Source organism: Magnolia sinica, chromosome 7, assembly GCF_029962835.1.
Source record: "Magnolia sinica isolate HGM2019 chromosome 7, MsV1, whole genome shotgun sequence".
Classification (NCBI taxonomy): domain Eukaryota; kingdom Viridiplantae; phylum Streptophyta; class Magnoliopsida; order Magnoliales; family Magnoliaceae; genus Magnolia; species Magnolia sinica.
The window spans coordinates 21,788,225-21,860,313 of record NC_080579.1 but is presented as its reverse complement, the minus strand read 5'-3'; the positions used below and the strand labels follow the sequence as shown (position 1 = coordinate 21,860,313).

At 41.1% G+C, this 72,089-nt stretch overlaps 1 protein-coding gene across 1 annotated transcript; it reads left to right on the top strand.

Moving 5' to 3' along the window:
• The first annotated feature begins 35,742 nt into the window (after positions 1-35,742).
• On the top strand, positions 35,743-57,749 carry LOC131251198 (beta-amyrin 28-monooxygenase-like). The gene is made up of 3 exons (XM_058251765.1): positions 35,743-36,780; positions 55,133-55,320; positions 57,323-57,749. Exons 1-3 carry the CDS (start codon positions 35,838-35,840, stop codon positions 57,620-57,622), a joined length of 1,431 nt encoding a protein of 476 aa, XP_058107748.1. The 5' UTR covers positions 35,743-35,837; the 3' UTR covers positions 57,623-57,749.
• Positions 57,750-72,089: the final 14,340 nt, after the last annotated feature.

Sequence of the window (72,089 nt, the reverse complement as noted above, 5' to 3'; positions counted from 1 at the left end):
TCCCTCACTCACTCTCTCTCTCTCTCTCTCTCTCTCTCTCTCTCTCTCGACGATTTTCTCTAGCCTTTTTAACAATTGCTTGCTTTAGATTAACAAAAATAAATAAAAAAATTGGAATGAAGAAGAAATGGTTGTATGATGTATAGCTATTTTCAGTAAATGTGTAGTTTTTTGGATTTTTGCCTTTCTGTTATTTGCGTATCAATTCTATTTGAATTTTTACCTTTTTCATTATGTTCTTCCCCATAAGCCCTCTTGGTTAGGGTATTGTTAATGCAGTTGGATTGACACTTGAGAAGTAGCACTTAGCTATCCGTTACATCAAACTCGACAATAAAATTATCAACCACTACATATAACACTCTTTATCTTAACCTTGTTGGTGTTGATTCCTTTCTTAGTTAGTATAATATTACACTTGCTTTATAATTAAAATGAGTACCTTACATTTGTTATACAATTCAATTTATTTTGTATTTAAATGTCCTTACCTTACTTCGATTTAAATGAATAGATGGATAGTGAGGACATTCAAACCCTCGATCTCAGTGTATCAGTTACCTCTCCTCTTGATGTGGAAGCAGATGACACAACTAGAAACTGAAGATTTAGAAAAAAGTAAAACCACAAAGAAAATATCATCTGTATGGATATATTTTGAGGAAGTCACTATCCAAGGTATTGTAAAGATCAAATGTCTACATTGTAAAAGTTTATAAGTAAAGAATTCAGATGGGGTAATGAGTCATTGAATTAGACATCTTAAGATTTGTAAAATGAAAATTACAAACCCGAGGAATGGCCAACAAATACTTTCCTTTATCCCATGAAGGGGACAAGTCTTAAGCCAACCTCTTTAGCTACAAATTCAATAAAGAAAAACTGAAAGAGGTTTGCGAGACTTGTTATCATCGAGTAGAAACTGTTCAGAATGATAGAATGCAAGGTTTTCATAGGATTATGCAAATTTCTTAATCCCAAATGTAAGAAAATCTCATAGTAAAGAGGCAGTGCATGAAGATATATGAATCGAAAAAAAAGAAGTTTACTCTTTTAGCATCAATGTTGCGAGTTAGTTTGACATCGGATTTGTGGACAACTTCAAATCAAGGAAATGGTAATATATCATTGACCGTGTCACGCCCCGAAATTCAAGTATTGAGTATGCACCCTAAGACCTGAGTTACGGTTCATGACTCGTACACTTAATGTACTTAAATCAGTATGTCACATTATTGAATAGAGACATAATATAATTTGAATTCTATGTTCTCACTAACATCCATCAATACATTCATATCAACTTAATTTATTCACAAGCATTCACCATCACACGTTCATAATAATCAAGGATAAAAGCTAAAATATTTTTGTTTAATAAATTGATTTTTATTAAGTCATTAGAATCATCAAGTTATTCAAAAATTATAAAATCTAAATTAAAAGTTATTTTAAAACAGAAATAAAATAATAATATGAAACATATGTCCCATATAATTATTCTACTGATCTAGCGAAGTAAGCTTGTCTTTGGTTAAATACGACCACTGTTCCTGTGGATCATCAACTGGTTTGGTTTCATGTTCTTGCTCTTGAGTCATTATATCTGCTTCGATTCCATCTGTACGGTTTTTCCATCAATAAACCGTTACCTAGCAGGCCCAATGAGTGAACCTATTATGGTTCGTGCACAATACAATTAAAATAATACACATAAGTAAAGCATCAAAATTAGAAATATAATGCAAATAATGTAATTAATGTGAATGATGTGAATAGTGTTGATAATCCATCAAGTAGGTATAAATACAAACCATCCACTTGCTTGAGTTGGATATTGACAACCCGCATCTGCACTTGGCAGGCTTCTACCATTGATAGGCATGGGCAAGGCTCGCATCCCCCCATTGGGTAGGCTTCCACATATAGTGGGCTCTTAGTGGATACAATGGGCCGTCCCTTACGTAATCGTACAAGAGTGTTAATGATGTAAGGCACAAATTTTTAATACATCAGAAATCATAATACAATTAATCATATTAACACAATAATTTATTTTAATCATATGGAGAGGAAACATGTTGATCTTACTCACCTGATGATTTGGGGAGAAATCTGATGGAGCGGATCAGAGAATACCTATAATCTATATGCAATACACCATAATATTTTTTTTTAAAAATATCAAGTTCATAAAACCCTTGATTTGTTTTTATTACTAAGGTCATACATGGGAGTGATGATTAGGTTATATAAGGTAATGTACCTAATGGATAGAGTTTATCTTATGTATTCCAACAAAAAAGGGCAGGCTAGATATCTTATAAGATGACTCACTAAATGGATAGCTTAGATAAGTTTTAACAGGCATCCATATGGTGTGTGTGTGTGTGTGTGTGTGTGTGTGTGTGTGTGTGTGTGTGTATATCTAACACATTTTTTTTATGTGGGTCCTACTATAATAATCTGGACTCATTACATGGTTACTACCACTATATTGACCATTGGAAAGAAATTTTAATCCAATCCGAAACCTGTGGGACCCATAATAACCTAAAAGATTATCGTACAACCACCACTATTTTCATACTATATAGGTCACACAAATTTTGGATATTTCTTAAATTTATACTTCTAGCCGAAAGTAGCCTTCCAAATCAAATGAATGGAGTGGATACAATACATATGTCACTGTGGGTCCACAATCTCATGGCCCAAGATGGTCTTCAACGTTAGAAACCGCACTCGGCTTCAATGTTGGAACAAAACTTTATATATATATATATATATATATATATAATGAGTCCCATGATAATCTAAGCCATATGTGAGATGGGTAATCCCCACATAAAGGGCGAGCCCAAAAATCTATTCGACACAACACTTTTATGGCCCACATAAATGCTCAATGGTAATATTTAATTTTCACTGTCTAAGGCATTGTGGTCCACATGAGTTTTCTTTCAAATAAAATTTCAACCCCAAGTCCCTTATTAAGTGACAAGATCAATAGACGGTATGGATTTGCAACTTATATCAAGACAACCCCGCATAGAAGGCCCACCAATCCGGTTCAATTCCGGTATCGTAAATAGATCACTTCACTTTTGACGCTGGAGTGTTTTTATACCTATTTTATATTATTATATTTTTTCTAGATAGTCCACACATAATATGTGTGCATAAAATCTATCCTGTTCACCATTTTACCAACATTGTTTTAGGACACTAGTAAAAAAATGAGGTAGATTCGTTATTCTGGTGGATCGAACCATTATGAACAATACTGATTGTTCTTTCACCATTAAAACATATACATTCCTTGTCTCGGTCACTTCTAATTATCTATCTGATATCTAAGTCGTTCATTGGTTCCTCTAATTATTTTTGAATGGTCAAAATAATTAATATTTTCATCAGAAGTTCCTGCGGCTCCGATAGACCTTCCAATGGTGAATATACCATGAATTCTATTTTGAATATTATGACCCACCAAAATATTGATTTGGCCTAATTTTTGAAGGTTTGCCATATTTTGGTCATCAAAATCTAATGGACCGAATTGATTGGGCCCCACATGCAATAATAAGCCTAATACGTTATTCATGTATTAGTAAAACAAGTCTTTAAGTATTTTGTTTTCTTACTTATTTACACGCGTTAGGTGCTCCAAGGTGCATCATGCGTATATGCACTTATTGATATATGTGCACATGCATTGTCCCCATGATAAATCCACATTGTCCATCACACAGACTCAAAGCATAATAATATAAATAAATAAAAAATTAAATTAAATTAAATATAATGTTAACCTTGCAAGCTTTTCTTCTCCTTTATTTATTTCTCTCCCCTATCTTTTCTCTCTTGATGATTTTTTTTTCTTTATGATCGGATGGAAGGTCCACCCTTATAAAGAAATGATAGTTCGTCAGATCCTTGGATAAGATGGATAAGAAAATGGTGAGGGTGGTTGCAACAGATTTCATCCCTTAAAAAATTTAAAATTTAAAATTTAAGTAACTGTAAAATTTTGAGTTGTTACAGACTGCCCACTATGTTAATGCAGAATGAAAATTATGTAAGACAATTATAAACTTCCGCCACATTCCTCTTCCTCATAGTGGCATGGACATTTTTAATTATATCTATAGTTGTCATGTTGAGTGGGGCATTGTAAATAAATCTTATACGATAACCGTAGATAATACCTCTACAAATGATAGTGTCATTGCAATTCTACGAAAAATATTTGAGACCATTCAAAATTTATATTTTGGAGGAAAAATATTTCAAGTGAGGTGTTGTGCCCACATACTTAACTTGATTATAGTGGAAGGGCTTAAAACAATTGATTGGACAGTAAAGAATATCCAAGAAAGTGTTAAATTCAATAGGGGGTCACCTTTAAGGTTGAGCATATGGAATAAAATATTCCAATAGTTGAATTTGAAATCATAGAAGATTTAAAGTTTGATGCATGTATGCATTGGAATTTAATTTATAAAATGTAGGATTCGACCTTAGAGTTGCAACAAGTATTTCCTCACTTTGTGGATCATGATAGAAGTTATGTCTGGCTGCCTTCTGAAGAAGATTGGAAAATGGCTAAAGAGGCACATAAGTTTCTTAAGATATTTCATTAATGTACTAAGATTTTTTTTTAATTTTTTTTTCCAGGAAGTAAGTATCCTACGATGAATATGTTCCTTTCAAAAGTTTGTAAGATTAAAGATACTATACAGAAACAAGCTAATGGAGGTCCGAATTTTCTCAAATTTATGGCATCTAGGATGAAATTAAAAATTTAATAAGTATTGGGCTAATTGTGGGTTATTAATGGCCATCGTAACTATTATTGATCTTCAGTATAAGATAGAAATGGTTAAATTTTGTTTTGCCAAGATTTATCATGTAGATAGGGTTCAAAAGGAGGTCTCTTTGGTTCATGTTTTGCTTAATGAGTTATTCTCCTTTTTATGTTGGTATTGTGGATGAAACATATAACAAAGAAGCTCCTCCTTAGGTTGGGCCTAGTGCATCAGTAGAAAATTATTCCAATCAAGATATCGATGATTTCAATTTCATGTGATTCTTACAAAATGGGAAAGTAATGAAACAGAAAACAAAATCAGAATTAGACTTGTATCTTAAGGAGCTATATGTATTGAACTCTGATTTAAAATTTGATGTTTTGGGATTGTGAAAATTGAAATAAAGTGAGAAGTTATACCTATCATTAATGATGATGGCACATAATATATTGTCAATTTCAATCTCAACTGTGGCATCAGAAGTTACTTTTAGCATAGGGAGTAGGGTCTTGGGCAAGCATCGTAGCTTACTTACACCAAAAACAATTGAGTCCTTCATATATTACTTAGATTGGTTGCATCCAGTGTCGGGAGGTAGTAGTTTTGATTTTGAGGAGGACAACGACGAATATGAGGATCAAGGTAAAAATATGTCCGCATGAAGGTTCTTTTTATTATTATTATTATAATTTTCATGTAATTATATTACTTTGGTCATGCCTTCTATGATTGGAAACTTTGAGACTCATATATGCTTGTGTTTTAGGTTGTAACTTTTTGTTTATTATTATTATCCTATAGAGGATATTAAACTTTACGATATTTTTTAGTGTTGTTACTTTTATATTAGTCTTTTTTAATGTTATGTAGTGTTATCTTTGTATAAAAAAATAATTCATACTATGTATATTATTTATTTAGAAAAAAAAAACTAGTTGACCCTTGTTCGAACTTGGCTTGGTTCGGCTTCGATATTTGGAACAAATCAAATTGAGATCAAGCTCCTATAATCTAGACCAAACCAAGCTCAAACAATAGGGATATGCTTGAAGCTTGGCTCATGTAAAGCTCGAACAGGGGGTGTCACATAAACAAGCCAAACCAAACTTAGGTCAAACTCGATTTGACTCAGCTCATGTACAACTTTACTCATTGCTACCTTGAGTGGGAGTATACGTGGCACATGTGTTGCATATGCAACTTAGGAACATGTAACAAATGCAATACATGAATAACACGGATTGAAAAAAAATAGAGATAACCTCATATTTCTTGTCCATTTTGTGAGGGTAAAAAAAAAAGCCTTGAGACACCATACGTTAGTGCATTGATTTTTGCACCTTATTTGTTAATCACGTGTCCTTGTATCATATAGTCGATTGAGTCCTTGGCAGTTGAAGACCTAACACACAAGTGAAAGTGGAGCATCAAGAGCAAAGAACAGGTAAATGTGGTGCCTTGGTGACCCTAACATTTGACGTAAAACAATTTAAACCTCTATATGATCTTAAAATTAATAGGTAATCATTTTATTGATAATCCCTTAAGCCATAAGAATCTAAATTAATTATCTTTAAATTGGCTTTAGAAGTCCCATCTTGTTTGAAAAACTACACAATTTCAGCAATTTTCGATCTCATCGAACCCACTTTCAATTTGACCGTAAGCGACTAAAATAGGATAACGTGTTGAGCTAGAATTTTGAGTAATTCAGTTGTAACTAAGTGCTACCTTCGGCCTCACTGAAGACCACTTTTAGTGCGATCGAAGACCACTTTCGGTGCGATTAAAAGTGCCCAAGTATGTCTAGCAGCTTTCTTGTCAAATTCGGTTCGATCTAACCTCAATTCGGTGTGACTGAACTTGCATTTTGTGCGACCAAAGGCTAGTTGTTATAGATCCGTTGGAGTCTTTTTTCAATAAATATAGCAACCAGATCTTTGTGGAAATGATGAGTTTTGGCATTTTAGAGACCCTAATGCATCCCAAACTCTGCTAAACTTCATGGGCTCTATCTCATTAAGATTCATGCTTTCTTCTTAGTGATTCTTTACTCTAATGAGTATTCCAAGCTACTCTACTAAAAGATTATGATATCAAGCCTTCTCTAGAGTTTAAACACAATTCCTTTTAGTAAATCCTAGTGTCTATCAACATCTAGAGTGTCCACCAAGTAGAATCCCCTAATAATTCAACTTCTCATTAGTTGTAGGAGATTCTACCTACCTCCCATCACCTTGGTCATCACGTTGGAGAATCACATGCAAGGTGTTTGATCATGGAGCTAAAGCATTGGTGATGCATCAGCATGATTATCAGGGGAGTAAAGGGGAGCTAATTGAAGCACAGTAGAGCATCGATCGAGTAACCTAAGAAGGCGCTATAAAAGGGACTCAATTTGACAAGTTATCATATGTAAGAGTCCATGTACACTCCTTCCTTGTGTAGGATTGATTGTAAGATTTTGAATTGCCAAACTTAATTAGGTTCTTATATAGGACTTTGAGTTTTTTATGTAGAACCTAAATCAAAGTCCTTGTGTAGGTCACCGGACACGAGTGTGTATGTGTAAATCTTCAAGGGAGCATCTAGTGAGAGTAAGTGTAATTTCTTATATTAGGACCAAAGTTGTTTGTTAGCTAATAGAAAACTAACCAAAGTCTCTTATTGGAGCCTCCGAAGGGAGTGTTTGCTAGGGTCTTTGTGTAGAGTTGTAAAGGTTAGAGGTGACCTGATTTAAAACCTCCGATAGTGAAATTCAGTACACTCATGGGTTGAGTGCGTCCGTCGGAAGTGGAGTAGGAAAACCGAACTACTATACATGCTTATGTTTGAGATTGTATTTGAGTACTTGTTTAATTATTCATATGTGATGAATATATAATTATATGTATGCATGATTAGATGAATGCTATGAGTTGATAGGTTATACATCCCACACACATATGTACACTATCATGTTTATATACTAGTTTCTTAATTACCACATTTTTTACAATTTATGCGATTGAACCCTCTATTGGCTTGAAAGCTATAGAGTTAATTACCTTACTTTTAATTTACATATTAGTTTAAGTTAGGCAATTGTATTTTTAAAGGGATAATTTTTAATTGGTCCTAATCACCCTCCTTTAGGACATAGCCATCATTCCACGACACTCCACTGCTTCGTGAGCTGAACAATTTCACGACACATCTTGCCCCCTTTATCTGAGATCTATGCATGTTTGGAATCTGCATAGACTACGGATATTATACTGCAAACGGGTGCCACCTCTTCTGTGGACGCCCAACCATCATTGCCCATCAATGTGGACCTTCCCTTTGGACTTCTTAGGCCCATTCTCATTGATTCCGATTATCATGGCTGATTGCCGATTTCGATTATCGAGGCCGATTATCGATCGATTTCGATTATTGTAGCTGATTGCCGATTCCGATCATCGAGGCCGATTATCGATCGATTCCAATTGTCGTGGCCGATTGCCGATTAGCGATCGAGGCTAATTATCATGACCGATTGCTGATTCCGATTGTCATGGCCGATTGCCGATTCCGATTATCGAGGTCGATTATCAATCGATTTCGATTGTTGTGGCCGATTGCACGTTCCGATCATCTATGCCGATTATTGATCAATTTTGATTGTTGTGGCCGATTGCCGATTCCGATCATCGAGGCTGATTATTGATCGATTCCGATTGTCATGGCCAATTGTTGATTTCGATTATTGAGGCTGATTATCGATCGATTCCGATTGTTGTGGCCGATTGTAGGTTTCGATCATCGAGGTCGATTATTGATCGATTCTGATTGTTGTGGCGATTGCCGATATCGATTATCGAGGCCGATTATTAATCCATTCCGATTGTTGTGGCCGATTGCCGATTCCGATCATCGAGGCCGATTATTGATCGATTCTGATTGTCATGGCCAATTGCCGATTTCGATTATCGAGACCGATTATCGATCGATTTCGATTGTTGTGGCCGATTGCAGGTTCCGATCATCGAGGCCGATTATTGATCGATTCCGATTATTGTGGCTGATTGCCGATATTAATTATCGAGGCCAATTATCGATCGATTTCGATTGTTGTGGCCGATTGCTGATTCCTATCAACGATGCCAATTATTGAACGATTCCAATTGTTGTGGCCGATTGCCAATTCTGATTATTGAGGCCGATTGTCGAGGCCCAATGTGATGTATATGCGACCCGTATTTAAGGCCCGTTGTGATGTGTATTCAGCCTGTGTTTAAGGCCCAATGTGATGTATATGAGACTTATGTGATGAGGCTCATTGTGATGCATTGAGGGCCAGGCGATGGAGCCCATTGTAATGTATGTTAAGCCCATGTGAAAGGCCCATCATGATGTGTATTAAGCTCTTGAGTGAGGCCCATGACGTTGTATATTTTGCCCTTGTGTGAGGCCATGGGCCCACTATATGTTAGGCTCTATGTGGGCCATTCATTGGGGGCAATGTTGGTTAAATGTCCACATTGTTGAGGTCGATTGTCGATGCCGGTTATTGATACCGGTTATGAGTATGTGACAGCATAGCATCATGATACATGCCATACGCATCATCTGCATATTTGTTATGAGATGTGGTTGACCATTGCATATGTCATTGGGCAGGTTGTTATGAGAATCCCTGACAGGCGGAGATTATCTCACATGAGCGCATGTATGCGTAGGATTGATGTATGACTAGATTATATGACTCATGCATCTTGCATTGTGTGCCCTAGCGATATCAGGGCCGTAGCCTCCACAGGCATATTGTGGATGACCAGATGGGATACCGAAAATTTGTTCTAGCATACGGCACTATAGATATTCCTGTGTAAAAATCCTTAAACCTCTGTAGCTAGGAAACACCTCAACGTCGAGACTGAGTAGATATATATGAGCGCATGAGAGCCGAATACTAGGAGGCCGCGTCTCTCACTGTGTAGTGGTCAGTTGGGAGGAGGTGTGACCTTATCCGCCTAAGTGAGGGGGCAATATCTAGGTTGAGTTTGACTAGCTTGAGGAATGGGTCCACTATCGACGAGCCAGGCCTGATATTGGCAGGCGGATAATGAGGTCTCTTTCACTTACCCAGTTGTGCGCTTGGATAGGGGCAACAAGCTGGCGTAGAATGTAATAGACCTCGGTGATGATCCCAGAGATGTATAGTACTGATTTGTAGAGCAGGAATTGCATACTCATTCATTCATTCATTCACTGTCCACTCAGGCTGGTGGTGCGCAACTATTTGTTACGTGTACCTTTGTAATGGCCAAGATTTTGGTTGGGGCGCGCGACTAACCTAAGATCAGGAGTTTACCATATTGAGTCTAATTATCCAAATTTAGGTATGAGATTGGTTTGGATAGAAGTGCCTTGTGGTGGGCCCCATAGCTTGCGATACTATGTACCATCATCTCGACTTCACACTCTAGCATGTTCATTCCATTTGCACCGCATATTGCATTACATCCTCGGCATCTGATATTTGGATTTTTATGACTCCTCATTTGCATAGCTAATTTGTATTACGTACTCTGATATTGTATGACTCATGGACTTGTTAGTATTTCTGCTTACTCTGATATCGTATGATTCATGATCTTGCCAGTATTTTGCGATATTGTACTGTATTGTATACATGACACTTACCTTGTGCACACAGTTTCACCACCCTCTAAGCTTTCTATAAGCTTATACACGATAGATGCGTGCAGGTGGCGTCAGGTTGCAGTAGTGTTGAGCTTGGAGTGTGTAGCAGACTTTCGGAGCTTTGATTTTGACATGTGTATTTCCCTTTCAGCATTGTATTCAAATGTTATATTAGTGGATATGTGATGATGATGTTGCCTATGTGATTTGGGTATACTTTGGTTATGCTTCTTACGAGTTAAATGTACATTGGAAAAATCCTCCTTGTAGGATCTCAGGATCGAAATCTGGTGTATGGATGCTAGGAGCCGAGAATGGGGTACTACGGAGGTTGTCGGCACCGGATTCGACGATCGGGAATTTTGTGGGCTTGGTTTTCGAGTTTGGGGCATGACATCTTCCATTAGTTGTGCTTGCCCATTGACTGTGGGTTATGCAAGCCCTTTCTCAGTTGATGTCAGTGAGTCCTCATTTTCGGCTGGTAGCAATGTAGTTGTGGAAACTATGGGGTTTGAGTGTCCCATCCATTATGTTGTTATGGCTGTTGGTGCCTTTATGTTTTGCATCATACTTTCATTTTGACTTGCTTATTTAGATCTTCTTTAGGTCTTTTTAGACACTCCTCGATAGGTGTAAAAGTGGTTAACCTTTTGTCTTTTGAATAAGAAATAGTCGTTGGACCCATGTTAACTGTGAACTTATAGAAGGAATGTGGGTGCACACATATTTCATTTTTACATGTGTACACACACACACACACACACACATATTTGGACAATTGGAATATTATTTTTTTGGTCTTTTATGAATGTGGGTATAATAACTTTTAGAGTTGTGGACATTTTTTACACTTCCCCATTGTAACGGCTCACACCCAGACTATTTGATATTGTCCACTCTGGGCACAGCCCGCATGGTTTTGTTCTCAGGGTTTCCTCCAAAAGGCCTCATACAGTATAGGGTGAATCTCCATATATAACAACCATTACTTTGGACAACGCTTTCGATGTGGGACAAGTTCAACCTGCCACTACATATACAGTAGCCTGCCAACCACTGGTAACTCGCCCAAGCCCTTAGGTCCCGCCCACATCAACGTCCCCCCACGTGTGCCCGCCCACATGTGCAACAGTGACGGGGCATCACAATATCCCTCACCGAGGCAGAGCTGTCCTTAGCTTTGATACCATTTGTAATGGCCCACGCCTACACTGTATGATATTGTCAGGTCTGGGCACAGCCCGTACAGTTTTGTTCTCAAGATTTTCCCTAAAAGGCCTCATACAGTATAGAGTGAATCTCCACATATAACAACCACGGACAACGCTTCCGATGTGGGACAAGTTCAACCTCCCACTGCGTATACAGTAGTTTGCTAGCACAGTAGCCTGCCAACCACTGGTAGCTCACCTAGGCCCTTAGGCCTTGCCCACATCAGCGTCCACTCACGTGTGCCCGCCCACATGTGCAACAGTGACAGGGCGTCACACCCATGGTCAAATCCCCAATCGGATTGCGAGGATACTAACCTATAACAGACCATGTCACGCCCCAAACCCGGAGATCGGACTCACAAGAACCCCGATCGCCGAATCTGGTGCCGACAGCCTCCATAGTACCCCATTATCGGCTCCCAGCGCCTACACGCCAGATTCCGATCCTGAGATCCTACAAGGAGATTTTTTTTTACGTACATTTATCTCGTAATAAGCATAACCACAAGTATACCCAAATCATAAAGGCAACATCATCATCGCATATCTACTAATATAAACAGTTGAATACAATGCTGAAAGGGAAAATACATATGTCAAAATAAAATTAAAGCTCTAGAAGTCCACTGCACGCTCCAAGCTCAATGCTGCTACAACCTAACGCCACCTGCATGCATCTATCTTGCATAAGCTTATGGAAAGCTTAAAGGTCGGTGTAAGTGTGTGTGCAGTATATGCGTATGCAATACAATGCCATGAATTATACAATGGAATAAACGGCTATAAAAATAAGAAACAATATCAGAATACGCGGTACAGATCACTATACAAATGAGGAGTTAAAGAGAGCCAAATATCGATGACGAGGGTGTAAATGCAATATTAAACCTGCTAAGTCCGTCAGGCCCATAGCTCAATGCGTAACATACGTAACGCCAAAATGCTAACGTATCTGGCATCAACTATGGAATATAATGGTGCGAATGAAATGACCATGCCGAGTAAGTGAAGTATGCAGATGATAGCCTAGTATCATAGTAAGGGATCAACCGACAAGAACGATATCTAGTACCAAACAGTCCCATACTAAATTTGGATAGTCTAAAAGCTCAATGTCGGTAAACTCGATCTCGTTAGTCGCGTGCACAATCGAATATTGCAATGCGACAGGTACACTAAATCAAATAGTTACTCACCATGCTAGCTCAGTGGATAGTGAATGAATGAATGAATAGACATACTCATGTTCAATAAGTCCACATATCAAGACGGTTCCTCTCTGGGAAAATCACCAAGGTCTATTACACTCCAAACCGAGTTGCCGCCCCGGCGCGCAACAAGGTGAGTGGAGGAGACCTCAATGTGGTAAACTCCTTGACCATAGTCGGGCCGCTCGCATAATGCGGACCATTCCTAAGGTATCGACTAAACAATAGCATTACTCACCACTAGCTCTGGATAGGATGAAGGTGTATGCAATCCTCTCAATCCGACCATATCGAAGCGAGACTGCGGCAAAATCAGGTATACGGTCCAAACTATATGCCGCTCATGCATCCACTCGGTTTAGATGTTGGAGCGAGACCTCATACGGAACCAAGACGGGTTCATAGGGACTTCTCACCGGTCGATATCTATAGATACCCCATGTTAGAGAGGTATTGGTGTCCCATCCGGCCATCCACGAAATACCTATGGAAGGTTACGACCCTAATGTCGCTAGGGTGCATAGAATCACACTACAATGTAATGATGCAACTGCATACGAATCCAAGGGTTAGGCATCATTCACCGCACATACCTATAGTACCTCATGTGAGACATCTGCCCTATCGAGTCTCATAACAACATGCCTAGTAACATATGCACTGGTCAACCACCTCTCATAACAAACAATGCAGATGATGCGTATGCGGGTATGTATCATGATGCTATCTGTCACATACTCATAATCGTATGTGAGACAATCCACCGACATCGGGATCTCACAATCATGCCTCATGACAATGTGGTCACCATCTCATACACAACATTGCCCCCAGAGAGTGGCTCACATAGATCGTAATCATATAGTCGGACCCATGGCCTCACACAAGGGTCTCGATACACATCACGATGGGCCTCAAATACGGGTCGTATATACATCACATTGGGCTTCGAACACGGGTCACATATACATCATATGGGTCTCGACAATCGGCCTCGACAATCAGAATCAGCCTCGATGCTCGGAATCGGTAATCGGCCACGATAATCAGCCTTGATTGTTAATCGGTCAATCAGCCATGACAATCAGAATCGGCAATCGACCACGACAATCGAAATCGATCGATAATCGGCCTCGATAATCAGAATCGGCAATCGCTCACGATAATCGGCCTCGATCGCTAATCGGTCAATCGGCCACGACAATCAGAATCGACAATCGGCCATGACAATCAGAATCCGTAATTGGTCACGATAATCGGCCTCGATCACTAATCGGTCAATCAGCCACGACAATCAGAATCGACAATCGGCCACGACAATCAGAATCGGTAATCAACCTCAACAATTAGAATTGGCAATCGGAATCGATCGATAATCGGAATTGGCAATCGGTCACGACAATCGGAATCTATCGATAATCGGCCTCGATAATCAGAATCGGCAATCGGTCACGATAATCGGCCTTGATCGCTAATCGGTCAATCGGCCACGAAAATCAGAATCGGCAATCGGTCAAGACAATCGGAATCGATCGATAATCAAAATCGATAAATCGGTCACGACAATCAGAATCGACAATCGGTCACGACAATCGGAATCGGCCTTGATAGTCGGCACCAATAATCGGTATCGACAATTGGCATCGATAATCTGCATCGATAATCGGCACCAACAATCAGAATCGATAATCGACACCGACAACTAGCACATAAATAAGGCGGGGTCCATAGATGAACAGTCGATCAACCCTAATATAAAGATCGGCCCTCGGCCGTGGTTATATCAAATCCGGTAGTACGGAGCCATTCGTCCATGGTGAATGAGGCCCACTGATTAGGGTTAACCCGCAAGTGAATGGTGAGAATGAGACTATCAAGGCCTAAGGAAAGATCACAATGTGGGCATTCAACCATCATTGCTCCCAACGAGTGGCCGACATAGAGTTAAACATATAATGGGCCCGTGGCCTCACACGAAGGCCTAATACACATCGCAATAGGCCTCATACAGGGCTACATACACATCACTATGGGCCGCATCACATGGACCTCGAATACATCACAATGGGCCTCACTCATGGGCCTTGAATACATCACATTGGGCCTCGCCCATGGGTCTCGAATACATCACGTTGGGCCTCGCCCATGGGCCTCGAATACAACACGTTGGGCCTCTCCCATGGGCTAAATACACATCATAGTGGGCCTCTCATACATCAAGTGATCCGCATCAATGGGCTACACCAATGGACCTTAGGTTACATCAAAAACATTTCAAAAGTTTACAGGTGTAGCATGTGTATTACTATACACTATCATTTTATAGGGCACACGACTCCAAACATAGTCCATGTAAATCAGCACTATCCAAACATAGGACAACATCGTCCAAACATTGTCTAGCACCATCCAAATATTCTGCACGGTATAGATTAAATAGATACTTCACGGCGCCGACTAGATAAAACAGATACATCACACGTGGGCTCCACATGCCGAACAGCATGTATGTACAATGCATACATCAAGGTGGGGCCCAGCAGATGGAGGGCGTGGACATACAATACATGCATCAACGGTGGGTTACCACTGTCCACGTGGACGGTAGGGATATACAATACATTTTTAAGGTAGGCCCCACCCTCAAACGTGCATCACGTGTGGGGTGGGCCCGCACCCTGCAAATAGATGGACGACATGTATATATATCATACACCATGGCGGGCCTTACACCACACCGCCCACATGGATGGTGTGAAGGTAGAATGCATACATCAAGGTGGCCCCCACATCCACACGTGTCACACGTGTGGAGTAGGTCCCACGGTCCAATGAAGATGAGAATGAAATACATGAGGTGGGTCCCACGTGATGGGCCACCCTTCCCAATAACGTAATACTATAATATTACATATTATAATAATATTATATTATATATGTATTTTTTTGCTTTCTTTTATTGCAGGTGGCTAGTACACCCCCACTGTCAGTTCACATTTCATTGCTGGCCACGTCCAAGGACACTGGACGGACGGTGTGGATATGTACGCATCAAGGTGGGTCCCACCATCCTGCTGTGTGGACGGTGAGGATGAAACACATGTAGTTGGGTCCCACGTGGTGGGCCATCCCATGGATGGACAGCGTGGAGAAAACACGTACATCACGGTGGAGTCCCACCGTCAATGGATGGTGTGGATACCCCACGTATAGCAGCCCAGTTGCTGACACTGTGGGTGGATCCCACGTGGTGCCCACCATCCCAAATATATATTGGGTATATATAATATGCATATTTATTATTATATATTATTATTATTATTATTATTATTATTAAACAGCAACCATCGTCCACATAAATGGAAGCTGGATGAAACACATACATTGATGTGGCCCACCGTCCAAGCCATGGACGGTGAGGATCCACACGTGCATCACAGTGAGGTCCACCATGATATGGGCGATGTGGATGAATGCCACACATGCTGGGTGGGTCCACACGTGTGGCACCCACTAGCAATGAATGGGCAGTGGGATATCATACATTCCGCATGACGGTGCCCACCTCTCTTTATGACGCCAATACAATAGCTATTTAGCTGTGCAAGTACATTAGCCAATTCACTTCCAAAAAGGTGGGTCCCACGTGGGGACCACTATAACGTTTATTCTCCATCCGATCCGTTCATAAGGTCACAGAGACCTGAATCAAGGGGAAAAACAAATTTCACGTAGATCCAAAACTTCTGTTACCCAAAAAAAAGGGTTTCAATGGGAGACGTTCAATTACACTGTTTCCTGTGATGTGGGCCACCTAAGTTGCAAATATGGCTGATTTTTAGGAGGGTCCACTGTCTTAAAGGGGGCCGAACAAATTCACAGTGTTGATGAACAACACACATCACGGTGGGGCCTAGAAGTGGGACCCATGTCCCTGGCATTCAAGCCCAATGCAGGAGTGTAGCAGGATGCTGTGCAGCGTCCTCTGGCGCCAGCAGCAGCACCTGCTGCCTCTTGGTCATTTGTTTTTTTTTTTGAAAAACAAAGTTTTTTTTTGAGGTTTTTTCCCTGTGGGGCCTGCATCAGGTGAATCCACTCCATCCATTGGATTCCATGGCTCGATACCATCCAAAAGAGTCCAATATCCAGTATGTTTTGGCGAGTAGCACATTAAGGTGGGTTTTCAACAGAAACAATACTGTTTTCTATGGTATGGCCTGTTAGGAAATTGAATTGGGCTCATATTTTGGCTCGACGCCTAAAATGAGCTGGGGAATAGAATGGATGGCGTGGATTACACACATACTTCGAGGTGGGGCCTGCATTGTAGCCCACTCAAAAGCTTCAAACCAAACTGATATTTTGTCTTCTCATGGCACGTCCAGATGTGCATCCCACTATCTGGTCACCCCTCACTACACATCCATCATCCAGGGACGCTGGACGGTGTGAATAAAACTCATTCTAAGTGGGTCCCACATGGACAACTTGGATCACCATCAATGTGGGCCACACCTCATCAGCAACATAAAGAAAATAATAAAAAATAAAAATAAAAGAAAGAGAGAGAAGGAGAAGCAGCCACCTTCCTTATTCCTCCCTAATGCTCCAAAGCTCCAATGGAGCTCCTTCAACGGTGGAGATGAGTTTTTTTGATGGCAGGATATGGGGGATCTAAGGTGAGAAAGGGCTAGGAATCTTGAAGAGCTTGGGACATCCAAGGTCTTGCTACAATGGTGGAAATGGAGAATGAAAAAGTGAAGAGAGAGATGAAGGAGAGAGAGTAATGATGATAGCTCTCTCTCTCTCTCTGTTAGCTAGGTAATAAGTGTTTTGGGGAAAAGGGAATAATTATGGGCTAGGGTCATTATTGCTTTGACTAGAAATTATGGATGGCTTAAGGTGATGTCACCTTAGCCTTGGGAAAAGTGCCATTGTGATAGGTGGGCTCCACCAAAACACAATCAATTCTCCAAATAGAGCATGACCTATATCCTTTGATGTACAACTCGGATTGCTATATGAGACGCGGCGTTGGAATCGCGGCAATGATGCGGTTGCAATGACATAGGTCTTAGGTCAAGCCAACTCGGAATTATAGGACGACACTCAAGGTCGCGCGCAAATACTATCTACACGTCGCAGGTCGTCGGAATTCGACTGGGAGGACCATGGAAGCCTATGGAACGGTACGAGATAGGATATGAGTCTCACAGACCAATCAAGAGATAGACGGTCCTGAGAAGTGTTGTGCAGGGTCCACCATCACATATACATCTTATTCGGCTTGTTTATACATATGGGAAGAAATCTATGACAATAGCTCAATGAAGAAGAAGGATCCAGAAATTGAGTGGACTACACCATGGGAAGAAATGGAGATTTAAAGTCTACCATTAAACATTGTAAAGCCCACCATGTTGAAAATTAGCCATGATCACCAACTAGCGGATAGAAATAAAAGAATAAAGCCTCTCTTCATCTGTCTCATAATTGTGGTTTTGACCAATAAAATCATGGGCTTTCATGGATTGATCGCTGCCTCATGGCCAATGTGTGACTTCAATTATCATTGGTTTTTTTTTCTCATGAAAAGATCCATGTAAATGGATGGACGGTTTGAAATTGCATATGGTGTAGGATACCACGACTACATGCGTAAGGTGGCGAAGTTATAGATTGAAGGTTATGTCCTGAGGGGGTTAATTAAGACCTAATAAAATTTATGTTAATTAACACAATCACTTACTTAAACTAATATATCATTTAAGCTAAGTAAAGAAATTTAACATTAAGGCTTTCAAGCCATTAGTGGGTCCAATTACATAGACTATAATAAATATGTTAATGAAGCAACTAGTCTGTAAACAAGATAGTGTACATGTGTGTGTGGGATGTGTTGAATATTAACTCATAGCATTTATTTAATCATGCATACATATAATTCATCAATCAATCACATAAGCATAATTAAATAAGTGCTTAAAAATAATTTTAAATACAAGCATGTATACCGATTCAGTTTCCTTACTCCACTTCCGGCGGACGCACTCAACCTATGAGTGTATTGGATTTCACCATTGGAGGTTTTAAATAGGTTCATCTCTAACATTTATAAGCGTACACTCCCGCCGAAGGCCTACACAAGGACTCACCCATGTCAGTGACCTACGTAAGGACTTATCATGTACACATTCATGTCGGTGGCTTACTCAAGGACTTATCCATGCACACGCCCAGGTCGGTGGCGATGTGGTCCTACATGAGAATCTATATGAGTTTAAGTTACAAACTCTATACTCAATTCTATACAAGGAAGGAGTGTGTGGACTCTTATAATTCGACAATTTATTGAGCCTCTTTTGTAGTGCCTTCTCGAGTTGCTTGATTGTTGCTCTCCCATGCTTCAATCAACTCCCTTTATGCTTCCCCGATCGTGATGCCAATATGTTGCTAATGCTTCAGCTTCAAGATCAAATACCTTATATGCGATGCTCCTTTAAGGTGACCAAGGTGATGAGAGGTTGAGTAGAATCTCTTACAAATAATGAAAATTTGTAATGCATAAGAGATTCAGTTAAAATGATCTTTTAGAGAGTGTAGACAATGATTTTACTATTAGCATAGTGTCTAATGTCTAAAAAGGTAAGAGTTCATTCACATCTTCGAATAAGAGTATGGAATGCTCATTAGAGTAAAAGATTAAAAGAAGATTGGTATGAAACCCTTTGGATAGTCTATGATGTTTGGTATGGGTGGAAAAACACCTAGCCTCTATTTGTACTGAAAATCCATCACTTCTCCTAAAGATTTGAAGCAATATTTATAGAAAAATGCTCCAATAGATCTCCAATTGCTAGGCTCGAGTAACCATGCTTGGTCTTCAATCGATCGGGTTAGGCTGAAAATGGTCCAGTAAACTCGTTGGATTGTTTTAGCTCGGTTCGATCAATCCTCGAAAGATCGCGATCAAGCTCGTGTTTCGAGCACTTAGATTAAATCACATTTAGGTCAGATGCCTCATGGAAGTTTTTGGCCATATTCTGTCGATCGACTTGATCCATCAAGCTTCACACAAGCACACCCTTAAGTCTGCTGGTTTGGGCAGTCTGTTTTCCAATAGCTCAGGGCCTCTTATAGCCTATCTTATCTTATTTCAATAAGGCTCCTAAGGCTAAAGAATGATCACATAAGGTTTACCTACTAAGGTTAGGGTCATGTAAAGGTTTAAGGTTGTTTTAGGTCAAGGGTTATAATTACTAAGTCACCTCATTTACTTATTCTTTACTCTTTGTACTTCACGCCCTCTTGTGTCTACGACTTTCAACTTCCAAGGACTCAACCAACTACATAACATATGGACTCACATGATTAACAAACAAGGTGCACAAATCAGTGCACTAAGACGACTTAAATGAAACATATACATCATGATGGCCTCCCATAGCCCCTGCTAGGATTGATGACCCATATGTAGTTATTAAGAGTACTTCCCACAGTAATGTGGTGGTTAATAAATTCACTCAACGAGTCAACAACTTCGGCAATGGATGAGAGCAAATTTGGTGCAGCCCCTGCCGCCTCATTGAAGACGATGCGACCCTTACCGTAAGACTCATCTTCATATATACATTATATATCCACTCCATCCAATGGCATTTTCAGATCATCTTGATGTATGCAGAGAAAAAAAATGAAATAGATCCAAATATCTCAGGTTGACTGTACCATAAGAAACAGTGTGATTGACCATTAAAATTTTTTTTATGGCACACAAATGTTTTGGATCAAGATAATATTTATTTTTTTTCCCGAATCCAGGTTTATATGACCTTATTAATAAGTTGGATGGAAAATAAACATTACAATGGGCCCTAGAAGTTTTTAATGGTAGCCTGGTAGGGTGTTTAATCACCCTTATTTCTTATAATATGGTCCACATGAGATTTTTATCTGCTTCATTTTTGGGCTTATGCCCTAATATGGTTGGAAAAATGATGTAGAGCGGGTCGCGGACAATTTCATGGCCAAGATGGATCTAAGAAGGCCTGGTCGACGACAGAAGTGATCCGGACCGTCGGACCTTAGATCGGGCATATCTTGCAATCCGGAATGAGTTATCTGACGTCAAATATATGATTTTGGGGTAGAACGAGCTACTTTAGCCAACGATTGTGAAAAACCCTTGGTTCGATGGTCGTTTCCCTGTTTTAATTTCATTTTTACTATAAATAGTAAGTTTTAGTTTGATTATAACTCTTCATCCGTCGGGCTTTAGGAGTTGCGCCCAACATGAAAAGAGCTTAGAATAATTAGGAGAACGGTTTGGTGAAGCCAAATAGGACACTTACTATTTTTGGCCAAAAACCTTACGCACTAGTAGACATCACGACCGTCTATAAATAGTAAGTTTACTATTTATAGTAAGTCGCAGATTCTATGAGTCTGAGTTGTAGTTTAATTTTGATTTCTTTCCCATTGCTTGTTACCCCTATTTAAAGGGTTGTGAACTCATTTTTATTCATCAATTAATCAATTTCGAATTTATTAGAATTTATTTCTATTTTCTACTTTCTTTCCTCGTGGATTCGAGAAGTCTCTGTAAGGAGTCCAAAGAAGCTTTGTGGATTCGGAGTAGTTATCCTCATCACGTTCATTCTTGCGTCAATTGGTATCAAAGCGAGAATTCCCCTCGGGCCGATGGCAAACAATGAAATCCTGTGGACGGTGATCCAGGGATTTGTTATCTTTCGGAAAGAATGGAAGCTTTCCACCGGGAGAGTCAGTTGACCAGTAAGGGTGGCAGGCAACTCTCGACCGTCTTGCGGATGCGCTACTTTTGCCCCGAGCCCTAGGAAGTGCTCCACCACCTTTGGTTGCTCCACCACCTCTGGTTGCTGTACGACGCAACCCTGATTTTCATAGAGCACTACCAGTGGCAAACCATAGGGCTAACCAGGTAATTCAAGTTCTAGCGATGAGGACCTTAATGAGGGTTTTGCCCGACGACCAATCCACGGAGGTGATCATCTAGATCGTGCTGAAAGAAACTATCGAGGTAAGGTTGAACTTCCTAGTTTTTACGGTTTATTACGTATAGAAGATTTTCTTGATTGGCTAGCCGAAGTAGAGAGATATTTTGACTATATGGATATGCTAGATCATAAAAGGGTAAAATTGGTAGCATTTAAATTAAAATTTGGTGCTTCTGCATGGTGGGAACAATTAACACTCTCACAAGCTCGCTAAAACAAGACGCCCATCTCATTATGGCCACGAATGAGACGTCTTCTTCGATTACAATTTCTCCCAAGTGATTACGAGTAGATATTATTCTAGCAATATCAAAATTGCCAACAAAGAAATCGAACCGTCACAGATTACACTGAAGAATTTCAATGGTTGGTTACATGAAATGATCTATCAGAATCTGAGTCACAGAAGGTGGCACGATTTATAAGTGGATTGCGACCGACAATTCAGGACCGAGTTCAGATGTACCCGGTCAAGACCGTGGATGAAGCAGTTCAATTAGTGGGTAGGGTAGAAACACAACTTGCAAGAGCTCCTGCTCGTCCATATCCTTCAACTCGACCCCCCATGACGGGTCTCACACAGGATCCAGTGCTGACAGGAGTAAAAGATCCAGTAGGAGAACGTCCTCAACCTCCTACAACCGCAAACCGTGATACGGGGAGTGGCTCATTCATACCTCAACGCGCAGCACCTACAACAGTGGGTCCGAGTAGGATTTCAAATCCTTATACTCGGCCAAGGTTGAATAATTGTTATTACTATGGCCAACCAGGCCACTTATCAAACACTTGTCTTTAACGTCCCGCAACACACTTAACTATAAACGAATGGGGCACTGAAGATGAGGCCGCAGAAGAAGACCATGGCTTTGATGAACATGAACAAACCATTGAAGAAATAGCAGGTGGCGATGAAGTGACGGACGAGGATCGTGGCAAATTTCTAGTTGTGAGGCGATTACTGTATGCCCCACAAAAGGAATTACATCCACAGCGATACAATATATTTTGTACTCGGTGCACTGTCAACGGAAAGGTCTATTATGTGATCATAGACAGTGGTAGTAGCGAGAACATCGTCTTAAGAGTGATGGTGGATAAGTTCTAACTATCAACGATGAAGCATCCTTCCCCGTACTTAATTGGCTGGATAAAAAAGGTGAATGAGACCAAGGTAACTAAACAATGCACTATCTCATTTCAATTGACAAAAATAATAAGGATCAAATACTTTATGACGCGGTCGACATGGAAGCTTGTCATATGCTATTCGGTCGACCCTGGCAATCAGACCGTGATGCGACTCATCGGGGACGAGATAATGTCTATATATTCGTCAAGGATAGTTAAAAAATAATCCTTGCCCCTATGTCACCAGAGAACCACCCTGAAGCTTCTAAAGTGGAGGGGAGTTCCCTCTTGACCATTCGGGATTTCATGAAGGAATTTAAGGAAACCGGTGAGGTATACGCCATAGTGGTGAAGGGCGAGGAAGAGGAACCCTCAAACATCCCTCCAAGTTTAAGACTATTGCTAAACGAATTCAAAGAAGTTTGGCCTGAGGATTTACCTGATGGATTGCCCCCCATGAGGGACATCTAACATCACATAGACCTCGTCCCTGGGGCTAGCCTGCACAACCGCCCTCATTATCGGATGAGTCCGAAGGAGTATGAGATACTTCAGGGGTAAGTGGAGGAATTGATCTGTAAGGGTCTCTTGAGAGAAAGCATGAGCCCATATGCTGTACCAGCATTATTAACGCTAAAAAAAGATGGAAGCTGGCGCATGTGTGTCGACAGCCGGGCAATCAATAAAATTACCATCAAGTATCGGTTCCCAATATCACGGTTGAACGACATGCTCGATATACTAGAAGGGGCCAAGGTATTCTCTAAACTAGATCTAAGGAGCGGGTACCATCAGATTCGTATCCGACCCGGTGATGAGTGGAAAACGGCCTTCAAGATTAAGGAAGGGTTATATAAGTGATTGGTCATGCCTCTCGACCTATCGAATGCACCAAGTACTTTTATGCATTTAATGAATCAAGTTCTAAAATCATTCACTGGCCGATTTGTGGTAGTATATTTTGATGACATATTGATGTATAGCCAGGATGAGGCGGAGCACAGAAAACATCTCAGGCAGGTGCTGCAGGTCCTATAAATTAACAAGTTGTACCTCCACTTGAAGAAGTGTAGTTTTTTAACTGATAGTCTGTTGTTTCTAGAATTTATTGTAATGTCCACAGGCATTCGTGTGGACGATAAAAAGGTACGAGCTATTAGGGAATGGCCGATCTCGACAAACATTCATGAGGTGAGGAGTTTTTATGGGTTAACGACTTTCTATCGTCGGTTTGTGTGAGATTTTAGCACCATAATGCCTATAACAATTTACATGAAAAAAGGACCATTCCAGTAGACCGATAAAGCTGACAAGAGCTTTCATGAGATCAAGTATCGTTTGTCTACAACACTAGTCTTGGTGCTTCCTAATTTCAAAAAATTGTTTAAGGTTGAGTGTGATGCTTCATACGTAGGAATTGGAGGAGCGTTATCACAGGAAGGTAGGTTGATAGCCTTTTACAGCAAGAAGCTCAGCAAAGCCCGAAAGAAGTGGTTGACCTATGAGCTTAAGTTGTAAGCAGTTGTTCAGGCGCTGCAACATTGGCAGCATTATCAGATTTAAAAAGAGTTTGTTTTGTACACTGACCATCAAGCATTAAAGTTTATTAATAGTCAAACTAACATGAATCGTGTGCATGCTAGATGGGTTGCGTTTTTATAGGAATTCACGTTCGTTCTGAAGCACAAGTCAGGACAGCAGAACAAGGTAGTTGATGCACTTAGCCGTCATGCATCACTACTTATTACGATGAGTAATAAGGTGGTCGTCTTCGACTGTCTTAAGGAGCTGTATGCCGTGGATGAAGACTTCAAAGAATCTTAGATGAAGTGCCAAGAAGGTCACCCTAGTGACTTTCATATACAAGACAATTTTCTCTTCAAAGGGAATCGGTTATACATCCCCCAAAGTTCTTTGAGGGAGCAGATTATTCAGGAGCTACATAGAGGTGGCCTCGGTGGACACCTTGGGCGAGACAAGACGTGAGCTCTTATGGAAGAGCAGTATTACTAGCCGTAATTAGTACATGATGTGGAAAAAGTCATACAACATTGTCATGTTTGTCAGACCTTCAAGGGGCAATCTCAGAATACGAGCCTCTACACCCCGTTACCTGTGCCTGATGGTCCTTGGGAGGATTTATCAATGGACTTAGTGCTTGGTCTCCCACTAACACAATGCGGCATGGATTCGGTGTTCATAGTGGTAGATCGTTTCTCCAAGATGGTACACTTTATCCCATGCATGAAGACCCTCGATGCAACACACGTGGCGAATCTATTCTTCAGGAAGGTCGTACGGCTACACGGGGTCCCCAAGACCATTACTTCTGATCATGACACAAAGTTCATTAGCCACTTTTGGTGAATTTTGTGGACTCGATTCGATACACGACTTCAATTCGGTAGTGCTTACCACCCACAGACTGATGGGCAGACCAAAGTTGTGAATCGCACGTTGGGAAGCCTCCTTCACTCTATTTCAGGAGAAAAATCGAAGTAGTGAGATTTGACCTTGTCTCAAGTAGAGTTTGCATTCAACAACATGGTGAACAGCTCGATAGAGAAATCACCATTCCAGATTATCTATGGACAAGTGCCTCGCCACACACTTGACTTGGTCCCTCTGCCCAAGCACCCAGGCACGAGCATTGCAGCAAAACATATGGCAGACAAGATCATGGGCATCCATGTGGAAGTGCAGACCAAGCTACATGCCTCGAATAAGAAGTACAAGGAACAAGCGGACAAGCACCAACAACAAAAAGTGTTCGAGGTGGGCGATCACGTTATGGTCCATCTACACAAAGAGAGATTTCTGACCGAGACGTACAACAAGTTGAAAATAAGAAGATTGGGTTCGTCCCAATCATTCGAAATATCAATGACAACGCATATGTTGTTGATCTTCCAGATGACATGGTGATCTCATAGACTTCCAATGTTGTGGACCTGATCGAGTATCATGAACAAGAACAGGATGAGAACTCGAGGACGAGTTCTTTTGAAGTGGAGGGGACTGATGTAGAGCGGGTTGCGGACAATTTCATGGCCAAGATGGATCAGAAAAGGCCCGGTCGACGACAGAAGTGATCCGGACTGTGGGACCTTAGATCGGGCGTATCTCGCAATCCGGAATGAGTTATCTAACGTAAAATATATGATTCTACACTAGGTTGTGCAGCCTAGAATTGCGAAAAACCCCTGGATCGACGGTCGTTTCCCTGTTTTAATTTCGTTTTTACTATAAATAGTAAGTTTTTGTTCGATTATAACTCTTCATCCGTCGGGCTTTAGGAGTTGCGCCCAACGTGAAAAGAGCTTAAAATAATTAGGAGAACAATTTGGTGAAGCCAAATAGGACACTTACTATTTTTGGCCGTAAACCTTGTGCACTAGTAGACATCACGACTGTCTATAAATAGTAAGTTTACTATTTATAGTAAGTCACGGATTCTAAGCATTTGAGTTGTAGTTTGATTCTGATTTCTTTCCCATTGCTTGGTACCCTTATTTAAAGGGTTGTGAACTCATTTTTATTCATCAATTAATCAATTTCGAATTTATTAGAATTTATTTCTATTTTCTACTTCCTTTCCTCGTGGATTCGAGAAGTCTCTGTGAGGAGTCCAGAGAAGCTCCGTGGATTCGGAGTAGTTATCCTCATCACGTTCATCCCTGCGTCAAAAAACGGATGAACTGCCTGGATACAGAATATATACATCAAAGTGAGCCCCCCCTCCACTTAAGGGTCACAACATCTCGGTTGAGGCCGGCCACACCTAGTCCATTCGCAACTGGCACCACCTTCCGGTAGTGGATTAGTTGTTACCCAAGCACAGCTTAGTGGGTGTTACCCTTACCGTAGGGCCAATCTTAATGATTTTTTGTATATCCATGCCGTCCATCCATTTTTCCAGCCCATTTTAAGACGATGTTCCAAACATTATGCATATCCAACTATCAGGTGGACCACACACCATTAAAAATTCCATAGAGCCCATTGTAAGGTTTACACAATGTTTATTTGCAATCCAACCTCTTGATAGTGTCAAGAAGATCTAGATGAAGGGAAAAATACAAAGATTGCCTTCACCCAAAACTTTTGTGGCCCACAAAAAGTTTTTAACGGTAATTCGTTACTTTTTTCTGGTGGTATGGTCCACCTGAGATTTTTATCTTCTAAAGGTTTCTTATTGCATCTAAAATGATATGACAAAAATAGATGGTCGGCTTGGATATACCGAAAATACATCAAGGTGGGCCCCACACAGTTAGGGTAACACCCCAAGAACTGTGGTGCACCATATATGTTATAAGATTCTTTACTGCTGTATTATGAATCAATCCAACCATTAGCAACATCACCATCACACTGGTTACTGGCTGCTTGAATTCCAACGTATTAGCAGAAATGTATGGATAAGATTATGTTACGTTCCAAGATCGAAAGCCTTGTATTCCAATCAATACTTTATCCACCCCATTCCAAGAATCCAAACTTTCCATTAAGGAGTTTCGTTTGGGCCATCCGTCGTGTGGGCCCAGTCCATGGATCGGGAGACTTTGAGGGACGCAGATTACCTCAATAGGGAGGCTACTGACAGTGATACGCGATCCCCATCATGAGGTATATATCCTATCCACGCCTTCCATCCATTTTTCCATACTATTTTATGGCATGGCCCTGAAAATAAAGGATATTCAAATCTCTATAGACCACACCACAGGAAAGAGTGCTTATTAAACACTCACAGTTGAAAACCTCTTAAGGCGACAAAAGTTTTGAATTAAGTTGATATCTGTGTCTTCTCTCGTCTAGGTGTGCGTGATCTATCAACAGGCTGGATGACAAATAAATAATAAAGCGAACCCTGAGAAGTTTTTAACGGTGGCCATTCAATCCACACTGTTTTCTAGTGGGGTGATCGACTACAGATTTGGATCTCCCTATTTCTTTTTTCTTTTTTTTGGCTCGTGCACTATAATGATATAGAAAAAAAGAATAGCGGCTCCAATAAAATACGTATGTATCATGTGGGGCCCATGGAGCACTGTCAGTAGCGTCAATACGCAATCCGCGTCCGTCTTTGAGGGCACTGTCAATTCACGACAGGTCATTTACGCTACTTAACCGTGGTGGTGGATTGGGTTAGACTCGGACGCGGATTTCCTGCTCAAGCCTTTCGCAGGAAGTTTCCGCGAAAGGATGCTGGGTAGGGCTTCGTACACGTTTGTGGTAAATCTACACAGTCCGTCCATTTCGCGAGCTCATTTTAAGAAATTAGACCAAAAAAGAAGTAGATGCGAAATTCAAGTGGACCACACCAGAGGGAAAATTGTAAAAAGAAATTTTTACCGTTGAAACTTTCCTAAGCTCTACCTTGATGCCTTTTATAAGGTCATTAACATTGGAATAAACTAAGTTCATTAACATTGAGATGAAGTGAAAATATAAAATTTATAGCTTGATACAAAACTTTTATGCCCGCAGTTTCAAAAGTTCTCAATGAAGTCCTCTATCAACAACAGCTAATAGTCACACGTAGTCGCGCATGCGTTTTTAAATGAAAGTTTGCTTGAACGACACGCATCTCCACATCCGCAGAACACTCGCTTAGGACATCTGACACGTGTAAAGAATTTAGATCATGTGTCCAAAAAACTAGCGTGGGGGGCGGATTGGATACAGGCGGCGTAAGGACCTAGCTATCTGGAGACGGACGGTCCAATCAGGGAATCAGTGGGGCCCACCATGATGTATATGTTTTTTTTTTTCTACACCGTCCATCCAGTTTGACATTTCATTTTAGAGCATGAGCTCAAAGAGTAAGCAGATTAAAGGCTGAAGTGGACCACACCACGAGAAGTAATGGGCATGGAGTTGATATTTATATTTTCACTTCGTGCAGCGTATGTGACCTTATGAACAGGTTTGATGTCAAATAAATATAACGGTGGGTCTTAGGAAGTTTTCAGTAGTAGGAATTTCCTTTGGTGTGGTCCACTTGAGCCGTCAAACTTACACATTCTTTTAGCTTATACTTTAATTGATCATTTCAAAATGAATAAACATAATGGATGCAACATGCTTGTTACATGTTACAGTGGCTTCACAAAGCCCCTGACAGAACCCTTCATCTCTAGCTGTATCTCCTGATCATATGTCTGCTGGGACCATAAATAGAAACTGTAAGTGCTATAGTTTATATCCCTGTCTGTTGTTAAATTTGTGGTGCCAAAATCACTATTATATAGAACTTGCATAAGTGTATCTCTCACAAGGATCAACATTCATAAACAAGCTAAAGCTCACAACAAGCAAAGCTCACAAGTACAAGGATCAATCTTAAATGCAAGAACTGCTCACAAGACAAGACTCAAGCTGCAAGACTTTAAGAAGAGTACAAGGCAGTTTGTAAAGAACTCAAGATACTTTCAAGATTGAGCTACATCAAGATTTCAAGATTGAGCTACATCAAGATTTCAACTACATCAAGACTTCAAGGCTCATACTTCAAGGTCACTAGCTCCTAATGTTTCAATGTCCTTACTTCATGGTTGAGGTTTGACTGACCTTAGGTTGACCTTAGAAGTAGGTCATTTTGGATACATAAGTCGAATGTTTATTTTACATAAGTTTGGTCTGTTCTTCGACTAGTTCCAGGCCTTCTTCAACTAGTCCTAGAGTTGCTTCGACCAGTCTAAGAAATTCCTCGATCAGTCGTGAGTTTGTTACAAATTTCGGATGAAATCTGTTAGGCTTCGACTAGTCCAGGAATCTGTTCGACCAGTCGAAGGAACAGTGTCGACTGCATCTTCGACCTGTCGAATATCTTCGACTCAAAATCCAGCGATGTGTTTTAGGTTCTTCGACTAGTCGAAGGTGACCTACGACCAGTCGTAGGTGACCTACGACTAGTCGAAGGAGACCTTCGACTAGTCGTAGAACGGTCAAAGCTTATTCCGCCGGATCTTTCAAATATCTGTTATTACTTCGACTAGTCGAAGTGCTCCCTAGACCAGTTGAAGACGCGATCTGCTCACCTATAAATAGTATACGAATCTTAGAAGAAATCATTGAATTAATTAGTCTATTCAAACCAATCTTCGTCGAACTTCTAAGAGATAATTCTGTGCTCCATCTAAGCTAAGTGTGCTTATTTAATATTCTCTTTCCTTAGCTTTATTTAATTGATTTTGTTTCAGCTATTTCAATCTAATTTGATAAGAGGAATTGTTATTCCCTTTCTTTGGAATCAAAATCAATTAAGGCAAGCCCTATTTGGTTTAATTTAAAATCTATTAGAATTAGAACTATTGTAATTGAGTACTGGACATTCAATCATCTACTCTGATTTGGTTCTACCGGGCTGCTACATCGAAGGAGATAATCAGGTATTTTAATTTAATTGTAAATTCCTTTCTGTTTTGGTTTCTTTCAAGATTTGCCAGAAAAATCTTGTTGTATTGGTTATCTGAGGAGAGCCAGAAAAACCTTGTTGTATTGGTTATCTGAGGAGAGCCAGAAAAACTCAGAAGTGGGGTTTTTTTAATTGTGTAAGCCCACAGACAAAGACACAATTGTAAAGGTTTTGGGTGAACCTGGGAAAACCTATTTTGTTAGTGAACGCTAATATCCCCTGTGTGAGGATATTAGGAGTGGAGTAGCATTCTGTGTGGTTGTTGTTTAACAGTTGGTGAACACACAGGCGAACCACTATAATCCCTAGTGTTGTGGTTGAATGATTTATACTTCTAATATTTAATTATTCTTTTGTGGGATGTATGTATGGTGGTGAATGTTGTAATCATTTAATTCAAGCATTGTGAGAATGTTGTAATAGTTTAGAATTTATTTTTTGCTATTCCTTTATCAGCTTGATATTCTATTTCTTTTAAAAGTTGTTCCAGCAAGGTTGCCCTGCCATTTTTATAGTGTATGGCTAGAACAATACATTTGTGATTCAATTTATTTTAATTCAGTTTGCATTTATTTCTGTATTCCTCTTCGATTTGAGATTTGATACAAAGATCTTTCTAGAAATAAGGTTGTCCTACCATAAACTCTGTTTTTTGGTGTAAGGTTGTCCTTAGAACAACATTTGTATCAACCTCTCAAGATCTGAATTTTGAGGTTATTTTACTTTCTTACATTGTGATTTACTTTGGCTATCATATTCTATTTAATTCTGCTGTTATAAGTTTTATTTGGCATTGTCCTATTCCCCCCCCCCCCCCCCCCCCCCTCTAGGACATATAGCTTGGCCTTTTCAGAAACATATTGCATTTAGTTTCGAGACCTCCGTACGTACTGGTCGTGGTGGAAAGCTCGATGGCCCATCATGATTTATATGTTTTATCCGGTTTGTTTATTCATTTTGAATAATTATTAGTGCATGAGACAAAAAATGAGTTAGATTCAATCACACTGCAGGAGAACAATGGCAATTGAACACCCACCATTAAAAGCCTTGGGCCCACTGTTCAATCACCAATATTTCCGTATTCCCTGTAGAGTGGTCCCTGATATTTGAATTTCCTATTTTTTGGATGATGTCCTTGGCAAAATTGTTGGACCATGCGGAGAAAACGCATACATGACTGTGACAGTACCTACGATTGGCAGTGGAGGGTGAGCGGATTGGCTGGTGTACCACACAGCTATATATATAGCCGATACGTGTCGTGCGAAGACAAGCGCCGACGACTCCTCGAGCTCTGGTTCAAAGGAGATCAAAGTTACATGGCCCCACGATGATGTATTTATTATATCCACACCGTTTAACTATTTTTTGAGATCATTTTAGACCTTATACAAAAAATGAATCATATCCAAAGCTCAAATGGACCACACCAAAAATAACAGTGAGGATAATGATTTTCACAATAATATTTATTTTCCATCCAATCTATTAATAAGATCACAAATACATGGATGAAGAGGAAAAACAAATTTTATAAGATAACAAATACATGGATGAAGAGGAAAAATAAATTTTATATTGATCTAAAACTTTTATGACCCCCAAAAGGGTTTCAATGGTAAATGTCCCCACTGCTTTTTGCAGTGTGGTCCACTTAATCTTTAGATCTGTCTTATTTTTCGGGTCAAGCCTTAAGACTAGCTCACCAAATGGATGGACGGTTTGGATATAACACTTACCTCGGGATAGGAGTCACAGAACTTGTTGTCGCCAATACACTAGCTATATAACTAGTGTGTGGGGACGTGTCATACCTCTGCCGGGACGGTAATCCATCCGGGTGTGGTTCTGTGGGGTCTATTGTGATGTAGGTTCAATTCTTTTCGCATATCATTTTAAGGTATGATACTAAAAATTAGGCATATACACAGCTCCAATGGACCACACCAAAGGAAGTTGCATTGATAATGACACCTACAATTGAAACCTTTCTAAGGGCCAATGACGCAGGGATGAACGTGATGAGGATAACTACTCCGAATCCACGGAGCTTCTCTGGACTCCTCACAGAGACTTCTCGAATCCACGAGGAAAGAAAGCAGAAAATAGAAATAAATTCTAATAAAATTGAAATTGATTAATTGATGAATAAAAACGAGTTCACAACCCTTTAAATAGGGCTACCAAGCAATGGGAAAGAAATTAGAAGCAAACTACAACTCAAACTCTTAGAATCCGCGACTTACTATAAATAGTAAACTTACTATTTATAGACGGTCGTGATGTCTACTAGTGCGCAAGGTTTTCGGCCAAAAATAGTAAGTGTCCTATTTGGCTTCACCAAACCGTTCTCCTAATTATTCTAAGCTCTTTTCACGTTGGGCGCAACTCCTAAAGCCCGACGGATGAAGAGTTATAATCAAACTAAAACTTACTATTTATAGTAAAAACGAAATTAAAACAGGGAAACGACCGTCAATCCAGGGGTTTTTCGCAATTTCGGGCTGCGCAACCCGGCATAGCGGGGTTGGTTGGCTTCAGTAGCTCGTTCTACCCCAAAATCATATATTTTACGTCAGATAACTCATTCCGGATTGCAAGATACGCCCGATTTAAGGTTCGATGGTCTGGATCACTTCTGTCGTCGACCGGGCCTTTTCTGATCCATCTTGGCCATGTAATTTTCTGCGACCCACTCTACATCAGCCAACCAGATGTTTTTTAACCATCCTACCTATTAATAATGTCATGTAGATGTGGATGAAGTGAAAACACAAATATCAGCTTGATCCGAAACTTCTCCAACTCCCAATAATTTTTTAATGGTGGACGTTTAATCCCCAATTTGTGGTCCGCTTAAGCCTTAGACATACCTCGTTTTTTGGTTCATATATTATAATTATATGAGAAAAGCATTTAACGGCGTGGATAAAACACTTACATCACAGTGGGCCCCATAGAGCCCCGCCTGGACGGAGGTTATCTGTGCGGGGGTAGGACGCAATCCGCGTCCAGTGTGCAGTACACCAGCCAATCCGCTTCCCGGTTAGGGGTGCACACGGGTCGGTTTAGTCCGATTCTGGGGTAAAACCGGAACCGAACCGTTCCTAACGGTTCTAGGATATTCGGAACCGGAACCAGACCGTTGGCACCCTAGAATTGAACCGGAACCGAACCATTAAAACTGGTTCGGTTCCGGATCGGTTCCACTGTTCTAGGCTAGCTTTTTATAATCCAGCCCAATTGCGTGTTTAATTTTATTATCTAGCCCATGTCCATCCATGTTGTGGTCCATTTGATGAATGGTTTAGATATTGTATATGGTTGGCAAAAAAACATTTATGAAAATAATTAAATGGTGCATTATAAACCATAAATCATGAGTCAAATATAAAAACAATCAAAGTGTTCTTGGTTCGTTTCCAAGTTCGGTTTCAGATTCAGTCCCACGGTTCAGTTCTACAGATCGGATCCACGGTTTGGTTCTATGGATCGGTTCACGGTTTGGTTCGGTTCTACATACCCCCAAACTGAGAACCAAACCGATGTAACTGGTTCTTTGATTTTTGGAACCGGAACCAGAACCGGTACACTCTAGAACCGGACCAAACCGGACCGTTTGGTCAGTTCTGGTCCGGCTCCATAGTTCTATCGGTTCAATGTGCACCCCTATTCTCAATGGAGGGATCATTACTATCAAATCCGAGTACGAACATAGTGTACTTGTGGCTGTACGTGGATTTCGTACCGAGCAACATTGTATTGTATATGTTTTATCTAAGCTGTCCATCCATTTTATTAACTCATTCTACGTCATGAGCCCAAAATTGAAGTATATCCAAAGCTTAAGTGGACCACATCACAGGAAACAGTCGAGAATAATGGCAACCGTTGAAACCTTCTTATGACTCCAGTGATACTTATTTGTCATCCTGTTTGTAATATTACAATGACATGGATTAATGGAAAACACAAATATCAACTTATCCAAAACTTCCATGGCCCCACATAATTTTTTTTATTATCACACTGTTTCCTATGGTATGGTCCACTATAATTTGGGGCTCGAAAGTGGGCTTGAAAAAAGGGATTGTTGGTGTGGATAAGAGGCATAATGATGAACCTCGAAAGAGTTTACTCATTATACATTACTGAAAAGCTTTATGGAGGCGACCTAGCTAGAGAAGGACAGTCCTATCAGGGACTTTGCTGGGCTCACCATGATGTATGTGTTTTACCTAGGCTGTTACTAGATTTTTATAAATCATTTTAGAAATAATTACGATAATGATTTCGATCAAATGCTCAAGTACTGTTTATATATTTTTACAAATCATTTTAGAGAATAATCCCAAAAACGAGAATAATCAAATGCCCAGGTAGACCACACCAATAAGAACAGTGGAGATTGAGTGTCTATTGCTGAAAATCTTAAAGGTGCCACCGAAGTTTTCGTTAAGTTTATATTTATATTTTTTCCTCATCCATGTTTATGTGACTTATCAACCGTGGATGTAAAATAAACATAACGGTGGGCCATAGGAAGGTTTCAACAGTAAGGGTCATTGTCACCGTTACTTTGTTTTCAGGTTGTGTTCCACTTGAGCTTTAGATTTACCTCCCTTTTGAGTTCATTCCTTAAAATTACATGAGAGGCGGATTTCTTGTGAAATTCTTGGGTGGAAGTTCCTTTGCACGGATGCTGAGTGGGGTCCACCGAGATGCTTGTGAGAAATCCACCCTGTCCAATCGTTTTGCGAGATCAATGTAGGAAATGTGATTAAAAAATGAGGTGTATCATAAACTTAAGTGAGACACACAAGAGGGGCATTCAATGAGCACCGTTGAAGCATTCTTATGGCCATAAAAGTTTTGTATCAAGCTATTCTTTCGGTGTTTTCACTTCATCCCACTGGGAAACATAAACATCATGGTGGAGCCCAGGAAGGTTTCAACTGTAGGAATTTCTTTCCCTAATTTTTTCTCTTGTGTGATCCATTGAGTTTTATATCCACCTCATTTTTAGTCTCACACACTAAAATGAGATCTCCAAACGTATTAACGGATTGGATTTCTCACATACATTGCAGTGGCCCCACCCAGCATCCCAGAACGGTAAATTTATGCTAAAGACTTGGCAAGAAATCCCTGTCCCTCCAAGTCCGTTTGGCTGAGGTAGTACACAATCCTCTTTCAAGTCCAGCACATAAAACCAATATCCATTCACATTTATTCCTTGATAAGTAGTGGCCTCAATTTTGCGCTGTCACGGATCATAAACGTTATTCCACAACCAAAGCTTTCTTCATTCTCCAACACTCCAATACAAAGGAAAAACCATGGAACTTGTTTTTCTTTCCTTATTTCTTATAATCCTTTCATCTTTTCTCACCTATCGCTTCTTCTTCATCTCCAAAAGAAAAGACCCAAAGCTTCCCCCAGGGAGCTTAGGATGGCCCATCATCGGCGAGCTCCTTGCATTCACAAGATCAGGCCAGAACGGAACACCCCAAGATTTCGTTCAAGAGAGAATGGACAAGCACGGTGCCAGGATATTCAAGACATCCTTACTCCTAGAGCCGATGGCTGTCTTCTGTGGCCCAGATGGAAACAAGTTCCTCTTCTCCAACGAGAACAAGCTCGTCGCTAGTTGGTGGCCCACTCCGGTGAGGAAGATCTTCCCTTCATCTATCCTCACTGCAACAGCTGACAAAGCTAAGCAGACCCGAAAGCTGCTTATGACCTTCCTCAAGCCGGAGGCACTGCAGAAATACGTTGGAACTATGGATGCTGTTGCTCGACGCCACTTTGAGGTTGAATGGGAAGGTAAAGCTGAGGTGATGGTTTTCCATCTCATCAAGACTTACACTTTCTATCTGGCCTGTAGCCTCTTCGCCAGCATCGAAGACTCAGATCAGGTGTTGAAGCTTGGACGGGAATTCGATGTTATGATTAAGGGGATACTAACGCTGCCGCTCAATATCCCTGGAACCCGATTCTACCGGGCCACCAGAGCTGCAGAAGCTATACGTAGGGAGCTGAGAGTGATGATCCAACAGAGGAGAGTGGATTTGTTAGAGGGGAAAGCGTCGCCGACCCAGGACTTGCTGTCGTATCTACTTGTAACACCAGACGACAACGGGCAATTTATGGTTGAGAAAGAGATTGTGGATAACTTCTTGGTGATGCTTTTTGCTGGTCATGACACATCTGCCTCTACCTTGATGATGATAATCAAATATGTTGCGGAAATGCCTCACATCTACGATGAGATCTTAAAAGGTAAGTGTATCTTTCTCTCTCTCTCTTCTTTCTTTTTCTTCTTCTTCTTCTTATTCCGTAATCTTTTTTTTTTTTTTTTTGGGAAATAGCATAATTTCCTCTAGTTTTGTTAGAATTATACCATTCGTGATTTTCAAATATTTAATTAGATTCAAACGGAGAGTAATTGACACGGAGCAATCACAAGTAATGATATAAATTTAGGGATAATTGTCCACACCTCTTAGTTTCGGGCAATTCTAAAACCTCACCACTCGTCTTGATTACGGCAAATACCTGCGTCCCTTCCACCGAGACATTAAAAGGAGTGTGATATTGACTGCCCTAGCCTGTTGGTACTGCCAAATACCCCTAAAATTGGAAGGCTTAAACAAATGCCCTAATTACCCACGGGCACCTTTCTAAAAAAAATCTGTGGATAAAGTTGTCCCCCACTCACCGCCGACTGGGAGCGGATTGGATACTGAACACTTCAGTAGCCAAAACGCTACCGAAGTGATGCGGCAAAACCCCATTGGTTAGATACCAATGGCATGTTCCCTGGTTATAAATGCTACTCCGTTAGTTTCCTTAACGGATCTTTCTCCGTTTCCGCCGTGCACCCATTCGGCCATGAAATCGGACGGTCATACTCAGAAAATTCAGTTGGGCCCACTGTGAATTTATGTGATCTATCCACACCTTCCATCTGTTTTTCCATCTAATTTTAGGCGTTGAACTCAAAATTGAAGCTTATAAAAATCTCAAGTGGACCATACCACAGGAAACAGTGGAAATAATGATTTCCACCATTGAAACCTTTCCAAGCTCCACAGTGATGTTTATTTTTCATCCAAACTGTTCAAAGGATCAAAAAACATGGATGAAGGTAAAAAAAAATATAATCTTGATCCAAAACTTCTGTGGCCCTTAAGAATTTTTCAGCCGTATAAATTCAATTCACACTGTTTCCGTTCAATTCATACTGTTTCCGTTGGTGTGGTCGATTTTAGCCTTTTATATGCTTAGGTTTTGAGCTAAGGCCCTGAAATTATCTTATAAAATGGATGGGTAGACCGGATAAAATACATAAATTACGGTGGGCCCTACATAGTATACTCAGTACGCAATCCGCTTCCCTTGCCACGTATTGGTAAACTCCACGTACATTTCTTCTGGACGCAGAAGTTCTTGGGAACCTAGGTGGGGCCTGCTGTAATGTTTTTGAGAAATCTTCCCCTTCCATCCGTTTTTGGAGTTCATTTCATGGCATGATGTCAAAAATGAGCCGTATCCAAAGCTTAAGTGGGCCATACTAAAGGAAAAATGTGGTGAGGGAAATTCCTACCGTTAAAATCTACATGGGTTAGACAGTGATGTTTACAAGCCATCCGTAACATTAATAACTTTATCCTTATGGGATGAACTGAAATAAAAAATATTAGCATGACTCAACTTCCATGACCCACGAATATTTCAACTGTTGACAATCAATAATCACGTTCAACTGTTGACATTCAATTATCACGTTTTGGTTCACTCGAGCTCTGGAAACGGTTCATTTTTGGCGTCATGTCTTGATTTGAACTCAAAAAATGGATAGAAAGGTAGTATTTCTCACAAACATCACAGTAGGCCCCACTTGGGTTCCCAGCGCTGGCAGGAAATCCACGCCCTTTTTTTCTTTTTCTTAAGATAAACAGGAAACAGATTGGCTACTCCCCCTGACACCAGCACCGTGGCTGATGGTCAGTGCTTTGTGGGCCCACCATGATGTTTGTGTTTCATCCATTCCGTTCATAGGCCATTAAAGATCATTTTAGGCTTGATCCCAAAAACTAAAGGTATATAAATCTCAGGTGGACTACACCACATGAAAACAATAGTGATTGGATATCCACCATTAACATCATCCTAAGGCCCACTGTATTGTTTATTTGACATTTAATCTGTGGATTAGGTCATAAAGTCCCAGATGATGGGAAAAAACAAAAATCAGTTTGATCCAAAACTTTTATCGCCCCCAAAATGTTTTTAACGGTCAATGCTCATTCAAAACTGTTTCCTGTAATGTGTTCCAATCGAGATTGGGATACACCTCATTTTTGGTCTCATACTTTAAAATGATCTGTAAAAACATATGGACAGAATGGATGAAAAATATATTTCAAGGTGGGGCCCATAGAGTACTGACCACCAGCCATTGGTTGGTGCAGAAGAGTAGCCAATCCGTTTCCAGATAAGCATACCTGTGCGTGGCTGAGTGCGTTAACAGCCTAAACGGAAAAGCTTCCGTTAACGGATATCCTTTTGCAGAACATTTATTGGAAGGAAACCGCCCATTGATATCCACCACTGCCATTTTGCCGCGTCACTTCAGTAGCCAAAAGGCTACCGAAGCGTTCATATCCAATCCACTCCCTCGCTGACTACATTTTGTGTTGAGACCCGTGCAGTGGTGACGGCAGGGATTCGGATGGAATAAATATTGTGGAGCTTACCGTGGTATTGGTGAGAAATCAACACAGTTCACATGTTTTGCCCAGTCATTTTATGACATGATTCCAAAAATGAGGTAAATCCAAAGCTCAAGTGGGCCACACAATAGAAAACAATGGATATTGTATGTCCACAGTTGAGGCTAATATTTTTATTCTTTCTGTTCATCCCTTTGATAAGAACTTTACGATCGAGTAATTAGGCTACTTTATGAACAGTTTGGATTGCATATAAATATCATAATGGATCCTACAAAGGTTTGAACGATAATCAACTCCTTTCCACTATTTCCAATCATGGGGCCCACTTTAGTTTCAAATCTATTTAATTTTTGGTCTTATGTCTTAACATGATCTTAAAAAATGGATGGATGAAGTAAATTTTTCACAAACATTATGGTGGGCCCAATATAGAATCCGATGGCATGAAATTCTTGCAAAATGCTTTTACTCAAAATCCGTGTCAACGTGATGGGATGTGACACGGATTGGTTATCAAAACCTCACTAGAGACGGATGGTCCTATGGGGCCCACTGTGATGTATGTATTTTATCCACATTGTCAATCCATTGTAAAAGATCATTTTTGGGCATGAGCCAAAAAATGAGGCATATCAAAGGCTCAAGTGGACCATACTATAGAAAGCAATAAGATTGAAAACCTACCATTGAAAACTTCTTGGGGCCACAGAATTTTTGGATGTAATTCATTCTTTGTCCTATGACATTAAATTAAATTCTGAATCCAATGGATGGAATGGATTCTACACATATCCCATGGTGGGTCCTATAACCCTTACATATGACAACCTATACCCTTAACATATGACAACCTAAACCCTTAACATATGACCAATTAGACCTTTAACACATGACAACCTCTAACACATGAGAACTGCGACCCTGAACCTTAACACATGACAACCTTGAGCCTTAGCTCATGACAACTACAATCCAAACCTTTACAACCTCGACCCATAACACATGACAACCACGACTTAGACCCTTGACATATGACAACCTCGACCAATATCACATGACAAGTAGGACCCAGGCTCTTAACGCACAATCTCGACCCTTAATAAATAAATGATATAAGTTCATTGTCTTCCAAGGCAATATACATTGTAAAATCCAAATTCCATCTCCTTCTTATTGTATTCCGCATGATAATCACAACCATCCATCTTCACCTCAAATTCCTTCTGATAAGTACACTTCTCCCCATGACAATAACCATGGCCATCCATCTCTACTGACAACAAAAAGTGACTTCCATCTCTAAGAAAATGTAATTCTAAAATAATAATAATAAATCCATTTAAAATGTCTTCCACCTATCAGTGACTTCCATCTCTAAGAAATGTGGTCATCAAAGTAAAAATAAAACTCATTTTTAGGGTCGTAAGAGTTGTATGTGGTGCCCATACATCGAAGAAGATGATGGCGGTGACCGTACGCTGGAAATTTCATTTAAAGGGGGTGCTGGTGGGTCCCTGAAAGACATACTTGAAAAGGAAGAAGAAGAAGTTCATACAGGTATTGGCTCCAAGCAAGGGTAATTTTATCCTAAATGTTTTTTAAAAGGTGTTAGGGCCAGTTAGGGCATTTGTTAAAGCCTTCTAATTTATTTTATTTTATTTTATTTTTTTTGATGTTTGGCAATACCACAAGGCTAGTACATTCAAAATCCCTTTTAAAAAGGCTCTTACACTATCATTGAGGTAAGAGATGCAAAATTATTTAAAAATATTTTTCCAATGAAAGCTGCATTTACATAAATTGAAAATAATAATGCTTCAAGTATTGCTTCAGGTAGTAAGAATGTAGAAAGAAAAAACATAGATGAAATAGAACCAAGGAGGCGTGTAAGGGTTAGGAAAGAAACTAAATTAAGAGATGAATTCTATACTTTTCTCATTAATAATGATCCTTTAACTTATACAGAAGCTTTTAATTCATCTGATGCATCATTCATGAAAGAAGCTATAAATGATGAATTGGAATCTATTCTGTTTAATAAAAGTTGAAAATCAGTAGTCTTGCCACCTGGGAATAAGAAAACAGGATATAAATGGATTTTTAGAAAAAAGTTAAAACTCAATGGTACCATTGACAAATTAAAAGCTAGATTAGTGGCTAAGAGTTTTAGATAAAAGGAAGAAATACACTACTTTGATACATATTCTCATGTAGCTAAGATCTCTTCTATTAGAGTCTTTATAGCCTTAACATATATATACAAACTTCTTGTACATCAAATGGATGTCAAGACAAATTTTTTTAACGAGAATTTAGAAGAAGAAATATACATGGATCAACATAAGGGTATAAAATGGAAGGTCAAGAAAATAAATTATGTATATTAATCAAATTCCTATATGGTTTAAAACAAGCTCTTAAACAGTGGCATAAGAAATTTGACAATGCTTTGAAGAGCAATGCGTATAGAATAAATGATGCAGATAGATACATATATAGTAAATTCACAGGTAATGAATAAGTTATTATTTGTTTGTATGTAAATGACATGCTTATTTTTGGAACTAGTCTTAAGTTGATTGACTCTACTAAGAAATTCATATCATCACAATTTGATATGAAAGATCTAGGCGAAGTTAATGTGATTCTTAAAATAAAACTAATCTAAAAAGATAATCGTTTTATTCTATCCCAGTATTATTACATTAAGAAAGTATTAAAAGGTTTTAATTACTTTGATAGCATACCTATTAGCACTCCTTATGATTATTCCATACATCTAAAGAAAAACACAAGTGAAAGTATATCACAACTTGAATATTCTAGAATCATTGGTAGCCTAATGTACCTAATGAATTGCACAAGGCCTGATATAGCTTATACAGTAAATAGATTGAGCAGACAACTCATAATCCTAATCATGATCATTGGAACGCTTTATCTAGAATACTAAGGTATCTAAAAGGTACAATCACATATGGTATACATTAGATTGGCTTTCCCGCTATATTGAAAGGATATAGAGATGCTAACTGGATTACGGATTCAGATGAAATAAAATCTACGAGTGAATATGCTTTCATTTTGGGTGGAGGAGTTGTCTCTTGAAAATCTACCAAACAGACTTGTATTGCTCCGTCTACTATGGAATCCGAGTTCATTACTTTGGAAAAAGGCTGGAACATAAGTAGAATAGATTAAAAATCTATTAGCTGATATACCTTTGTGGCCAAAACCTATTTTAATTATATCTCTACATTGTGATTGCCAAACCACTATAATAAGGGGCAAATAATAATATCTATAATGGAAAAAGTAGGCATATTTGATTACAACATAATATAGTAAGATATTTACTACAAGATAGAATAATAACCATTGATTTTGTGAGATCAGAGAAGAACTTAGTAGATCCTTTAATTAAAGGACTTAGTAAACAACTAGTCCTAGGTACATCGAAGGGAATGAGGATTAGTATAATATCATGAATTACCGGTGTTGGTAACTCAGCCTATAGAAATGGAGATCCCATGCGATAGGCTTCCAATGGATAAATAATAAAATACTAAGAGACATATAGCATTGCAATAAGAAAGCTCATCATATGTTTTAGATAGTGCAAGCAACAATTGTTGGGGGACCGTGGAAGCACATCGAGATGAATCAAGTGAAGTAATCCAATCGCACCAATCAATCACAATGCAAACACAACGATTTTGGAAAAACCCTTTCAAGAAAAAATCATGGTACAAAGCGACAGATAATCACTACGAAAGCAGAAATTAAAAGAGTTTAGAGAATACCTGATTCAAACAAGCCTCGAATCACCCCAAGTTACACCCTTGAAACACCAGGAATGAATTGAAAAAGCTTTATATATTCCTATTTCTGATTTCCACCCATATTTATAGCCATGGGAAGAATCCCAAACAAAATCAGAAACAAATTCCATAGATACAAAGATTTGCGCAAAATCTGCGATACATTCAATGTGATCGACAGATCATCAAGAGCATTGAACCCCACTTCAATGGCACTGAACTAACACCAAAACAGTCCAGATACAAAACATGAAAAATCAGATTTTCTCAATTGCACTTCGATGGGTCTCGATGGCATCGAAATTAAACTTTGATGGCATCAAACAGGAATCCAAATAGTCCAGTAACCAACTGGAGAAACTTCAAAATTCTAGATGAGATCGAGTAGTTGTTTGATGACATCAACAGACCCTGTTTCTGAATTGATTTAAGACATTAAAAAACAACAATCTCCACCATGTCTTCAATCTTCAATTATGTAAATTTATGTGCATACTCCATTCTCCTTTTACGCTTTTGTCAGGCCTAGAGAAGTTGCAAAGAACTTGAACTTCTTTGTGGGAACCACCTTGGTAAGTATATCCATTGGATTCACGTTGGTGTGAATTTTCTCCAGAGTTATGCAACCTTCCTTAAGCACCTTTCGAATAAAATGGTGACAGAAATCAATATGTTTAGTATGTGAGTGATAAATTGAGTTTTTAGCAAAATTGATAGCGATCTCCATGTCACAATTAACCGGCACGACCTCCTGCTAAAGCCCCAATTGATTTATTATCCCTATCAACTAAATACCTTCATTGAATGCTTCTGTCACTGGCATATACTCTGCTTCGGTTGTGGAAAGAGCCACTATAGACAGAAGCTTCGACATCTAACTGATTGCTCTACCCACTAGTACAAACGAGTAACCTGAAGTCGACTTTCTAGAATCCATGTTACCCGCGTATTCTGAATCCACATACCTAACTAACTTAGCCCCTGTTTTCTTAAAATTTAAGATGTAGTATTTCATACATCGAATGTATCGAAGTAGCCATTTCACCGCTTCCCAGTGTTTTCTTTCGGGGGTTAGACATGTATCTGCTCATAATACCAATCGTGTCACGCCTCAAACTCGAAAACCGGGCTCATAAAATTCCTGATTGCCGAATTCGGTGCCGACAGCCTCCGTAGTACCTCATTCTCAGCTCCCAGCATCCATATGCCAGATTTCGATCCTAGGACCCTACAAGGAGAATTTTTTTCAATGTACGTTTAACTCATAAGAAGCATAACCATAAGTATACCCAAATCACAAAGGCAACATCATCATCACATATCCACTACTATAAAGATTCGAATACAATGCTGAAAAGGAAATACATATATCGAAAATCAAAGCTCCAGAAGACTGCTGTATGCTTCAAGCTCAACGCTGCTGCAACCTAACGCCACATGCACGCATCTATCATGCATAAGCTTATAGAAAGCTTAGAGGGTGGTGTAAGTGTGTGAGTAGTATATACGTGCTCAGAAGGTAATATCAGAGTAAACAGAAATACTGGTAAGTTCATGAACTATACAATATCAGAGTAAGTAGAAATACTGACAAGTCCATAAAAATATCATCAACCTCATTCAGGATATGTGATGAAAAGATATAGCAATTCAATGTCATATACTGAGAAAGTAATGTAAATTGGCTATGTAATGCGATATGCAATATGTGGTGCGAATGAAATGACCAAGCTGCAGTGTGAAGTCGGGATGATAGTACATGGTATCGCAGGCTACGGGGCCTATCACAAAGGACTTCTATCCAAATCAGTCCCATACCTAAATTTGGATAGATAGATTCAATGTGGTAAAATCCTGATCTCAGGTTAGTCGCGTGCCCAACCGAAATCCTGGTCATTACAAAAGTACACATAACAATTAGTTGCGCCCTACCAGCCCAAGTGGATAGTGAATGAATGAATGAATGAATATAATGTTGAGTATGCAACTCTTGCTCCACAAATCAGTACTCTACATCTTTGGGATCATCACCAATGTCTAGTACACTCTACGCCACCTGCCATCCCATTAAGTGCGCAACTGGGTAAGTGGAAGAGACTTCACTATCCGTTTGCCAATATCAGGACCGACTCGTCGATAGTCGACCCATTTCTCAAGTTGGTCAGACTTAACCTAGCATTGCCTACTCCCCCCAGCGGGTAAGCCTACACCCCCTTCCAACTGACCACGACACAGTGGGAGACGTGACTTACTGGTATACGGCCCTCATGCGCTCATATATATCCACTCGGTCTCGACGTTGGAGCGTCCTCTTGCACCTAGATGGTTTAAGGATTTTCACCTAGGGCCATCTATTGCGGCTTGATTCTAGAATAAATTTTCGGTGTCCCATCTGGCCATCCACAATATGCTTGTGGAGGCTATGGCCTTGATGTCGCTAGGGCGTACAGTAATCACAACACACAATGAAAGATGCATGAGTCATACAATCCAGTCATGCATCAAACCTGCACATATCGCGTGCTTATGTGGACAACTTCTCCTATCAGGGAGCCCCGTAATAATCTGCCTAATGGCATGTGCTATGATCAATCATTCCTCATATCAGGTATACATATGATGCGCATGGGCATGAGTCGTGAAGCTATACTAAGCATGTTATATGATGATGATGTACTTTCCTCATATCAAGGATGGGTCTAGATAACCTACTCATAACAAGAATAGGCCTCATAATGGGCCCAAGGGAAGGTCATAATGTGGACATCTAACCATCATTGCCCATCAATGTGGACATTTAACCATCATTGCCCATTAATGTGGACATTTAACCATCATTGCTCCCAATGAGTGGCCCACATAGAGCCAAACGTAAAGTGGGCTCATGGCCTCACACAAAGGCCTAATATACATCGCAATGGGCCTCATACAAGGGATATATATACATCACTATAGGCAGCATCACATGGACCTCGAATACATCATAATGGGCCTCACTCGTGGGCCTTATATACACAACAGGTGGGCCCTGCACATGGGCCTCAGATACATCGCATGGGCCACAACCCATGGGCCTAATGCACATCATAATAGACCTCATTAAATGGGCTACAAAAATATTATAATGGCCACGCCATATGGGCTGAAAGTATTTTTCAATGGGGCCACGACCCATAGGCCCCAGTACATCATAATGGGCCGCAACCCATGGACCTCAAATACAATGAGTGGGCCACATCAATGGGCCGCACCAATGGGCCTCATATACACGACAAGTGGGCCCTGCACATGGGTCTCATATACATCAAATGGGCCCTGCACATGGGCCTCAAATACATCACATGTGGGCCCTACACATGGGTCTCATATGCATCAAATCGGCCACGTATCTGGCCCTCGAATACATCAAATGGGCTACACATCATGGGCCTAATACATATCACAATGGGCCTTGCTCATAGGCCACGAATATATCACAATGGGCCTTGCCCATAGGCCTTGAATACATCACAATGGGCCTTGTCCATGGGCCTCAGATTCAAGCAGGTGGGCCCCATCATATGTGCCTTAAATACAGGGCAGGTGGGCCCTATCACATGGGCCTCAAATATACATCATGATGGGCCTCATGGATGGCCGCACCAATGGGCCTCAAGTGGACTTGGACCACACCAAAATCATTTCAATAGTTGTAGGTGTAACATGTGTATCATTGTACACTATCATTTCATGGGGTACACGACCCACCAATGATGATCAGCACTGTCTAAACATTGTCCAGGTAAATCAACACCATCCAAACATTATCTATGTAAATCAGCACTATTCAAACATTGTTTATGTAAATCAGCACCATTCAAACATTGTCTATGTAAATCAGCACCATCTGGACACTGTCCAGCTCATCAGCACCATCCAAATATTGTCCAGCACTGTCTAGCACAATCTAGACGGTGTGGATGAAATAAATACATCATGGAGGTGTCCACGTGTTTGGATAGCATGGATAAAACACATATCAATGTGGGCCCCATCATCCAGCAGCTACTGAACGGTGCTGAAACACATACCTTCAAGGTGGGTCCCACCGTCCCAATCTAGCGGACGGTTTGCTGACATCAGCCAATCAGTTTTAAAAGTAGGTGGGTCCCACATGGGGCCCACCAGATATATATGTTATATATATATATATAATATAATATCATTTATTATTATTATTATTATTATTATTATTATTATTATTTTTTAAAACTATCAAGCCAGCATCCATACCCTGGACGCTGGACAGTGTGGATTTAAAACCCTTACATTGTGGTTAGGGTCCACATGTAGGGATGGTGTGGATACAAGAATTGCATCACATGTGGGTCCCATATGGATGAATGGTGTGGATATAAAACATACCTCATGATCAGCGCCCACAGAACTTGATGTGTCAATACAACAGCAATTGCTGCTGGCCCACCGTCCAGATGATGGACGGATGGGATCAACAAATACATCATGATGGCCCCTACGTGCTGTACTCAGCACGTTATCAAGGTGGGCCCCATGTCCCATGCATGGATGGGGTGGATAACATATATACATCAAGGTGCGTCCCACATGGATGGGGTCCACCGTCAGATGGACGGTGTTGATAAAACCCATACATCAGTGGTTGGCCCTACCCAGCGCATCTAAATGGATGATTGGATGACATAGATACATCACAGTGGGCCACATAATCATCACACAAAAAGGAGAGAGAAAGAGAGAAATCGAATGGTGGAGGGACCCCGCCACTATGGGCCCCTCAATACAATGCATACATCAAGTGGGTCCCACCATATGTGGGCCCTCAAATCATAAAATCTAAACAAAATCACCCACCGATCGTCTTCTTGGACTTCTTCTATCACTGATGCATCCTAGAGCTTCATGGAATGCATTTCAACGGTCGAGATGAAGCTTGGATGGTGGAGATGGGAGGTAGGAAGGTGGGCCACACAAGCTCTATCATGGAGGTTGGGACATGGGTTGCTTGGAGAATGAGAGAGAGATAAGAGAGAGAGGTTGTAAGAAAGAGAGGGATAAGGTGTGATGGGTGAGTGAGTGATGGGTGTACTTTGTTGTAAGAGAAAGTTGACTTTGGGGAAGGTGGTTGTACTTGGGGATGGGTGTGAGTGATGGGAGTGATGTGATGGATGTGATTGATGTGATGTTCTCTAGGGATTGCAACGCATGACGTTTTTCCTCGAACTGAATGCGGGCCCACATCTCCTGGCCCGGGTATCGCCTTGGCGCGCGAGATGCGGCGTCGGAACCTAGGCGATGGCGTGGTCGCAAGGGTACAAGTTTTGAGTCGAGTTGACTCCTAAGGGAAGGTCACAATGTGGATATCTAACCATCATTGCCCATCAACGTGGACATTTAACCAACATTTCTCCCAAGGGGGTAGTCCACATTGAACCAAACACATAGTGGCCCCACGGCCTCGCACAAGGGCCTCGAATACATCACATTGGGCCTTGCCTATGGGCCTCAAATACATTAAAAAGGGCCACGTGGCATGGGCCTAATACATGTCACAATGGACCTCAGATTCAAACAGGTGGGCCCCATCATATGGGCCTTATATATATATCAAAGTGGGCCTCAACAACGGTCCACAAACACATCAAGATGGGCCTAATCACATGGGCCTTATATTTATCAAAGTGGGCCGTTACAAATGGGCCGAATCAAATGGGCCAAGTCGAATGAGCCCAAACCAACCACACCATTCATCTATAGATAGAGATCTTTTTAGAGTATTATCACAAAAATGAATCATATCCAAGGATCATCTGGACCATACCACAAATGGCAGTGATAATAATGATTTCCACTATTGAATTCCAGTGGGCCCACCATAGTATTTATTTTCCATTCAATCTGTTGAAAAGGTCACAAGGACCTGAACAAGTATCATACTGGTCCAAAACTTCTCTACCCAAAGGGTTTCAATGGTAGGTGTCTAAACCCACTTTTTCTGTAGTGTGGTCCACCTGATAATTAGATCTGTCTCGTTTTATTATTATTATCATTTTTATTTTTATTTTTGTCTTAAGCCTTGAGACAAACTGCCATATGCATGGACGGTTTAGATGAAATGGCAGGACCCATGAGATTTGCCACCGTGATGTAGTGGCTAGCCATTGGAATTGGGCCACCCTTTGAACGACGTGGATATAACACATCCCCACAGCCCATGCTGCTGCTGCACATGTGGGACCCCACTGTCCAGTGATGTGGACGGTGTAGACATGACACATACACCATAGTGGGTTCCATGTGGGGCCCACCATTACCGTCCAATCTGTTGGTAAGGTCACACGGAATGGAGGTAGAGAAAAAAAAATTTCATATCTGATCCAAAACCTTTGTGACAACCCAAAAAGGGTTTCAATAGCAGTCTTTCAATCCTACTATTCCCTGTGATGTGGGCCACCTGAGCACCACGTATGGCTGATGTTTGGGGCAGCCCACAACTAGGAGGCCCATCAATGTACGGTGGTGATGTTCAAAACCCATCATAGTGGGGCCCATAGCTGGGACCACCATCCATGGTGCAGAGGACGCTGCTGCGCTGTCCTCTGGATGGCAGCAGCAGCGTCTGCTGCTTGCTTTGATTTTATTTTATATATTTCTGCGATTTTCCCTGGGTGGAGCTCGCATCAGGTGGATCCACCCCACTCATTGGACTCTACGGCTCATGATCGACCAAATGAGTCTAATAAGCGACGTGCTTTTGGCGAATAAAAGAATCAAGGTGGGTTTTAACGGTAATGACACTATTTCCTATGGTATGACCCGCCTGAGAATCGGATTGGTCTCAAATTTCTGCTCAACGCCTAAAATCAAGTGGGGAATGGAATGGATGGCGTGGATTAGATTGATACATCAAGGTGGGGCCTGCTTAAGTGGCCAACCCAAAAACTCTCTTTTTTTTGTTGCTGTCGTTAGTACACACCTATGGCAGTACATGCACTCCATGTTGGCCATAAACACGGCATCATGTTGGGCCCCACATGTACGTGGCCCACATTTTAATCAAGGTGGGTCCCACATAAACGTGGCCCACCTAATTGGAACCAATCTGATACTTGTGTTTTTCCTTCATCTTGACCGTCCAATAGACCCGCTGCAAGGTGGGCCTCACGATCGGTCGGCCAAGATCGTCTTGCACATGGAGGCCACAAGACATCTCACCAAAGAAAGAGAAAGAGAGAGAGAGAAAGAGAAAACCAGTGAGATATAGGGACCCGGCCATTATGGGCCCCTCACTACATTACATGCATCATCGTGAGTCCCACATCAAGTGGTCTCTAAATAAAATGAAATCTAACGGTCGATCACCCATCTTATTGGCCTCCTACTTGCTCCCTTAGGCTTAAAAACTCCTTGCCTTCACTTTTAATGAAGGTTAATGGGGTTTTGATGGTGGAGATGAGAGATGAGAGGGTAGGTGAAAGTGAGCCACACTTGTTGCTTGCTTGGGAAGGCTTGGATGTATGGAGCTTGAGAGAGTAGAGATAGAATGAGAGAAAGAGAAAAAGAATATTAAAGGGATGGGTGATGTGTTAGTTGTAAGGAAAAGAGGATGGGAAGTAAGGTGTTGTTTGATTTTTGTAAAAAGAGGAGTGGTGAGGGGAGAAAGAGGGTTGACTTTTGAAAAGGAGGGATGAGTTGTTGTACTTGGGGCATGGTGTGTACTTGACTTGGATGATTAATTGATTGATGGGACATATTGTAGAGATTCCCTTTAAATTCGTAACGCGCGGCGTTTCTTCGGAATGAACACGGACCCATATCTCCTTGCCTGGGTATTGTTTCGGTGCGCAAGTCACGGCGTTAGAACCGCGGCGACGGCGCGGTCGCTAAGGTACAAGTTTCAGGTCAAGCCGACTTCAGTATGCAGAACTCGGCTTAGGCTCACACGTGAACGTCGGATACGGGTCAAGAGTTGCCAGAATTCGACCGGGAGGGCCGCGGAAGCCTACGGAACGGTACGGACTAGGACACGGGTCTTAGACATAAAAACACAAATATGAACTTCTTTTTGATCTAGTTATCATATAGAAGATAAGTATGAGAATTAGAATTGATTCAATCACAAAACCATGCCCATATGATAAAGCAAACAATAGAATTTAGCCAATCCATAACCAATCTAAGGGGTGCATGTATGTTGAGAAGGATTCCATCATCCAACCATGCCTAGGAGATGATGGTGACCAACAGGGTTCCTAAGTTCACAAACCCTATAATGCTAAGAACATGCTCAAAGCTATCACAGATCCATTGTAATTTAAGTCACAACAAACCATTAAAAACTGAAAGCATTCCTATTAATAAACCTAGAATCAAAAGAGAGTTCAATTAATACATGAATCCAAGCCATATGCACAACCCATCAAGCTACAAGCTTCACCTCTTAGCCCTAGCTAAGAGCTTTAGCCGATCATAGTCATGATTAGTCAAAATCCCTTAAATAAAAGCATAAAAACAACACAAGTAAATCAGCCGGTCCTTCTCTTTCCGTTTCTTTCTTCTCATGCACACCCATGTCCTCTCTTCTTATAGCAATGCCGTCCATAGGTCGGCTAGTGAAATCCATACGCAGCAAGAGGGGGTGGAATGGCTGTTTATGCACAACAACATGCATATTTAGAAGCTGCTAGGAAAGTTTTTTACGCAGCCAAGATGACAACATCCCAATTCCCCACTTTCCTTGCTTTCTTTCCAAAGAAACAACGTCCCCTGGGACGCTTTGGGATGGCCTACACGATGGATGGTCTAGATCGGCCATCTGACTAGGATCGAGATCATAGAACGGCCCACGGAGGGCCGGACGTGCGAATGCACGTCCCTGTGGAAAATAGGGTATACTGAGATACTCGGTGGGCCCCACATTGGTGTTTTTGGAGAAATTCGACCTATTCATTTGATTCCTGGTGAAATTTCAGTCGGGAAGGAGTGGTTTTTATCGGGTTTTGGTGCGGTCTACTGTATCAAACCAACTCGCCATTCATCCTATGTTTTTTGACGATCCATTTGTATACATGCGCAATGGACAAAAAGTCCACCTTGGCGATGGTCATGCCCCCCCTCTAGAGACAATGGACGGTTCGGATCATCCATTTGGATGATCAGTGAGCCCCACTACTCACAACTCAATCGGACAGGAGCGTCTGCTGGGCGTCCTGCGTAGAGAAGAGAGAGAGAGAGAGACAGGTTAGCCTTGGTTTGATTGGGCTGACCATCTAGTGTGGCGCGGGAGCTGTATGCGTTGTGTACACGCACATCATGTGTGCGGTCCATTGAGATGTTTATGAGAAATCCGTTTTGTCCCTTCATTGTGTCACCTCTTTTAAAGGGTTGAGACCAAAATTGAAGCATATCAAGATATCAGTGGGTCCCAGATTAGTGTTTTATGGGTTGATCTATCCGTTGGGCCACTTCCACAAGGATCCAATGGCTGAAATTCGACTTGTATGGTTAATTTATGGTCCTCAGGCCATATATAAAGTTTCGAGCCCAATGGTTGGTGGGAATCCTGTGATCTTGCATTCTGGATGACTTTCAGGCCCTTTTAATGTGAGTGGCTTGATTTCTTCGGATCTCTGGTGTGTAATTTCTTCGATCTCGGTCCTCTGGGGTCCGTCCCTTGCCTTAGTGATTTTGGAGCATCAAATCCATACATTTAACACCCTTTTTTTAGTCCAAGCTCCTAAATTCACCTTGCAGCACAAACACGATTAAAAATAGGACGTTAAACAGTATTATATTCGTACAATCCAGTAATAACTGGGGTCTAATATGCAATATTTGACCCTCAAAAGGCTTACAGGGCCCAGCGCGAGTATTCGGAGCTCGGCGAGGGTGAACCAGATTTTTGCATCAACATGCGATAAAACTTCCAATCATGATAGCTTCCACATTAGTCCACTACTAGTTATAAATTTCCAGGTCTCAATTATCTTAATTAAATTTCATAACTATAGTTAATTTCCAAATTTTCACTGCTGAACTTGCAGTAATTTTCAGGTCTTGATTGTAGCGGCATTGGGTTGATTTTGGGAGGTTCCAGAATCAACCCATTTAGTAATCCAGTTAAACTCTTTAGGCTAGATTTGCTCCTTTGGTCTAATTTTGGGACCAAATACATGCAATCTGCTTTGAATTTTTTTTCTTCTCTCTTCTTAATTTTATTGTCAGAAGGTTGGAGCACACCACTTGTAATATATTATTGATTGAGAAAATCTTGAATACAGTCTAAGAGAGGAACGATCTTACGTATCAACCAGTGCCATAGATTAGGCAATCTTCTTAGATTAGAATGTACATAATTAGGAAGATAAAAACAATCCAAACTATAGAAATGATGGAGCTCCATTGGACGGAGCATTACCCACTCTGATTGAACGATCTTGACCATGCAGTTTTTCCTGCTGAAGTTAGATTGACCATTTTCTTGGTAGTTCGGATAAGCCATTGTGGCCCCTTGGTCTTGAGTCTCTGACATAGAGAGGGACTTGATGAGGTCGATCACTGTCTTCCTTATGTGATATCTACTCCAAATCCACGGAGTTCTCTAGACTCCTTATAAAGCTTCCTCGAATCCTTGAGGGATGAAAGTAGAAATAATTTCTAATAAATTCAAAATAAATTGATTGATGATTTTTTTTTAAATGAAATTACAACCCTTTAAATAATGAGCTCAAACTTAGAAAGGAGTTTTAAACTTAAACTCCAACTCAAACACCCTAAAAACTTGACTTACTATAAATAGTAAACTTACTATTGATAGACCGTCTTAGGCTTACTATAAATAGTAAACTTACTATTGATAGCCTTAGAGGTAATCTAGCCTTGCTGGTGAAGGAGGGGTCTGTCGCAGTGCTAAGGGCGAGTTCATTTTCGCTTTTTCTAAGGCTTATGGGCAAGGTTCCAGCTTTCTTGCCGAAGTCAAAGCAATCATCGATGGGCTTCTGATTTGTTCCAATAAGGGGCTTACTTTAGTTGATGTGGAAAGTGATTCGCGCTCTATGGTTGAAGTCCTGTCTAGCTCGGTTGACGGCCCCTGGATCACTTATTACTGGAAGAGCCAATTCAGATCGCTTCGTGTATCAGGTTCTATTTCTTTTTCCCATTGCCCGAGAGAGGCAAACAAGGTAGCCAACAGCCTTGCTTGTTGGGCAAGCACCAACCAGCGATCCAGAGTTTATGATGTTGCTTCTGGCCTCCCTCTTCGCACCTGTGGGGAACTGGTCCTAGACAGGACTGGCCTAGGCTTGGTGCGGATTTCATAGTTTCTCTGCCGGTCCATTTTTTTGAGTTTTCCTTTGGCTTCTCCCGCCCATTCGTTTGGCGAGCCTCTGGGTTCTTTTCTCCTTGGGGCGCTGCCTTTCTGCTCAGTTGTGTCCTTTTGTGTAGCTTACGATAGGTGGTCCTAGTCCTTTTTCTAAGGGCCCACCCGAATGGACGTACATGATCTTGATGAATGAATTTTTGTGGCAAAAGCCCACCTTTTGAAGAAAAAAAAAAAAGACCGTCTTTAAGATTTTTGGCCAAAAATAGTAAGTGTCCAATTTTGCCCAACCACATTATTCTCCTAACTTTTCTAAGGCCTTTTCATGTTGGCATGACTTCTATAACTCAAAGGATCCAAAGTTATACTCGAATTAAAACTTATTATCTATAGTAAACATAAAAATAAAAGGGACTTTTGACCGTTGATCTAATGGAATCTCACAAATCTGGCGTGGGAAACTCAGCATAGAGGGGTTGGTTGGCTTAAGTAGCTTCTCCTACCCAAAATCATATATAATATGTCGAAAAACTCATCCCAATTTGCGAGATACGGTTGAGTTAAGTTTCTGACAGTCTGCATTATTTTCACACGGTCCGGATTATTTTCACTTCCAATTGGGCCTTCTCTGGTGCATCTTTGCCATGAAAGTGTGTGTGACCTGCTGTACATCAGTCTCATGGAAGGTTCTCACCTAGTCTCTTCTTTTTTTCTTTTTTTTTTTCCTGTCGAATTAGAGCAAAGGGAGATTGCAGCCTTGAAAGGAGGCGACGAGCTATTGAACTGGGAGGACATACAAAAGATGAGGTATTCATGGAACGTGGCCAATGAAGTGATGAGACTCAAAGCCCCGGCCCAAGGAGCTTTCAGAACTGCCATTGCTGACTTCACCTACGCAGGTTATGAAATTCCCAAGGGTTGGAAGGTATCTCCATCTCACTATCTTCACTTCTCCACTACATACATCACCAGTAGGTTTATATACTTTTGCCCTCCTAATTAGCATTCCCATAATTTTTTAACTGAATTCATGATAGAAAATTAGCTGCTTCGACGATTTAGATTCAACCCATTTCCATTACGTTTTGCTCCCACTTCTCATCTTCTCAGCATATGGTCATATGGCCAGAATATGAGGAGACCCAACTGACCTCTCCAGGGCCCACCATGTTGCATATGTAAAATTCATTTTGTCCATTGGTTGAGTTGAGCCATACAGAAGACAAGGGTGACTAAAAACTCACATGGACCAAACTAATGGGAACAATGTAAAATTGCTCTCAAAGCTAATAAGGTCACCCGGTGTGGCCCACCTGAGGTTTTTATCAGGATGAATTTTGTATCCTCTCTTCATTATTGTGAGTTAGACCTGACTAACCTGTTTGATGAAAGATACACCATATGGTGACCTACGCAAAAACCTATCGTCAGATCATTCTCGCTGTTCATTTGGTGTGCACCATTTGAGCTGTGAATCTAGCTGATTTTCTGACCTCAAGGCCTAACACTGAGTATAGAACCTGATGAAAAGAGTGAGTTTTACATTTAAAATACGGTGGAAATGGTGCTTAAAATAGGTGTTTAGGGGACGCGGACTACATATTGACAGGTTGAGTCGCGAGACTCGCTACTGAAGTGACGTCACCAAGTTCTGTACACACCACTGTAATGTATGAACTGTATCCACAACGTCCATTCATTTGGAGATATTATTTTAAGGCATGACCCAGAGAACGATGCAGAGCCAAAGCTTTAGTGGACCCCACCAAAGAAAACAGTGGGAAGATTGATGCCCACCGTTGAAACCTTCCTAAGGCCCACCATAATGGTTTTTTGAAAACCAACCTGTTCAAAAGTTAAAAAAAGACATTAAAGAAGGGAAAATAGAAATATCAGCTTGATCAAAAACTTTTGGCCTTTAGAAGTTTTTAACGGTGGTATCACTCTCCCCACTGTTTTCTGTGGTGAGGTCTACTTAAGCTTTGGATGTGACTCATTCTTTGGATATTACCCTAAAATGATCTCTCCGTATGGATGGACAGCGTGGATACAAAACATACATAATGGTGAGGCCCACAGGACTTGGTGACATCACTTCGTCTAGCTACGCAACCTGTAAGCAGCCAATCCGCGCCCGCGTCAAGGAGGACTCGCCCGAACGGATCAGCTACGGACAGGTTGAGTAGCGAGAGTCACTATTGAAGTTACGTCACCAAGTTATGTAGATCCTGCCATAATGTATGTTTTCTATCCACACCGGCCATCCATTTGAAGAGACCATTTTTGGGCATAAGACAAAGAATGAGTCAGATCCACCACATAAAACAGTGGAGAGAGTGACATCCACCATTAAAAACTTCCAAGGGCCACGAAAGATTTCAATCAAGCTGATACTTGTTTTTTCCTTTATTTAATGTCTATGTTAACTTATGAACAGGTTGGATCTCAAATAAAAACAACAGTGGACCTTAGGAAGGTTTCAACGGTGGGGTGGGTGTCGCTCTCTCCACCGTTTTATGTGATGGGGTCCATTGTATCTTTGGATCTGCTTCAATCTTTGGATAATGGCCTAAAATGATCTATCCAAATGGATGGGCAGTGTGGATACAACACATACATCATGGTGGGACCCTAAGAACTTAGTGATGTCACTTCTATAGCCGTCTCCCTATTCAACGCCCGGCTCGCCCCGATTTCATTGGAATAAACATTGATGTAGGACGGTAGGAGAGAGTGAGTAAATGGGGTGGGTCAGAGGGAGAGGAGCACTAAATGGGGAGGGGCTAAGTTGACTGTCGGAGCCCTTCTAATAATATACATCAATGTCCTCATAAAAAGAACAACTTATCATTGAGTTAGATTCCTTGAGAGAGATCTAAGCTTGTTACAGCTTTAACATATTATTTTCCTTCCCATTTCTACTACAGCTATATTGGAGCGTCAACACGACTCATAGGGACCCAGAGTACTTCCCAGAGCCAGAGAAATTCGACCCGATGAGATTCGAAGGGGTAGGGCCAGCACCATACACATTCACACCATTCGGAGGTGGGCCACGTATGTGCCCAGGGAAGGAGTTTGCTCGATTACAGATTCTTGTTTTTCTTCACAACTTGGTTAAACGTTTTCGATGGGAGACCGTCTTTCCTAACGAGAAGATACGAGTCGATCCAATGCCTGCACCTGCCTACGGTCTACCTGTTCGCCTCTTCCCTCACCCTTCTTAAGGCATCTTTGGCAACGTGGATCCCGAGTACTCAAATAAGAAATCTCCTGGATTTGAAATACCTAGATTCAGAATTACCCAATTGTGTTTAGCATCCTGGATTTAGAATCTCTTGTAATCCAAAAATAGCTATGTACTTAAATATTTACGAGAGTTTTGAATTTAATTGCTAAATCAACTTTAATATTCGTAATTAGTTTAAATATGTAATATTTGACACAACGATTGTAATAGGCAGATTGAAATATATATTTTGACAAAAAAAAAAATGATGAAATTCTAAGTTTTGGATGGGCCACAAACATAGGATCACAACCGAGCAGCCAATAAATGTTTGTTTACATGGCCAAATGTTTGGACTGCTCATATCATTCTATTAATGTAATTTTAGTGATGCAGTTAAAGAACTTATTTTGGGATATCATTAATGAGCCATATGTATAATAGATTAGAATTGGCAATCCATGAGGAGGGATTACAAAACTCAAAAGTTTCAATTTGAAATCCCTGAATTCGAAATACTCTCTAATTCCCTTGTCAAACAATCAATGGATTTGGAAAACACCCTTAAATCCCTCCGTATCTATGGTGCCAAATGACTCCTAATATTCACCCACTTATGCTCTGTACCCATGTTTTTAGTTGGAACGGGCTCTAGGAAATTACTATTACATGCTTCTCAATAGTCCAATATCAAATTAATTCAAGAAAAATAAATCTTGGGTTGGGTTTGATTGATGTATTACAGTTGTCCGTGGTTAGAAGTTCAAAAGAAAAAAATAAAATAAAATTGAACCATAGTGAGAGGATAGTGGACCAGGCGCAGCCCCAGCCTCACCCAACATGGTGCAGCCCTAACCGTGGGGCTCACGACTTTGATGCATGTGTAGTATATCCATGCTGTTCATCCGTTTTTTCAGATAATTTGAAGGCAGGAGACAAGAAAATGAAACAGATCCAAAATTTCCAGTGGCCCACAGTTTTGGATCATATTTGTATTTTCCCTTCATTCGGATCTGTGTGACCCTATCAACAGGTTGGATGGCAAATTCAGCGGGGCCTTGGAAGTTTCTAATGGTGGGTGTTCAATCACCACGGTTTCCTGTAGTGCATCCACCTAAGATATTTAATTGCTTCATTTTTGGGCTTGTGATCTAAAATTAGCTGGCAAATTAAAATAGATGGACAGCCTCGATACACTATACATACATCAAGGTGGGCCCATCGTCAGGGCCGCACCTAATTATAATCTGCTCGGTGACGAGATGTGTACTGGCTTGTATGGGGACACTGCTTCTGTCTATGTCTGGATCCACTAGCTGTGTGTTCCACCGTGACGTATGGCTCTTACATACACGCCGTACATCTGTTTTGACAGCTCATTTTAGGACATGATCCTAAAAAATGAAGCATATTCAAATCCCAGGTGAACCACACCAGTGGAAACAGTTGTTATTGACCATTAAAAACTTCTTAGTAGGCCACCGGAATGTTTATGTGCCATCCAACCTTGGAATGATCAATAATCACTGTTTCCTCTGTTGTGGTCCACCTTAGATTTTGGATCTGCTTCATTTTCTGGATCATCGTGGCTTAAAATGAGCTGTAAAAACAGATGTGTGGATTCATGGCACATACGTCCATGTGGACCCACAGTAAGGTATCCACCGAGGTCCGCTATCACTAGATGTGTACACTAGTCGATTTGAGCCAAGCTTTGCCCAGCTTGGCTTGACTCGGCTAGTTAGAGTCCTCAGTTCGAGCTCGGCTCGGCTCGGTTTTGAGCTTGTATTAGTAGCTTGGCTCGGCTCGGTTAGCAGCTCGGTCCAGTTCGACCGTCCGACTGTACCAGAGCCACCAGTGGTCAAGGTCTAAGACGTCTAACCATCTGATTGGGCCATATATAACCACCGTCTGATTATACCAAAGTCACCCGGCCAATGATCGGGTGGGGTCCGCTAATCGGACGAACACTACTCGCCGGACAGATGTTAGAAAAAATGGAGAGAGAGGAAAGGAGACTCACTTTCAATTGTTGGTCGTCCGGACAGACATTGGAAGGAGAGTAATCATCGGTCAGGAGCTAGAGAATAGTGAGAAGTTTAGTTTGGATTTGGACGAACGGCCGAAAGGATTTGGGCGAACGGACAACCGAGAGGATTTGGGCGCTGGGGTTATATTCGGGTGAATGGGTGAGACGATTTGGGCGTTGGGGTTAGGGTTGGGCAAACGGGCGAGAGTCGACTCAAGACGATTTGGACACTGGGGTTAGGGTTGGGTGAATGGGTAAGGTTTTTTTTTTAATTTATTTTAATTTATTTTAATTTATTTTTATTTTTTTTAACCTATATATACTTAACTCAAAAATCGATCTGATCCGAGCCGAATCGAATCGAGTCGAGCTTAATACCAAGTCGAGTCGAGTCGAGTCGAGTTAGGTCCAACTCGGACTTGACTTGAAATGTTTCGAGCTCATTAAAACTAGCTTGACTTGGCTTGAACACAATTTCGATCTGAGTCAAGTCGAGCTTTTTCGAGTCGATCCAAGCGAGCTAACGAGCTAACTCGACTCGTGTACACCTCTAGCTATCACCACAACTTTGTGGTGGTCACATCAACTATACATCCCATACACTCATTGCATCGTGTTCTACCCCTTGTGGTTACCATGGAAACTTAAAATTCACTGCGATCTAAAGCTCAGGTAGGCCACAACGCAATGCACAATGCAAAATCATGCTTATGACCTTTAATATTGGGATTTTGACCATATCGGTCTCGTGGTATTGTGAAATGCCCTAAAAATTTATTCTTTCGAATGTATTCTTTAGTCAACCTTCTCATATATGGAGCCTTTTTTATTTTTTCTTTGTTGTTTTTCTTGAGCTTCTTTTTTCTTTTTAAACATGTCTTTTAGGGAACTACCACCACCCCTTTCAACCGCAGTTTCTAGCGGACGTTCACCATCATCAACTTCTCCAGTGTAGGTGCACCGCCAGCAACTTTTAAGGTCCTACAAAAGTATTGTTCTTGCTCCGACGACTACATTTATTAGAGATAGAAGCCACTGATACATGAAAAATATTTTAAATGAATTTTTTATTTTATTTTTTTATAATAACATTTTCTTATAAGATGGCAGCTACTTTTGGTTTGGATAGAGAGGGGTGGCTGTGATTGTTGTTGTCGTGGAGAGAAGTGATTGTCGAAAGGGATTTAAGGTAAATAAGGATGGTTTTGGTTCTCATGTGGAAAATAATGAAGGAGATAGAATTTGGATTTTGTAATATATTGCCTTGGTTGAAGTAGTTGTCATGTGTTAAGGGTCTAGGTTATTTGTGTTAGTGGTCTAGGCTGTAGTGTGTTAAGGATTTAGATCTGGGTTGTCATGTATTAAGAGTCTAGGTTGTCATGTGTTAAAGGTCTAGGTTATCATGTGTTAAGGGTTTGGGTCACGATTGTCATATAATTAAGGGTCTAGGTTATTATATGTTAAGGGCTTGGGTCATGGTTGTCATCTGCCAAAGGTATAGGTTGTTATGTATCACGGGTCAAGGTTGTCATGTGTGAAGGGTCGAGGTTGACACACAGTAACCTAGACCCTTAACACATGACAAACTCGACCCTTCAAAAGCAATGGCTATGGTACAAATGCATATGGACTAAAACATTCTTTTGCTACGGATCTAGTCCGTAACCTTTGTTCCATTTTAGTAGTGAATGCATGGCAACCTCGACCCTCAACACATGACAACCTTGACCCTGAAAAGGCAATGGCTATGGTACCAATAGCTACGAATCTAGCCTTATCTTCATTTTGGTAGTGAATACACGACAACATTGACCTTGAGAAAGCAATGGCTATGGTACGAATGGCTACAAACAAAAACCATAACTATTTTCCTTTGCTAAGGATCTAGTCTGTAGCCTTTGTTACATTTTTAGTAGTGACTGCATGACAACCTCGACCCTTAACACACGATAACCTTGACCTTTAACACATGACAGCCTTGACTCTGATAACCTCGACCCTCAACACATGACAACCTTGATCTTGACAACCTCGGTGCTTAACACATGACAACCTCTACCCTTAACACATGACAACCTTGACCCTGACCTTGACCCTTAACACTATAAGGATGCCATATGTGGGGCCTACTATCGAGTATGTGTTGAGGGTCGAGATTCTCATGTGTTAAGGGTCTAAGTTGTTATGTGTTAAGGGTTATGAGGCCTATCATGGGATATGTGTCGAAGATCTACTATGTCCATTGGATTTAGAATTTAATTTAATGCCATGGTAGGTTTTTAATCTCAGTGCTTTTTATGGACAAAGAATGAGTTACATCTACAGATAAGGTGGATCCCACCACAAAAAAAAAAAGAGTTAAGAGTGAACGACCATCAGGCACTGTTATTGGTTGTTATGGGCCATCGTGATGTATAATTATCGATGCCATCTGTTGTGGGTAAAATTGGATTGAGTAGGGTTGGATTGATCGAGAGACTCAGGTTGGATGAGAAGGCCATGAAGAGATCGGCTTGAGATGTTGACCTCAACGCTCACAAACAACCCAGCTGCAAGGAACGATAACCTTGGTCACTTGGTCAATCTCTTCCCTATCGTGACCAAGGGAACATGGATGTCGACCGAACTCGACCTCGACCTCTGTTACCGACCAAGTGGCGACCACAAGCACTCACCTTGACTGTCGAGCTAAGGCCTCACATCAACCCCGGATGACAACTTCGCTTCTTGACCTCAATCATTCGTTCCAAAGTAATCGGCCTTAGCTACTAACTTAGAGGTCGGCCTCGACTATCAAACATGACCTCCTTGGATACCAACCACTAGAGGTTGCTTCGCATTCGGAAAGGATATCCTCACTGAGATCCTCGCCGAGAGTCACGCTAAGGAGAGATCCATTGCACGATACACACCTACATGGTAGATTCATTATCATGTATGGAAGAGGCCTTAAGAGAGTATAAATAAGAACCTTACCTATAGGGAAATGTATACACTAATACCCTAATTCAACTAGACCCAGAGTATGCTTGTTCTAACTTAGGCATCGGAGGGTCCCCGGATACAACCAGGGCCCCCATTGTCACTTGGCTTTGTAGGTACACGATGGTCTAGCAAGGACGACCAAAGATCAGCATTAACAGTATGAAGCCGTCTGTGAGAACAACAGTAAAGTCATTACAAACTTGTTTCAAATAACTCCATTCATCGACCTAGCAATGACGAAAGGAAAAAAGAAGGCCTTAGCTGTTATTGCTGCATCGGCCCCCACACCAGCAAAGCCACCTACAAATCTCTAGGATTCTCCCTCACAACATCAGGCTGGTTCCACCCCTACGGTGCTCACATAGTGGTCTCGCAACCGGGGAGGTCAGCTTGTCTCCTTGGAAAACCAAGTCAATGCCTTAACCGACAATATAAATCGCATAATGCAAATATTGGAGAGGTAGAATCCACCTCCCAACCAAGGAGAGGGAGCAGATGCGGCAACCTAGCTATCTTGACCTCTCAAGTACCTGACGACTTGAGTGTGATCATGCAGTGACCAAGGCAACATAGTCGTGTGCCCACGTATACTGCGGGAACCACTACGCTCGCTGACTCCGACCTACGCCATGCCTTGGAGAAGAGAAGGCATGGGAAAGTTCCTGAGGTGATAGTAAAGAACGAGGTCCCATGGGAGGCTGAACTCAAGGAGATCCGAGGACAACTCGGTGACATTTAACAAGCATACCATGCTCGGATTCCAACCTCAGTTGAGGCCATGTTGGAGGAAATGGAACCACCATTTACCAACGATATCATGAGAGCTAAACTTCTGCCGAGATTTCGGATGCCTCAAATCACTCCCTACTCTGGAGTAGGAGATCCAGCAGAGCATCTTGAATCCTTCCGAGTATGGATGGAGCTGCACAGCGCTTTGAGATCAGTAATGTGTCGAGCATTCTCCCTAACCTTGTTAGGAGTGGCACGAAAGTGGTACAGGCCGCTAAAGCCAAAGTCTTTTGGGTCATTCACACAGCTTAGTAAAATCTTCATCATGCAGTTTATCGGAGGGGAAGATAGAAGGAAGCCAACAAGCACCTCCTCACTGTTACGTAAAGGGAGGACGAGCTACTGAAAGACTACATTATTCACTTAAATGAGGAGGCAGTGCAAGCGGACGGCTACTCCAACCAGATAGCTCTGGCCACCATAATTTCAGGCCTACGGGAGGGGAAGTTTTTCTTATTAATCGGCAAGGACCCTCCAGCTACCTGGGCCGATCACTTTAACCGAGTACAAAAGTACTCTAACGTTGATGAACTCTTTAGCTTGCAGAAAGCTACTCAAAGTGTTGGAAGCTTGGTTAAGGATAGGAAGTGCAAGGAGGAGAAACCACCCACTGTTAGCGGCAAGAAGAGAAGAGATGATGACACGAAATGAGGCTTGCACCCTAATCGACGACCGGAGAGAAGGTTCCACTCCCATACCCCACTAAACGCTACTCCCAAACAAGTTCTTCTGGAAGTTTGCGACAAAAAGATGGTCGAGCAGGATGAGGGCTGATGCAAACAAGAGAGATAAATTGAAGTATTGCCACTTCCAACACGACCACGACCACACTACTACTGACTGCTTCGGTCTCAAGGAAGAGATCGAGTCCCTCATTCGGGGCGGACATTTGTGAGAGTACGTCCATAAGAGAAGGGATGAGCGACCGGAAAAGATGGATGAGTAACAATGTAATAGAAATGACAATGAAGCAACAGGTGAGATACGCACAATCTTCAGAGGACCCTCGGGGGGCGGGGACTCAAATAAAGCATGCAGGGCTCATGCTCAGAGCATCAGTAGCAGCAATACAGATCATCACATTCATCTCACAAGTAAGGCAACAAAGGATCAGAAGTTGGTTCCATGCAGCTTGACCTTTACCGAGGAGGATGCCCGAGGAATCCACCACCCGCACGATGATGCCTTGGTGGTAACCATGACAGTGGCCAACCATAAGGTGCACCATTTATTGGTGGACACTGACAACTTGGCTGACATCCTCTTCGCTGCCTCCTTTAACAAGATGGGGATCGGGAGATCCCGACTACGTCTCGTCCGAACTCCCTTGCTCGGGTTTGCATGAGAGAAGTTCACTTCTGAAGGAAGTATACTGCTACCCTTGACTACAAGAGAGGCTCACAACTAGACTACCCTAATGGCTGACTTCCTCGTAGTCGATTGTCCCTCTGTCTACAATATCATTTTAGGATGACCATCTCTCAATGTCATGAGAGAAGCAGTGTCTACCTATCACCTTGCGATGAAATTCCTGATCAAGCATGGGGTCAATTAAGTCAGAGGCAATCAGCATGAGACCCAAAAGTGTTATTCAATGACATTAAGGGCAAAAGCATGACAATATACGCTGGCTATCACCTCCCTCGACCCTCGAGAAGAATCGGCTGAAAGAGGGTCTCCTGTGGAAGACCAGGTGGTTGTCCCGCTTTGCGAGACCGACCCGACCCGCACGATTCAAGTTGGTTTGTTGCTAACCCTAGGTCAATAAGAAGAGATCGTTAGCCTACTAAAGTGACATGCCGACGTCTTCGCATGGTCCTAGTAGGACATGCCCGGCATCGAACAAGAGGTAATGGTTCACAGATTGAATGTTTATCCCAACCATCGACTAGTGAGGTAGAAGCGACGGGCATTTGAACCAGAATGGTATGCTATCATTGGAGAGGAAGTCGACAAGATCTTAGAGGCCGGATTCATTAGAGAAATCTACTGCCCCGACCAGATAGCGAATGTCGTGCTGGTAAAGAAATCAAATGGAAAATGGCAGGTATGTGTTGACTATACAGACTTCAATAAGGCATGCCCTAAAGATAGTTTTCCTCTCCCAATGATCGGGGCACGAACTCCTTAGCTTCATGGACGCCTACTCAAGTTACAACCAAATCACCATGCATGTGCATGACAAGCAGAAAATGACTTTTGTCATTGATAAAGGGCTCTACTACTACAAGGTCATGCCTTTCGAAGTTGAAGAACACTGAAGTAACATATCAACGCCTCTCCAACAAGATGTTTGCTAAGTAGATCAGACACTTTATGAAGGTTTATGTCGACAACATGCTAGTCAAGAGTATTAGGATAACAGATCACGTGACTGACCTCGAAGAGATGTTCACCATCCTAAGGAAGTACCAAATAGAGATAAACCCAAGAAAATGTGCCTTCGGGGTAAGCTTGGGAAAATTCTTTGTCTTCTTGGTAAACCAAAGGGGAATTGAAGCAAATCCCAATAAGATCTAGGCACTGCTGAACATGAGTTCGCCCAAAACTATAAAGGAAATTCGGTGCCTCACAGGCAGAATTGTTGCCCTCAATAAGTTCGTCTCCAAAGCAATAGATAAGTGTTTGCGTTCTTCCTACAGCTGAAGGGAAAGATGAATCATACATGGGATGACATTATGAACAAGCCTTCCAACAACTCAAGCAGTACCTGGGGTCACCCCTGCTACTCTCCAAGCCTGAGTAAGGGGAGTTGTGTTCACAAGCCAACTGTAGGGTCACGATGCAGTAATAATCTCGATGAGACCGAGTTCGAATCCACGAGGACTAATCTCGTGTGTGTTCTAAAAGTAACTAGAAGTAGAACTAGGAAAAGATGAAAACCTAAATCTGGAACTTTAGAGAGTAATTGTGAATTATTTAACTAAAAACTTAAGAAATTCAAAGATGGGAACTAGGGTTTCCAGGGATCCACTTGCAGCTATTAGGATATTTTCTTATTTGATTCAAGGCACTCAATTGGAATTGGAGTCCTATCCTATCCAATTGAAAAATATTCAATAAGATCAGATCTGAACTTCCATCAACATAATTCTCAACGGATGAAAGTTGTGAAGATTGGAAGTGATTCCATCACCAAACCATGCCCAGGAGACTATGGTAGACAACAGGATATAGCAATCCAACAACCAACATTAGAGAATTGTAAAGAATAGAAGGGATTTCATCACTCAGCCATGCCCAAGGGACGATGGAGAATAATAGGATTTCCTATTTTCACAAACTCTAAACGGAAAATGAAGATACTTCAAGCTATTACAGATCTATTGTAATTAAAGTCACAACAAACTATTAAAAATTAAAAGTATTTCGTAAATATCAAACTAGAATCAAAGGAGTTCAACAATAACAAGAATCAGCAAGAAAAACATCCTAACCATGCTACAAGCTTTACCCCTTAGCCCTAGTTAAGGGATCTAGCCAACCATAGACATGATTGGATTAAAAATTCTAGAAGAAAGCATTAAAAACTAAGAAGGGAAGAAGAACTCTTTAGAAGTGGCTCCGCCCTTTTACTCTACTTCTCTAAACCTTAAATATCCTAAAAAGACTTAAAAAACCCCTATTTATAAGCCAAGTTCCGTAAAATCTCAAAATTGGATCAAATTTCCGCAGTCCGCATAAACACTGCGTAACCAGTTCAATGTCATTGAACACCCTTCGATGACATCGAACGGGTTTGAATCCGGAGTCACGCCTTTTCGCTCTTTCGCACTACATAAGTCTCTGTGTCATCGAACCGTCCTTCTATGCCATAGAGCGAAGCTTCAATCCATTAGATAGGTTTTTGAGTCATCGAGAATGTGTCCAAAACAGTCTAGTGAGTTGCTTCAATTTCTTTAATAAATTCGATGTCATCGAGCAGCCTTCGATGTCATCGAGCACCTTTCTTCGAGTCATCGAATAGGTCTTTGATTGATTGAGAAAAGCACCCAATATGTCCAGCAACCAACTCAATTTTTCCTCATAAATTTGATGTTATCGACCAATGTTTGATGTCATTGAACAGTTATTCGATGTCATTGAATGGTTTTCGATGGCACAGTCTTTGTGATTTCTGTGCTTGTTCTTTCGACTTCATTCCTTCTCCACTTCGTTTTCATGGATCTTGGTGTCTTGAAATCTTCAATTTTCATCTCCAAAGATCCATTCTTTACTTTGGCAATTCTTGAGCACTAAATCCATGCTTTTAACATTCTTTCAATCCAAGCTCTTAAATTCACCTTGCAACACAAACACATGTAAAATATACCATTAAGCCATATTATGTTTGTAAAACCAAGAAATAAGTGAGGGTTAATATGTAATATTTGACTCTCAACACAACTCCCAACTAGCATTTTTCTAGTCCCGACCAAAATATGCAATAAATAATTTTCAATCCCAAGATCAAAATCTTTTTTTAGAAAATAATCTTTTATACAATCAAGTATGAATGAGTAGAATTAAGTGAGATAGTGGGATCTTAAAAACTTAGAGCCAAATCAACTATGCAATTAATCAAGTAGGTTCTTTATCAATTAAATCAGAATGAAAGTTCAAATATTAAGTTTTCCAATGTGCTTAATGCAAATCAATTTACTTCTTAGAAGACTACTTTTGTTTCGTAATGTTAGCCATATTCATTATAGTCAGATTAGTTGAAAACTTAAGTACTGATTCTAAACTTATCCCCCCTTTCATTTTTTTCCCAGTTTTTGATTTTATATCGACGGTTACCATTATTTATTCCTCTTTTTCAGACATTACATCCTTTTCAAAGACATTTTTTATTCCCCTTAGAAATGTTGTCATTCTTCATTCTTTATGACCTTTTTGTCAATTTCCTATTTTTTTAACTGGTTTTTCATCTTTTAAGGTGGAAAAAATTCTTCAGACTAAATTCTCAATATCTAACATTGATCCACATACTAACTATTAGAAACTCAAGCACACTCCAAGAAAGCAAATTGAACGTGTCATGTGGTTTAGATTAACATGATATTCAAACTTTTTTTTTTCTTAATCAATTCAAATATAGGAACTGTGAGTGATATTTTACATAGATGATCAAGCTCCAATAATTTAAAATCCAATCTCTCTTCTCATCATACTCAAAGCATTCTTAATTACCCAAATTCTTGCCTTCCAAATACGGTTCAACTCAAAATATTAAAAAAAATTCAAAAATTTTGCTCAAAACTGGGAAAAAGACTGATTAGGTCAACTAATCTCCCACACCCCCTATAAAAATTTACATTGTCCTTAATGTATAAGAAAGAAGCATATAATACAAATGAAGCAATGAAATGGAAAGAGTATGTGTGGAAAGATAGTACCTGGAAGAAGGAAATTTGAAGCGCTTTTATAGATCTCGGCATAAAATAGGTTAGCTATAATGCCCCGTACTTTTCAGTACTCGAGCATTACCATTTAAAACCTAGTTAATGAATGGAAGTAACCTAGGCCGTCCCTCAAGCTGTTCAATAACACCTGGCTAGTTGGGACGTCCACTAACAACTTCGACTCTCGAACCACCAACTCAGATCTGCAACATTCCACGAATTAACCCAACCATTGGATTTTGGCCCCAACCCTGCTATTGTAAAATTCAATTACTCAAGGCACACCAGAAGGTTCCAAGTAGTCCTAGAGCCATCCATTAGGGGCTGACAGGGATCCTACATCATCCAAGCGGGTAAGTTTAACTAAACACTTCAAGTTAAAGATACCGTAGGTCACCTATATTGACATTATACACAACTATCAACCCTCGGGGACAAATTAGTGGCCAACCAGGCACTTGAGACCTCTCAAATCCCCGTTCAATCATCCAAACAAGATCTTAAGCCCATCCAACCATTGGATTGTGCTGTATGGGCCAAACAAAGCCCCAAAGTGCATGTTATGCCCCACCTAGACCTCACCATCGGCCCAAAGTGGGCCAAGACCTCCAAACGGGGCCCCCAAAGTGTTTAGACAAAATGGATTTAGGGTAACCATCGTGGTGGGCCCCATATGCGGTGCATGTGCACCATAATTTTCCCCTGGACGATGTGCACTGGATCATGCCTAGTGGTCAAAAGGCCTTTGACCGGGCCTTTCTAAAAAAGAGAAGGAACTCTCTCCTGCCAACGAATGTATTTGAATTTGACCATTTTTTAATCCCAAAGTGAGCCATCCTAGGCACTTTCCGGACGATCCAAACCGTCCATTTTTCCCGTGGGGTCCGCCCAACCAAAACGATATAGGGATTTAGGCCCATGCATAGGAATGGGAGAGTTGGGTCTGAACCGTCAGTTTCTTTCATGTGTGGCTAGGATCCAAGATGAGGGACCATCAAGTAGCTTAATAGGCAAGCTAACATCCCTTTATCCATGGGATTTTAGCCACCCATGAGCCAGCTAAGGGAATGTCTTCTTAGAGCCAGAAATGACCAAGCAAACCATAAGGAAGAAAAAGGAGGTTTACCATTTTTGGATAAGGGAGGCTGGCACAATTGTGACCAGTCCCTGGGGCCACGTGGCATGATCCCAGCCCATCCTTGAGGATTGTATGAAATGAGAAGCTAAGATATCTCATCTCATGAGAAAAAGAAGAAGAAACGTGTCTTCTCTTGAGATAAACCGGACATTGTGTTTATGGCCACAAAAGTGGGCCCCACACTGATCAGGGAGAACATCTAGTCCACTCAAATGGATCAGATCCTGTCAAAACACATAGGGTCATGATCTACCATTGATGACTCAATCATCTTCCTCGATAACCCATCGGGACCTGATAACGAGATGGGTCCCACCAGCCTTAAAGAATTACTTTTCTAAGAGATCAAAGCACTGACAACTCATCTCTAGGGTCAGATTGACCCCATGCATGGCTACCCTTCGATCACAGCCATTGCTAAAGAAGGTTTTCTCCCAACCGTTGATAACCTCCCCTTTAGGCTATAAATAAGGCCCTTTAGCTCTCAGCTCTCACACCGAAGAGACGAAAGCAAAGAAAGAGAAAAAAGGAGAGAGAAAGAGAGAAAGTGAGGGGACGAAAAGAGAGGAGGAGAAAGAAAGAAAAAAGGAGAGAGAAAGTGGAGGCGTGGGCCTCTTGCAGAGCAACCATGTATTTCCTCCTTTTTCTTCCTCCTAACAGCCACAATTTAGGCCTCTAAACTGGACAAGGAATAGGCCAAAAATCATGTCAAACCATGGCCATGTTTTGGATTGAAGCCAAGCCAAACAATGGTTATGTTTTAGATCAAAACGAAGGCCAGGGCGTAACTCAGTTTTAGACTGAAACAAGGCCACAAGATGCTTGCGTTTGGGCCAGAACCATGACAGAAGTTAGGCCTCTAATGGGCCATAAGTGGATCATGTTGGGGATCGAAAATACCCCTAAAACTGGGCTTAGATATGAGTAAGAAGCAGGTTTTAATTTGGGCTCTAAAACCATTCGAAATGGACCTCACCATGCACCACAGTAGGCTAAGGAAACAACATTCAAGCGTGCACAATGACAGCTAAAAATGCAATCTACTAGTAGCAGATTTTTTACCCTAAAGACAGTTGAAAATGCAATCTACTAGTAGCTAGTTTTTTAGCTTAAAGATAGCTAAAAATGCAATCTACTAGTAGCAGATTTTTAGCTGAAAGCAGCTGAAAATGCAACCTGATAGTAGCTGATGTTTCAGCTTAAAGATAGCTGAAAATGCAATATACTAGCAGCTAATTCTTTAGCTTAAAGATAGCAGAAAAAGCAATGCTGTGAGACCCGTATCCTATCCCGTACCATTCCGTTGGCTTCCGCGGTCCTCCAGGTTGAACTTTGGTGACCCACGACCCATATCTGACATTTTTGCACAATCTTAAGACGAGTTAAACATATCAGAGTCGTCTCGACTCGAAACTTGTACTCTAGTGATCGCGCCGTTGCCGCGGTTCCAACGCTGTGACTAGCGCATCTATCCGATACCTGGGCCAGGAGATGTGGGCCCGCGTATTTTTTAATGAAACGCCGTGCATTAAGGACTCCGAGAGAATCTGTACGATAGGTCACATCAATCCATCAATAAATGTCAAGTACACAACCTTATCAAGCCCATCCCTCACCCATTCCCCAAGTCAACTCTCTCTTACATAACCCATACCCATCTCATTTATTTCTTACCTCAAGTCAACAAACACCATGCCATCTCATCCCATCACCCCACCTCACCACTCCTCTCTCTCTCATTTCCAAGCAAACCTCATGAGACTCCAACGTCCAAGCAAGCTCCATGGATAGAGCTTGTGTGGCCCACCTTCCTACCTTCCATCTCCACCATCCTAAGTCGATCTCAACTGTTGAAGTCCATCCATTGGATCTCTAGCATGCATTGATGGAAGAAGATATCCAAGAATATCTAAGGTGGGTGATTTCTTATTTAGATTTGATGATTTAAGGGCCCACTTGTGGTGGAACCCATCTTGATGTATGCTTTATATTTAGGGAGGGCCCATAGTGGCGGGGTCCCTCCCCTTCTTACCGATCTCTATCTCTCTCTCTCTCTCTCTCTCTCTCTCTCTCTCTCTCTCTCTCTCCCCCCCCCCCTTCCTTGTTGATGTGGCCCACATATTATTTACATGCATGAATT

Coding starts and splice junctions, on each gene's coding strand:
- LOC131251198 (XM_058251765.1), top strand. CDS start 35,838: ATGGAACTTGTTTTTCTTTCCTTATTTCTTATAATCCTTTCATCTTTT. Junction 36,781..55,132: donor CTACGATGAGATCTTAAAAG/GTAAGTGTATCT, acceptor CTGTCGAATTAG/AGCAAAGGGAGATTGCAGCC. Junction 55,321..57,322: donor AAATTCCCAAGGGTTGGAAG/GTATCTCCATCT, acceptor TTTCTACTACAG/CTATATTGGAGCGTCAACAC.